At 40.6% G+C, this 72089-nt stretch overlaps 1 protein-coding gene and 1 pseudogene across 1 annotated transcript; one reads left to right on the top strand and one right to left on the bottom strand.

Annotated features, from left to right (window-relative positions):
- Positions 1-19737: 19737 nt before the first annotated feature.
- On the bottom strand, positions 19738-48850 carry LOC145099329 (vacuole membrane protein KMS1-like; annotated as a pseudogene).
- A 3610-nt stretch (positions 48851-52460) lies between these two features.
- Positions 52461-53896, top strand: LOC145096996 (phytolongin Phyl1.1-like). The gene has a single exon (XM_079034430.1). It carries the CDS (start codon positions 52835-52837, stop codon positions 53660-53662), a length of 828 nt encoding a protein of 275 aa, XP_078890556.1. The 5' UTR covers positions 52461-52834; the 3' UTR covers positions 53663-53896.
- The last annotated feature ends 18193 nt before the right edge of the window (positions 53897-72089 follow it).

Genomic DNA, 72089 nt, shown 5'->3' with positions numbered 1-72089 from the left:
TGTGTGTCCCCCACTTCGGCCCAGCACAAAGGTGACCTGCATTTGCGGCCATAGAGGGCTTCGAACGGGACAGCTTTAATACTGGTGTGGTAGCTATTGTTGTACGAGAACTCGACCAAGGGTAGATGTGTGTCCCATGCTTTGCCAAAATCGATTACGCAAGCTCTCAGCATGTCTTCTAGGGTTTGTATAGTTCTCTCGCTCTGGCCGTCGGTTTGTGGGTGATAAGCGGTACTCATGTCTAGCCTTGTCCCCAAAGCTTTTTGTAACGACTGCCAGAACCTTGAGGTGAATCTACTATCTCGGTCCGAGATAATGGATATGGGCACACCATGCAGTCGTACAATTTCTCTGAGGTATGTCCTTGTTAACTTCTCCAATTTATCCGTCTCTTTGATCGGTAGGAAATGCGCTGACTTAGTTAACCTGTCGACAATTACCCAAATGGTGTCGAGTCCGCTTGTTGTCTTGGGTAATTTTGTTATGAAATCCATGGTTATCCGCTCCCACTTCCATTCAGGTATTTCTGGTTGTTGTAATAAACCCGAGGGCTTCTGATATTCCACCTTGACCTTGGCACATGTCAGGCATTTGCTCACGTAGGTAGCAATTTCGGCTTTCATGTTTTGCCACCAGTACAACTTCTTGAGATCGAGATACATCTTATCGGAGCCGGGATGTATGGAGTATCGTGTTTTATGGGCTTCGTCCATAACGATTTCTCTGAATCCACCAAACTTCGGTATCCAAATTCGATCCATGAAATAACGAATTCCGTTGTTCTTGGTCTCAAGGTTCTTATCCATTCCTCTTAGGGCTTCTCCTGTCACATTTTCGGATTTCAAGGCTTCTATTTGGGCTTCCTTGATTTGCGTGAACAGGTGTGAATGGATTGTCATAGTTAGGGCTTTCACTCGGCGACCTGAGTACTCCTTCCGACTGAGTGCATCAGCCACTACATTAGCCTTTCCGGGGTGATATCGAATTTCGCATTCATAATCACTAAGTAGTTCTACCCATCGCCTCTGTCTCATGTTGAGTTCTTTCTGATTTAGGATATGTTGGAGGCTTTTATGATCAGTGAAGATGGTACATTTTGTGCCGTAGAGATAGTGTCTCCATATCTTCAGAGCGAAGACGACTGCTCCTAGCTCAAGATCATGCGTTGTGTAGTTCACTTCGTGCGTCTTTAGTTGCCTTGAGGCGTAGGCGATGACCTTCCCTCTTTGCATTAAGACACACCCAAGTCCTTGGTTTGATGCATCACAATAGACCACGAAGTCCTCCGTTCCCTCTGGCAAGGTTAGGATGGGCGCACTACATAAGGCTCGCTTTAGTGTCTGAAATGCGCTGTCTTGTTTTTCTCCCCAGTCGAAGGTCACATTCTTCTGGGTTAGGGTGGTAAGTGGCTTGGCAATCTTTGAAAAGTTCGGTATGAATCTTCGGTAATACCCGGCGAGTCCCAAAAATTGCCGGATTTCTGTAGGGGTTCTTGGAGTAGTCCAATTATCTATTGCCTTTATCTTGGAAGGATCCACGTGTATTCCTTCTTTGCTTACAACATGTCCTAGGAAATCCACTTCCCGAATCCAAAATTCACATTTGGAAAATTTTGCGTAAAGTTTCTCTGCTCTTAATGTTTCCAGTACTTGGCGGAGGTGTTTGCTGTGTTCTTCCTGGCTTCTTGAATAGATGAGTATATCATCTATGAACACGATCACGAACTTGTCCAGGAAAGGACGACATACTCGGTTCATCAAGTCCATGAACACTGCTGGAGCATTCGTCAATCCGAAGGGCATTACCACAAATTCGTAGTGACCATAACGTGTTCGGAAAGCCGTTTTGGGGATGTCTCCTTCCAGTACTCGTAGTTGGTGATAACCAGACCTTAGATCGATCTTTGAGAAGTAGCTTGCTCCCTGAAGTTGGTCGAATAGATCGTCTATGCGCGGTAAGGGATATCGGTTCTTGATCGTGAGTTTGTTTAGCTCCCGATAATCGATGCACATGCGAAAGGATCCGTCCTTCTTCTTCACAAATAGGACTGGCGCTCCCCATGGTGAGAAACTTGGTCTGATGAATCCCTTGCTCAGCAGCTCGTTTAATTGACTGGATAGTTCCTGCATCTCGGCTGGGGCTAAACGGTACGGCGGCTTTGCTACAGGGGTAGCCCCGGGGATTAAGTCGATTCTGAACTCGACTTGACGTTCAGGTGGGATTCCTGGAAGATCTTCTGGGAAAATATCCGGGAAGTTGCAGACTTCCGGAATATCTTTAATGTTTTTCGATTCTCGTTCCTTGTCTACTACGTGGGCTAGAAAGGCATGATATTCCTTACGAAGATACTTTTGTGCTTTAATACAGGAAATGATTTGTAAACTTGAACTAGGTTTGTCGCCATAAATGACAAGAGTTTCGCCGTTTAGCAGATTTAAGCGAACAGCCCTTTCGTGGCAAAGGATATCGGCATGGTGAAGGCTCAACCAGTCTATACCGATGATGACATCGAAACTTCTTATGGAAATGGGCATAAGATCGACTTGAAACAAACGCTCGTTTAAATTTAGTGTGCACCCTATGTATAAATCGTTTGCGTGTTCTGTTTTACCGTTTGCCATTTCTACAGTGAATATTTTACTGAGTGGTTGGGGTTTTTGATTAAGTAGGTGTTTGAATTTATGACTCACAAAACTTCTCTCCGCACCGCAGTCAAAAAGTATGCATGCATAAGTGTTGTTGAGTAGGAACGTACCCGTAACCACTGTCGGGTCTGCTATTGCTTCATTCTGTCCTACTGCCAACACTCTCCCTACACCGCCAATATTCCTTTCCTTGGGACAATCCCTCCTGAAATGTCCAGTCTCTCCGCACCCATAACACGCCCGGCTCACCCCAGTGCCAGAAACCTGAGTAATCGGTCGTGCCGGTGCTTTACAGAAACGGGCTGTGTGCCCTTTCCTGTCACAGTTCTTGCAGTGCATCTCGCGACAAATACCATGGTGATGGTAGTTGCACTTGCCGCACTTGGGCAGAATCCCTGCATATGGTTTTGTTGGTGCAGAGGTAGCAGGAGTTGTGGTGGGGGTAGTAGCAGCATGAACTGCAACCATTTGTTTCTTTGAAGGTTCTTGTGAAGTTTGCCCCTTCCTTTTGTTCCAAAATTTCTTCTTGTTGTTGTTGTTGGCATTGATTTCATTGTTGCTGTTTCCTTTGGTTGGTTCAGCCATAATCGCCGCGACTCCTTGACAGACACCATGATCAACAAGAGATTGCGCTAGTTCCTTGGCGCTGGCGAAAGTCAAGGGTCTGGAAGCTAGTACACTTCCTCGAAGTTGGGGTGATAGTCCCCAAATGTATCTCTCAACCTTTTGGCTCTCCAGGGTTAACATTCCTGGGCAAAGTGTTATTAAGTCACTGAACCTGTTGGTGTAACCAGCTATGTCCGATCCTACCATCGAGAGGTTCCACAGTTCCTGTTCAAGCTTCTGAATCTCGCCTCTTGGGCAGTATTCTCGAAGGAGCATTCTTTTCAGGTTTTCCCAACCCATGGAGTTTGCCACCACCAGGGTTAGTGTCTGGACGTGGCCATTCCACCATGTCAGGGCGCGTTCAGAGAAAGTAAAAGCAGCGAACTTTACTTTGCTTTCTTCAGGACATGCACAGATTTCGAATACAGCTTCTGTTTTCTCTATCCATTGAGATAGAGCCAATACTCCCCCAGTCCCGTAAAAGGGAATAGGTTTTCCGTTGGTGAAGTCTTTGTAGGTGCATACCCCTGAACGGCTTTGACCTTGGCCATTTGTAAAACTGTTTGTTCCTCCCCCCGATCCGTTGTTGCTCATTTGAGCCATTGCTGCAGTTACAGCAGCGGTTACAGCAGTCTGGAACATAACGGTGTCCATAATTGGAGGAGGTGGTGGAGGTGGTGTTGAAGTTGAGTTTCTGCGTGTTGATCTACGAGGAGGCATGTTCTGGTAGAGAAAAATAAGAATGAATACTATAAGTTTCTAATGTTTTGACAATCGTGTGTTAGTTGTAATTTGTTTTGACTTTAGTTTATGGTTTCAAGGTAGGCATAGAAATTTAGAACTCGAAATTTTTGAGAGGTATATAATAAGAAATACTTCATATTCATTCATATAGGTCACACTTGAGGTGTGTTACATTACATATCTTGTTTGGGAAAAATTTGATCCTCCTAGAGATCTCCGATTACGGATACAACAGGGAAATAAAGGAAAAACTTTTATCCGAAATCCTAATCTATAACAAAATTGTTGGGCATCGAACAAGCTCTACTTGCGGCGTTTGGAGCTAGACTCGGCATCCGACCGTTTGACTCCCATTAGTCGCCTCTCAAAATCCGCTTGTTGTTCCTTCATCCCTCTTATTTCTGCCAGAGCCACTATCATTTGGTTCTGAAGTGTTCCCGTGTAGATTTGGGTATTCTCATGTAGTCCTTCCAAACGGCGGATGTCAGCGGCGTTACCTTGGGTAGCAGCATTGATTTCACGAACTCTGGCTGCTTGCCTGTCCGTCTCGTAGTTTTGGGTAGCTATAGCGTTCACGATAACAGGAAGTGCTCGATCAGCTGAGCTTCCCCCACTGACATTGTAAAAATCTCGGCACATGCCGAAAGGAGGGCGTACACCTTGCTGGCGGCTCCAGTAGTAGAGGTGACTTCCCCACATGGGAATGGGTCCCGGTTGATATGGTCTGATTTCGGGAGGATGGGGGATGGGAGGGTCGTACACTTCTGGCTCGGAGTCTGTCCCGCTAGAAATCTCCTCGATCTCTTCGTCAACTTCGAATTCCTCTCCGACTTCGACTTCGAATTCTCCCTCAATAACCCCTTCGGGTTCTTCCTCGACCTCTTCTTCGATTTCCTCTGGGTCTTCCTCCGGGTCTTCTTCTATCCAACCGCCGTTGCCTTGGTTTGGGTAGTAGGGATCTCCTGGTAAATGGAATCCGGCCATTTGTCTGTACTAGGATGGATGTATGGGGACTTTATAAGAAAAGAAAATTTTATTTAACGACTTATTATTCTTAACTATAAATTGTACAACTATTTTTAATAATACTCCTATAATATTTCAATTTGGCGAAACTAAATTAATTTGTATTTGGTAAGTTCTTGGCTTGTTGTCCACTACGACTATTCCTCGACGTACGTTGGTCAAATCCAGGATAAATATAGTTGATCAGGCTGTATTTATTCTCGATATGATTACATACCCCGAGGCTCAATCGTAGTGTCGTAACTTGCCGTAATACTTTTTAGTAAAACTTGTTATGATACGAGATTTATGCATGCTTGTAAAAATGTATATCTTTAAAAGAATGTATTTTGTTCATGAAAATGTTTCACCAGAGGGTTTTTGGTCCCCTTTGCATTTATAGTTTGTATATCGTATGTGGTTCGATATACTTAGTTCACTATAAACAATGCTCTGATACCAATCTGTCACACCCCCAAACCAGAATGGCGGAAACATTCGGGGGTGGATGACTTCACGTAGTATCACAACCATTGAATATTGTAAAGAAAGTAACACAACCATCACATATATAATGAAAACGTATGTTGTTGCGTTATACATAATAGCAAAAGAATATTACAATGAGATGATAAATGTTCAATAATAAAACATCTTTAGTGTTTCCTTCTCCAAAAGCTGGTAGTTACCTGTATTACTGATTCCCTGAGAAATACAAGTGGTTTCGAAAAAGTGTCAACAATTAAGTTGGTGAGTTCATAAGTGTTTTGCATTGAAAAGTATGTCCTTTTTGATAGTAAATCGATGAACGAGGTTTTCAGAAAATCCAATATTTTCTATAGATGATTTGAAAAGTTTCCCATGTTGGAGTGCATTAGTGTTTTCCATGCTTGAATAATAGTGATAACATTTGTATTAACAATAAAATGGAAAACTGAAATGCATGTATGAATCTCGTAAATCTAACTTGTTTTTATACTTTTATGTGAGTTTTATAACCATGCTATTGACAATGATGGCCTGTAACAACGTTCTTCAGGCGTTGGAACTGTTATGACATTTGTCACCCCAGGCCTGCCGGCCTAGCTGTAGCTAACAGCTTAGGTGTGGGATTGTCAATCCCGTATAGATCTATACACAAGTATCACGCTCCCCCTACAAGGGATTATGGTATATAATACAGGACTTAATAATGCATACTTGAACGTACGTGAAGCTGTCTCACATTACTAGGTATAAACAGATTTACGATGATAAAAGGCTGTACTTCTTTTGAAAGCATTTCATTTGTCGAGATGTATATGTAAAATGTATGAATCACTTGAATACTATGCTCATTATAGTTTGTCAAAAGTATGTTCCCATTTGGTAATAACAACTTGGTGATATAATATCCCTTTAAAACATAAAGTTATTTTTGTATCAACACTCTATAAGAACGATATTATAAAAATAATACTTTGATTTGTAATGTACTTGTATTTCCCCCCCTAAAATGTGAAAAGAATTGAAAAGTAGGGGTATGAACTCACCCGTTTCGAAGAGAGAGGCTAGGGTTGAGCAGAACTTCGTCCGCGGATGGTTGCGTCGCCGGGCTCTTCGGGGATCTCTGCAGCGTAAATCTTCCGTCGGGGGCTCGAGTGCGGAAACCGAGGTGAGGGAATGGTCTCTGGTGCTTGGAAGGGTGTGAGAGTAACTGGGGATTTGAGAAAGGTGTGCAAAGACTCGAGCTCATGCCATCTATTTATAGTGCTGGAAGTGTGAGTACGCGGGGCGTAATTTTGGAGTACGCTGGGCGTACTCACGTACGCGGCGCGTACGTCGTTACGCTGGGCGTAATATGGCGTCATGGCTTACGACTCCTGGCTAGCTAATCGTAGCTTGGGCGGGCCGATGGGACTCGACTCTGGGTCTAGTACGCGGGGCGTACGCCCAGAGTACGCGGGGCGTAATCCCTGCTTCCGACTTCTAAATTCCGTAACTTTTGCGTACGAGCTCCGTTTTTCGCGTTCTTTATATCCACGCGTAGGTGAGATTATGCTCTACAACTTTTCTTTAGACTCCGTCGGCTAGTTTTGACTTTATTTTTAATGATATATTTTTAATAGGCCGGGCCTCCTAAAGTTCGTTAAAATTTCATAGGTTCTTTATTCGGCGTCGGTTTTCGTTTGTCTTTTTATTGTTTTATTACTACTGAGGAGATCTTCAACTTTCGTTTAGGTTGCGTTAGCTAAATAACACTCGATCTTCAATCCGAGTTTTTAGCCCTCTACTACTGTTACGAAACTTTGAAAATTCGTAACTTCTTCATACGAGGTCCAATTTGGGCGATCTTTTTATGTACGTTCACCTTTCAACGATATCTACGACTTTTGTTTAGATACTTAAGGCTTAAAATGCATTTTATTGAGGTTCTACTTTTTACGTCAAATAATGTTTTAACGTCGCGTCGTAATTATACGAGTGGTTATAATTTCTTCAGTATAACCCGGTTTTGAGCGTTCTTTATGTTTTTGGAAACCTTGGCATGATATCTAATATTCGATGCATCCCAACTTAGATACTTGAACACTTTATTTTCGAGGTTAATTTCGTTGTACTTAGCTTTCGAGCGTTACAATGCTTTTGGAAAAATATAGGGTTGTCACATCATCCCCCTGTTAAGGGAATTTCGTCCCGAAATTTACTCTAAGATAGCGTTTACAGTTTTGGAAAAAGGTGCGGGTACTTTTGTTTCATCTGATCTTCGCGTTCCCAGGTGTATTCAGGTCCTCGCTTGGCGTTCCAGCGGACCTTTACAATGGGTATGCGGCTTTGTTTAGTCCTTTTGATTTCCCGATCCATGATCTCTACTGGTTCCTCCACAAATTGAAGGTTTTCATTTATTGCAATTTCATCTAGAGGGACGACAAGGGTTTCGTCGGATAAGCACTTCTTTAGATTTGATACGTGAAAGGTAGGGTGTACGTTGTGGAGTTCCTGAGGTAGTCTAAGTTTGTAGGCCACTGGACCGATCCTGGCAAGGATCTCGAATGGTCCGATGTATCTAGGGTTCAGTTTTCCACGTTTTCCGAAGCGTATTAAGCCTTTCCAAGGTGAGACTTTGAGTAGGACATGGTCTCCAACTTGGAATTCCAAGGGTTTTCGTCTCTTATCTGCGTAACTCTTTTGTCTATCCCTTGATGCTTTTAGACGTTCTCGGATTTGAACAATCTTCTCCGTAGTCTCCCGTATGATTTCTGGCCCAGTGAGCGTGTTGTCAGTTGCTTGTCCTTTTGCTAGTTGTGTGTCCCCCACTTCGGCCCAGCACAAAGGTGACCTGCATTTGCGGCCATAGAGGGCTTCGAACGGGACAGCTTTAATACTGGTGTGGTAGCTATTGTTGTACGAGAACTCGACCAAGGGTAGATGTGTGTCCCATGCTTTGCCAAAATCGATTACGCAAGCTCTCAGCATGTCTTCTAGGGTTTGTATAGTTCTCTCGCTCTGGCCGTCGGTTTGTGGGTGATAAGCGGTACTCATGTCTAGCCTTGTCCCCAAAGCTTTTTGTAACGACTGCCAGAACCTTGAGGTGAATCTACTATCTCGGTCCGAGATAATGGATATGGGCACACCATGCAGTCGTACAATTTCTCTGAGGTATGTCCTTGTTAACTTCTCCAATTTATCCGTCTCTTTGATCGGTAGGAAATGCGCTGACTTAGTTAACCTGTCGACAATTACCCAAATGGTGTCGAGTCCGCTTGTTGTCTTGGGTAATTTTGTTATGAAATCCATGGTTATCCGCTTTTTTTTTTTTTTTTCTACTGAGGAGATCTTCAACTTTCGTTTAGGTTGCGTTAGCTAAATAACACTCGATCTTCAATCCGAGTTTTTAGCCCTCTACTACTGTTACGAAACTTTGAAAATTCGTAACTTCTTCATACGAGGTCCAATTTGGGCGATCTTTTTATGTACGTTCACCTTTCAACGATATCTACGACTTTTGTTTAGATACTTAAGGCTTAAAATGCATTTTATTGAGGTTCTACTTTTTACGTCAAATAATGTTTTAACGTCGCGTCGTAATTATACGAGTGGTTATAATTTCTTCAGTATAACCCGGTTTTGAGCGTTCTTTATGTTTTTGGAAACCTTGGCATGATATCTAATATTCGATGCATCCCAACTTAGATACTTGAACACTTTATTTTCGAGGTTAATTTCGTTGTACTTAGCTTTCGAGCGTTACAATGCTTTTGGAAAAATATAGGGTTGTCACATCATCCCCCTGTTAAGGGAATTTCGTCCCGAAATTTACTCTAAGATAGCGTTTACAGTTTTGGAAAAAGGTGCGGGTACTTTTGTTTCATCTGATCTTCGCGTTCCCAGGTGTATTCAGGTCCTCGCTTGGCGTTCCAGCGGACCTTTACAATGGGTATGCGGCTTTGTTTAGTCCTTTTGATTTCCCGATCCATGATCTCTACTGGTTCCTCCACAAATTGAAGGTTTTCATTTATTGCAATTTCATCTAGAGGGACGACAAGGGTTTCGTCGGATAAGCACTTCTTTAGATTTGATACGTGAAAGGTAGGGTGTACGTTGTGGAGTTCCTGAGGTAGTCTAAGTTTGTAGGCCACTGGACCGATCCTGGCAAGGATCTCGAATGGTCCGATGTATCTAGGGTTCAGTTTTCCACGTTTTCCGAAGCGTATTAAGCCTTTCCAAGGTGAGACTTTGAGTAGGACATGGTCTCCAACTTGGAATTCCAAGGGTTTTCGTCTCTTATCTGCGTAACTCTTTTGTCTATCCCTTGATGCTTTTAGACGTTCTCGGATTTGAACAATCTTCTCCGTAGTCTCCCGTATGATTTCTGGCCCAGTGAGCGTGTTGTCAGTTGCTTGTCCTTTTGCTAGTTGTGTGTCCCCCACTTCGGCCCAGCACAAAGGTGACCTGCATTTGCGGCCATAGAGGGCTTCGAACGGGACAGCTTTAATACTGGTGTGGTAGCTATTGTTGTACGAGAACTCGACCAAGGGTAGATGTGTGTCCCATGCTTTGCCAAAATCGATTACGCAAGCTCTCAGCATGTCTTCTAGGGTTTGTATAGTTCTCTCGCTCTGGCCGTCGGTTTGTGGGTGATAAGCGGTACTCATGTCTAGCCTTGTCCCCAAAGCTTTTTGTAACGACTGCCAGAACCTTGAGGTGAATCTACTATCTCGGTCCGAGATAATGGATATGGGCACACCATGCAGTCGTACAATTTCTCTGAGGTATGTCCTTGTTAACTTCTCCAATTTATCCGTCTCTTTGATCGGTAGGAAATGCGCTGACTTAGTTAACCTGTCGACAATTACCCAAATGGTGTCGAGTCCGCTTGTTGTCTTGGGTAATTTTGTTATGAAATCCATGGTTATCCGCTCCCACTTCCATTCAGGTATTTCTGGTTGTTGTAATAAACCCGAGGGCTTCTGATATTCCACCTTGACCTTGGCACATGTCAGGCATTTGCTCACGTAGGTAGCAATTTCGGCTTTCATGTTTTGCCACCAGTACAACTTCTTGAGATCGAGATACATCTTATCGGAGCCGGGATGTATGGAGTATCGTGTTTTATGGGCTTCGTCCATAACGATTTCTCTGAATCCACCAAACTTCGGTATCCAAATTCGATCCATGAAATAACGAATTCCGTTGTTCTTGGTCTCAAGGTTCTTATCCATTCCTCTTAGGGCTTCTCCTGTCACATTTTCGGATTTCAAGGCTTCTATTTGGGCTTCCTTGATTTGCGTGAACAGGTGTGAATGGATTGTCATAGTTAGGGCTTTCACTCGGCGACCTGAGTACTCCTTCCGACTGAGTGCATCAGCCACTACATTAGCCTTTCCGGGGTGATATCGAATTTCGCATTCATAATCACTAAGTAGTTCTACCCATCGCCTCTGTCTCATGTTGAGTTCTTTCTGATTTAGGATATGTTGGAGGCTTTTATGATCAGTGAAGATGGTACATTTTGTGCCGTAGAGATAGTGTCTCCATATCTTCAGAGCGAAGACGACTGCTCCTAGCTCAAGATCATGCGTTGTGTAGTTCACTTCGTGCGTCTTTAGTTGCCTTGAGGCGTAGGCGATGACCTTCCCTCTTTGCATTAAGACACACCCAAGTCCTTGGTTTGATGCATCACAATAGACCACGAAGTCCTCCGTTCCCTCTGGCAAGGTTAGGATGGGCGCACTACATAAGGCTCGCTTTAGTGTCTGAAATGCGCTGTCTTGTTTTTCTCCCCAGTCGAAGGTCACATTCTTCTGGGTTAGGGTGGTAAGTGGCTTGGCAATCTTTGAAAAGTTCGGTATGAATCTTCGGTAATACCCGGCGAGTCCCAAAAATTGCCGGATTTCTGTAGGGGTTCTTGGAGTAGTCCAATTATCTATTGCCTTTATCTTGGAAGGATCCACGTGTATTCCTTCTTTGCTTACAACATGTCCTAGGAAATCCACTTCCCGAATCCAAAATTCACATTTGGAAAATTTTGCGTAAAGTTTCTCTGCTCTTAATGTTTCCAGTACTTGGCGGAGGTGTTTGCTGTGTTCTTCCTGGCTTCTTGAATAGATGAGTATATCATCTATGAACACGATCACGAACTTGTCCAGGAAAGGACGACATACTCGGTTCATCAAGTCCATGAACACTGCTGGAGCATTCGTCAATCCGAAGGGCATTACCACAAATTCGTAGTGACCATAACGTGTTCGGAAAGCCGTTTTGGGGATGTCTCCTTCCAGTACTCGTAGTTGGTGATAACCAGACCTTAGATCGATCTTTGAGAAGTAGCTTGCTCCCTGAAGTTGGTCGAATAGATCGTCTATGCGCGGTAAGGGATATCGGTTCTTGATCGTGAGTTTGTTTAGCTCCCGATAATCGATGCACATGCGAAAGGATCCGTCCTTCTTCTTCACAAATAGGACTGGCGCTCCCCATGGTGAGAAACTTGGTCTGATGAATCCCTTGCTCAGCAGCTCGTTTAATTGACTGGATAGTTCCTGCATCTCGGCTGGGGCTAAACGGTACGGCGGCTTTGCTACAGGGGTAGCCCCGGGGATTAAGTCGATTCTGAACTCGACTTGACGTTCAGGTGGGATTCCTGGAAGATCTTCTGGGAAAATATCCGGGAAGTTGCAGACTTCCGGAATATCTTTAATGTTTTTCGATTCTCGTTCCTTGTCTACTACGTGGGCTAGAAAGGCATGATATTCCTTACGAAGATACTTTTGTGCTTTAATACAGGAAATGATTTGTAAACTTGAACTAGGTTTGTCGCCATAAATGACAAGAGTTTCGCCGTTTAGCAGATTTAAGCGAACAGCCCTTTCGTGGCAAAGGATATCGGCATGGTGAAGGCTCAACCAGTCTATACCGATGATGACATCGAAACTTCTTATGGAAATGGGCATAAGATCGACTTGAAACAAACGCTCGTTTAAATTTAGTGTGCACCCTATGTATAAATCGTTTGCGTGTTCTGTTTTACCGTTTGCCATTTCTACAGTGAATATTTTACTGAGTGGTTGGGGTTTTTGATTAAGTAGGTGTTTGAATTTATGACTCACAAAACTTCTCTCCGCACCGCAGTCAAAAAGTATGCATGCATAAGTGTTGTTGAGTAGGAACGTACCCGTAACCACTGTCGGGTCTGCTATTGCTTCATTCTGTCCTACTGCCAACACTCTCCCTACACCGCCAATATTCCTTTCCTTGGGACAATCCCTCCTGAAATGTCCAGTCTCTCCGCACCCATAACACGCCCGGCTCACCCCAGTGCCAGAAACCTGAGTAATCGGTCGTGCCGGTGCTTTACAGAAACGGGCTGTGTGCCCTTTCCTGTCACAGTTCTTGCAGTGCATCTCGCGACAAATACCATGGTGATGGTAGTTGCACTTGCCGCACTTGGGCAGAATCCCTGCATATGGTTTTGTTGGTGCAGAGGTAGCAGGAGTTGTGGTGGGGGTAGTAGCAGCATGAACTGCAACCATTTGTTTCTTTGAAGGTTCTTGTGAAGTTTGCCCCTTCCTTTTGTTCCAAAATTTCTTCTTGTTGTTGTTGTTGGCATTGATTTCATTGTTGCTGTTTCCTTTGGTTGGTTCAGCCATAATCGCCGCGACTCCTTGACAGACACCATGATCAACAAGAGATTGCGCTAGTTCCTTGGCGCTGGCGAAAGTCAAGGGTCTGGAAGCTAGTACACTTCCTCGAAGTTGGGGTGATAGTCCCCAAATGTATCTCTCAACCTTTTGGCTCTCCAGGGTTAACATTCCTGGGCAAAGTGTTATTAAGTCACTGAACCTGTTGGTGTAACCAGCTATGTCCGATCCTACCATCGAGAGGTTCCACAGTTCCTGTTCAAGCTTCTGAATCTCGCCTCTTGGGCAGTATTCTCGAAGGAGCATTCTTTTCAGGTTTTCCCAACCCATGGAGTTTGCCACCACCAGGGTTAGTGTCTGGACGTGGCCATTCCACCATGTCAGGGCGCGTTCAGAGAAAGTAAAAGCAGCGAACTTTACTTTGCTTTCTTCAGGACATGCACAGATTTCGAATACAGCTTCTGTTTTCTCTATCCATTGAGATAGAGCCAATACTCCCCCAGTCCCGTAAAAGGGAATAGGTTTTCCGTTGGTGAAGTCTTTGTAGGTGCATACCCCTGAACGGCTTTGACCTTGGCCATTTGTAAAACTGTTTGTTCCTCCCCCCGATCCGTTGTTGCTCATTTGAGCCATTGCTGCAGTTACAGCAGCGGTTACAGCAGTCTGGAACATAACGGTGTCCATAATTGGAGGAGGTGGTGGAGGTGGTGTTGAAGTTGAGTTTCTGCGTGTTGATCTACGAGGAGGCATGTTCTGGTAGAGAAAAATAAGAATGAATACTATAAGTTTCTAATGTTTTGACAATCGTGTGTTAGTTGTAATTTGTTTTGACTTTAGTTTATGGTTTCAAGGTAGGCATAGAAATTTAGAACTCGAAATTTTTGAGAGGTATATAATAAGAAATACTTCATATTCATTCATATAGGTCACACTTGAGGTGTGTTACATTACATATCTTGTTTGGGAAAAATTTGATCCTCCTAGAGATCTCCGATTACGGATACAACAGGGAAATAAAGGAAAAACTTTTATCCGAAATCCTAATCTATAACAAAATTGTTGGGCATCGAACAAGCTCTACTTGCGGCGTTTGGAGCTAGACTCGGCATCCGACCGTTTGACTCCCATTAGTCGCCTCTCAAAATCCGCTTGTTGTTCCTTCATCCCTCTTATTTCTGCCAGAGCCACTATCATTTGGTTCTGAAGTGTTCCCGTGTAGATTTGGGTATTCTCATGTAGTCCTTCCAAACGGCGGATGTCAGCGGCGTTACCTTGGGTAGCAGCATTGATTTCACGAACTCTGGCTGCTTGCCTGTCCGTCTCGTAGTTTTGGGTAGCTATAGCGTTCACGATAACAGGAAGTGCTCGATCAGCTGAGCTTCCCCCACTGACATTGTAAAAATCTCGGCACATGCCGAAAGGAGGGCGTACACCTTGCTGGCGGCTCCAGTAGTAGAGGTGACTTCCCCACATGGGAATGGGTCCCGGTTGATATGGTCTGATTTCGGGAGGATGGGGGATGGGAGGGTCGTACACTTCTGGCTCGGAGTCTGTCCCGCTAGAAATCTCCTCGATCTCTTCGTCAACTTCGAATTCCTCTCCGACTTCGACTTCGAATTCTCCCTCAATAACCCCTTCGGGTTCTTCCTCGACCTCTTCTTCGATTTCCTCTGGGTCTTCCTCCGGGTCTTCTTCTATCCAACCGCCGTTGCCTTGGTTTGGGTAGTAGGGATCTCCTGGTAAATGGAATCCGGCCATTTGTCTGTACTAGGATGGATGTATGGGGACTTTATAAGAAAAGAAAATTTTATTTAACGACTTATTATTCTTAACTATAAATTGTACAACTATTTTTAATAATACTCCTATAATATTTCAATTTGGCGAAACTAAATTAATTTGTATTTGGTAAGTTCTTGGCTTGTTGTCCACTACGACTATTCCTCGACGTACGTTGGTCAAATCCAGGATAAATATAGTTGATCAGGCTGTATTTATTCTCGATATGATTACATACCCCGAGGCTCAATCGTAGTGTCGTAACTTGCCGTAATACTTTTTAGTAAAACTTGTTATGATACGAGATTTATGCATGCTTGTAAAAATGTATATCTTTAAAAGAATGTATTTTGTTCATGAAAATGTTTCACCAGAGGGTTTTTGGTCCCCTTTGCATTTATAGTTTGTATATCGTATGTGGTTCGATATACTTAGTTCACTATAAACAATGCTCTGATACCAATCTGTCACACCCCCAAACCAGAATGGCGGAAACATTCGGGGGTGGATGACTTCACGTAGTATCACAACCATTGAATATTGTAAAGAAAGTAACACAACCATCACATATATAATGAAAACGTATGTTGTTGCGTTATACATAATAGCAAAAGAATATTACAATGAGATGATAAATGTTCAATAATAAAACATCTTTAGTGTTTCCTTCTCCAAAAGCTGGTAGTTACCTGTATTACTGATTCCCTGAGAAATACAAGTGGTTTCGAAAAAGTGTCAACAATTAAGTTGGTGAGTTCATAAGTGTTTTGCATTGAAAAGTATGTCCTTTTTGATAGTAAATCGATGAACGAGGTTTTCAGAAAATCCAATATTTTCTATAGATGATTTGAAAAGTTTCCCATGTTGGAGTGCATTAGTGTTTTCCATGCTTGAATAATAGTGATAACATTTGTATTAACAATAAAATGGAAAACTGAAATGCATGTATGAATCTCGTAAATCTAACTTGTTTTTATACTTTTATGTGAGTTTTATAACCATGCTATTGACAATGATGGCCTGTAACAACGTTCTTCAGGCGTTGGAACTGTTATGACATTTGTCACCCCAGGCCTGCCGGCCTAGCTGTAGCTAACAGCTTAGGTGTGGGATTGTCAATCCCGTATAGATCTATACACAAGTATCACGCTCCCCCTACAAGGGATTATGGTATATAATACAGGACTTAATAATGCATACTTGAACGTACGTGAAGCTGTCTCACATTACTAGGTATAAACAGATTTACGATGATAAAAGGCTGTACTTCTTTTGAAAGCATTTCATTTGTCGAGATGTATATGTAAAATGTATGAATCACTTGAATACTATGCTCATTATAGTTTGTCAAAAGTATGTTCCCATTTGGTAATAACAACTTGGTGATATAATATCCCTTTAAAACATAAAGTTATTTTTGTATCAACACTCTATAAGAACGATATTATAAAAATAATACTTTGATTTGTAATGTACTTGTATTTCCCCCCCTAAAATGTGAAAAGAATTGAAAAGTAGGGGTATGAACTCACCCGTTTCGAAGAGAGAGGCTAGGGTTGAGCAGAACTTCGTCCGCGGATGGTTGCGTCGCCGGGCTCTTCGGGGATCTCTGCAGCGTAAATCTTCCGTCGGGGGCTCGAGTGCGGAAACCGAGGTGAGGGAATGGTCTCTGGTGCTTGGAAGGGTGTGAGAGTAACTGGGGATTTGAGAAAGGTGTGCAAAGACTCGAGCTCATGCCATCTATTTATAGTGCTGGAAGTGTGAGTACGCGGGGCGTAATTTTGGAGTACGCTGGGCGTACTCACGTACGCGGCGCGTACGTCGTTACGCTGGGCGTAATATGGCGTCATGGCTTACGACTCCTGGCTAGCTAATCGTAGCTTGGGCGGGCCGATGGGACTCGACTCTGGGTCTAGTACGCGGGGCGTACTCCCAGAGTACGCGGGGCGTAATCCCTGCTTCCGACTTCTAAATTCCGTAACTTTTGCGTACGAGCTCCGTTTTTCGCGTTCTTTATATCCACGCGTAGGTGAGATTATGCTCTACAACTTTTCTTTAGACTCCGTCGGCTAGTTTTGACTTTATTTTTAATGATATATTTTTAATAGGCCGGGCCTCCTAAAGTTCGTTAAAATTTCATAGGTTCTTTATTCGGCGTCGGTTTTCGTTTGTCTTTTTATTGTTTTATTACTACTGAGGAGATCTTCAACTTTCGTTTAGGTTGCGTTAGCTAAATAACACTCGATCTTCAATCCGAGTTTTTAGCCCTCTACTACTGTTACGAAACTTTGAAAATTCGTAACTTCTTCATACGAGGTCCAATTTGGGCGATCTTTTTATGTACGTTCACCTTTCAACGATATCTACGACTTTTGTTTAGATACTTAAGGCTTAAAATGCATTTTATTGAGGTTCTACTTTTTACGTCAAATAATGTTTTAACGTCGCGTCGTAATTATACGAGTGGTTATAATTTCTTCAGTATAACCCGGTTTTGAGCGTTCTTTATGTTTTTGGAAACCTTGGCATGATATCTAATATTCGATGCATCCCAACTTAGATACTTGAACACTTTATTTTCGAGGTTAATTTCGTTGTACTTAGCTTTCGAGCGTTACAATGCTTTTGGAAAAATATAGGGTTGTCACAGGGAAAGCCACTCATCCCTTATATAGGGCTTCGGTTGGCGGCCAGGTGGGGATCCACCCGACACCAACCGCGAACGGGGTTTTTCACGAAAACACATCAATTTTTAAAATTAGACCGCCTTATTTTCGGTTCGCTTGACGAATATTATTTAAAATATTCCAACGGGTTTTAAATCCGGTCAAAAATATTTTTGGGATAAATTTGGCTAATTTTTGACGTACTTAATTTCGACGTTAAAACTAACGGAAATTTTTGGGTTGTCACAGCTAAGGATTTCATTCGGGAAGCTTCTGCTTTCGAGGTGAGTCTTCTCACCATACCAATGGGTCTAAGGCACCAAGGCCAGCCAATTTTATGTTATGTGGCAGTTGGATATAAGACTATGTGGGGGAGCCCATGGCATTCCTAGGTAAAGACCATGTGGGGGAGCCCATGGCATGATGGTATAAGACCCTGGGGGGAGCCCACGGCATCCTTATATGTTTATGTATGTGTTATGTGGTATTATAGATACTTTTGTGATATATGATATGCTAGTTGATTATGTATGTTATTGCATGGAAGACCCTGTGGGGAGCCCGTGGCAGTTGGATATAAGACCATGTAGGGGAGCTCATTGCATTCCTAGGTAAAGACCATGGGCGGAGCCCATGACATGAACGTCTAAGACCCTGGGAGGAGCCCACGACATCCTTATATGTTATTATGCATGGTTTATGTGATATATGTACCTTTTATTGCTAATATGGTACGTGTTATGTGGACAATGTGTGGGGTATGCTCTAGGGGGACTCACTACGCTTTGTGCTTACAGTTTACAATTTTGGTTTCAGGTATCATTGATTTGGAAAGGAAGGGCTCGAATTGATCGCAGTGCACACCTATGATTTCCGCAATGAATGATTTTGGTATCAGAGCCTTGGTTTAAGAGATTCAGACATACTTTTGGGTGTGTCTGAACTCAGACTGAGGATCTGTAAAGTTTTCAAAAGAAAAATGTTTTAAGTAAAGAATTTCTCACTACTAGAAAAACAGCCTTTTACGACGCTCATTGCGCGTCGTAAAAGGCTCAGACGACGCGCAAATGCATGTCAAGGAAGGTACTGTCATAAAGAGAGACGACGCGCATTTACGACGCTCATTTACGACGCGCAATTACAACGCGCGTTTACGACACGCAATGCGTATCAAGGAAGGCCCTGTCATAAAGGAAGACGACACGCATTTGCGTGTCGTAACCTTACGACGCGCGTGTTAATGACACGCAATGCGTATCAAGAAAGCCCCTGTCAAGAAAGGTCATGTCATAAATGAAGATGACACACATTTTTGTGTATCATAATTTAAATGTTTAAAAAATATATTATTTATAGATTTACTAATTTTCAAATTAAATAATAAATTAAAAATCTCATAATACAAAATAAAATACCATAAATAACAAAGATAATTCATTTCACTAATATGTCAAATACAAATAATTATTCCAAAAGTGAGTAAATCTTATAAAAAAATGAACTCATTTATATACAATTGAACTTAAATTCACTTGTTCCATGTAAATGTTGACTCAAGTTTCCATTTTCAATGAACTCATACACCTAAAAAAGGGAGCCCTCCACACAATATCGTAATAAACACACCTACAAATATAAAGTCAAATGTTAAATAAATATGGCCAACTCAAAATCTTGATAAATATATTTATCAATTGAAATACCGCATACCAGGTTTAGATGATGAACATGTGTTAACAGATAAAATATATAATTATGTCTAAAACAAATATTCCAAACCTTGCCTATGAGTTCTGCATAAATAAGTGGCAACAGTTATGGAAGAAGGCCCTTGATGAGATTTGGCTTGTTGTGGCCAGCTATACTCAAAGCCAAAACAGCTGCACGCTTAACATGTTGCCATGTTTATCAAAATTTAACAGATCATGCTAATAACTCATACATATAGAATTATAAGGAAAAAAAAGAGTAGGGTTTTCCCCATTCCGTTGAATTAGACAAAACAAAATGTTTTCTTTCCATTCCAATGGAATGAAGAATTCCATTCCTCCCCTGATTCAAGAATATATAGAGATACTTACCCTGATCAATTAATTTAATCAAATATGCATAAAAATACCAATCAACCCACCAACACTTTTGTTAAATCAACACAATAACACTATTATTAAAAAACTATGACTCAAATTTTGTAAAGGAGCTGTGTTTTAAATATTGAGCATGTGAAAGGAACCATCGCTTCATGTGATTGAAGTTTGAAGCAACTCCATTATTCTCTGATGAGGAAGCGTCCAGTTCTTCTGTCACATCCATTTTATCACCCGAGATACTTGCTGCAAAAAATTGTACATTTTTTGTCATTTTTAAAACAATATTCAAATAATTTTCTGTCATGTTTTCACAAACATCATTTATCTAGATAGCACTTTATCAGTGTATCACTTAATGAGGAAAAAAAGAAATTTGAGAAGGGAATAGCAATATACGAAAAGGAAAAAAAATAAAAATAAGAATAAGTATAAGAAACCTGCTCTAGAAATGAAATATGGAGGTAGCTCTCCTAATGCAGTTCCAAGGCCCCAAAGAATAGCTTCTACTTGTACTTGAGGCAAAATGCTGCTAAGTGGAACCTGAACACCTTGAGAGGATAAAAAACAATGGAGGCCCAAACTCTGAACAATCCTTTTGAAGCCATGTAGGGCTTCTGTTTAACTTTATTGTATCATAAACAACACTTTTAAGATCCACCCGACCACACTGCATTGCTTTTATTGTGAAGAAAGCAATGTGGGGACCCAGATATAGAACAAAAGTGTGCAGCCCAGACCCTGATCAATTAATTACAAATACAACTTAACAAAACTTTAAAAACTTTGGTTTCCAAAAAAGAACATAATAAATGAAAATGCAAGAATATAATTATGTAAAGGGAAAAATACATAACAACACTTGTACTTTCACCATTTTATTGATTTAGCCACTGAAGAAGTATTATTTTTTTTATTAAATTAGCTATTGAACTATTATTATAATAATAATAAATGATAATGGGGATAAAGTTGATTGAGCTCACCAAGACCAATGGAAGATGCAACACCAAGAGCTACCCACCACAGTCCAAACCTTGCATATTCAATAAGCTCTTCAACATGCTACAAGAACACATGTATCACATATTCATCATTATATATTAATATGTAACATATAATCATGAAAACCAAGGAACTTACAACCTCATCGATAATTTGAAGGAACTTTGAGTACGATGAATCATAGGCAAAGAATTTGTTAACAAACAGAATACCTATTGAAGATCAATGTACAACTGATTTTTGGTTTTGGTTTGATTTTATGCTTTTCTTGGAAAACAACTAATAAAGATCAATAAATAGAGACCAAAAAATGGTATTTACTCGGTTTTATGGATGATCTCGTGATCAATAGAAGCTTTCATTTGAGAGAACTCATATACATCATTATTTCAAATAAAACTGCAGAAATATGTAGTTGTAATGGCCTAATGTAAGTAATAGGCAATAAGAAGTACCATTCCATGAGGACCATCCACAGACAGAAACAAGAGTCCAGCTGCAATTGTGAGTGTGACAAAAAGCATAAGCCAGACAACATGTGTCAGAAGGTATACCAGTGATCTTGTTATATAATGAAGAACAGCCACTATAAAAAGCTTCAATGTTTTGAAAGGTTGTGTTATTAATGTCATATTCTCGAGTTCTTGTTTATGCTTCTCACGCAGTCCTACAATTACAAACAAGAAAACCGATTAGCCAAGGAAACAAGGCATCCACTCACCATTACAAAAATATAAACCCAAAAGTGGAAAAAAATCCAAATGGTAAAATGAGAACTTCCATAATTAAGGTTGTGTTTGTTACACGTGAAAAAAAAAAGATTACAATTTTATCCAATTGACATCAGTCCACTCAATGCACACTAGACACAAAGCAATGCCATTGTGTTGTGTCAAGTCTTATGTATATAGACATAGACTATAGAGAGATGATAAATTTCTTCATAAGAAAAGAGTGAGGTGATCTTATTAGATCAATTATACAGAGAGAGAGAGAGAGAGAGAGAGAGAGATACAGGAATAAACACAACCATGGTTCCATTGTGTTAGTTTGATATTATTACATTGTCATATTAGCTTCATGTAAACTCGAGTAACCTAGAGCAAGTAATCCAACAAACTCATTTCACATCTTCAATGACATTTAATCAATATTGTTTCGATTTACCAAATTAAGTAGGGAAAACTTTCTTAGTCTGAAAAAAGAAACAATACAAAACCTCAACGGAAATAGAGTAAGTAGAGAAGACTAAAAAAAACCCTTGCGAAAGTGCAACAGACAAAAGATATGAATAAAAAAAAATAAGCCAATAAGGCATGGAGAAAGGGATATAATATGCCCCTTGATTTTATAAGGTTAAGAAGAGAGCAAGAATGGTAGCAAGAATCAGCTTGTCAAAAAGTCAAATCAATTAACCAATGAAAAAGGATAATAGTTTAATCTATTAGACAACCAGATCAAAAAAGTTGTGGATATGAACGGATTGAGCTACCCTAGTTATGTCCATGGATTACAGCCAACAACATCAAATGTTAGAAGATTTGATTTAAACAATCCCGGCATCTCAAAAATCAAAAGAGGTACCTGAGATCGGCATCTCAAAAGCCTGAGAAGACAACAAGATTTATGAGTGCGATTAAAGTTCTTCTGCACTCACATGCTAAAACGAAAATACATCTTTTGAATCAGTTTAAATTCTCGATAAAATCTCAAATCAGTGACAATCGGGATGAATACAAGTCCTAGAAAATATGATAAACTCACTATTCAAACGGAGCAGGCTAAGATCAGGAACAACGCGAAAGCAGATCTTTGTTGTTATTACGGGAAGAGGACTCCAGGAAGATATGAGATTCGCAGCATTCACTGATTGTGCGCCGTCTCTCTATGGATATGATTTGTGCTTGCTGTTGCTTGCTTTTCTTGGTCTCGAGTTAGATGTTAAATCAGACAATCCAGCCAACATTGGGACAAAAAATAAAAAGTGTAGAAAATCTTACATACATCTGGTTGGGATCGAAGATGGATTTAGTTATTTCTTCGTTTCTTTTTCCTTATTCTCTATACATTGTTCTTTTCTTTTCTCCCTTTTCCATCTTAAAGTTTCTTAAAATTTTAGGGCTTCTGCACTTGGAGTTTGCTGAAATTTGTTAATCAGTCACACAAACACACCCTTATTTCTCCATTACCGAACAATCACCAGCCATCATCTCCTCACAACCCCTTGACAACCTTCGAACGCCACCTCACACTCTCACCTGCAAATCGAAAAAAAAAAGAAATAATAAGAAATGAGAAGAAGGGTTGTGATCGAACCAGAGGAAGAAAAGGGGAAGAAAGAGGAAGAAAAGGCACATCTTTTCTTTTTTCTTTTCGCTCTCAAACTTTAGTTGTAAATAGGAAAGCACGAGAGATATTGGGAGAATAGATACAAGAGAGACAGAGATATCCATTCAGGTACGGTTGAGAGGTGAGAACATGTAATCATTTGAAGAAGAAGGAATTTGGATGGGTGAGGGTGGGGACGAGGAAAACCTGTTTCCTGTGAGATCCAGCGCACAAAAGCCCTAGTTCTTCCAATTTTGGGATGGCGTGTATTTAATGTCTCAGAGGGAGAAAATGGTAGATAAAAGAGGATAGTTGACATCGTTGACCACTATATCGCTGCCAAACTCCAAAAATACGAAAGGGGGGAAGAGTTATAGCCGCATAATGAGGTCTAGGGTTTACAGAGAAAAGGAGAAGCAGAGAGTGAAGGTTGTCGGCTGATGGAGAGGATGAATTCGTTATTCCTTCCCGAACAGCAACAAATTGATCACAGAACGAAACCTGCAAATGATGTCTAGGGTTTACATGGAAACCCTAAAAGATGGAAGAAAAGCGGGGTTTTTAATTTTTTAGGATTTCATTTCCCCCTGTTATTAAAGGATGAACGCGCGTTCCATTAAAATTTATAAAGCGACATCCTTAGATGACACACATGTGCCCTCCGTGTTTTTTTTTTGTTTAGACACTAATTTAAGGGCACACAATAATGCATGACCTAAATCCTTAATTTTTTTGAAGAGACGACTCTTTTTTAATGTCACTCTCTTTTACGTAACATAAATCAATGAGTGTCGTGGTTTGCGCGTCATAAAAGGGTCTTTTTCTTGTAGTGTCTAATACAAGAAAGGGTGTGGTGCATGCAATTAGCCAAGCTCAAGTAAGTTTCCCCAGAATACCCATATATGTATTTGATATGATTTGATTTATGAATCTGAGAATCGCATGCTACCTAGGGCTAGGAGAGGTGCCTTTATATGATATATGAGATGGTAGACTTGCATGCTAGTGTTGAGTAGTCAGCGATAGATTGGCCTGATATGGTATGACATGCTAGAATAAGAATGATTATTGATATTGGTAACAGCTAGGTGTATGCTTTTAAAATTGTATACGGTTAGGATCTTATAGCCTTAGAATAATTGATTTGGCCTTATTTCATGTTCCTCGTATGTTTGTGGTCCTAGGGTAGAGTGTATTATTCGACAGTCTATTGGATCCTGTTCTGTGTATAATTTGCATGCATAAGGCAGTCGGCAGTGAGGATAGATGGATGTGGATAGCACGAGTTGTGATATGTGGGGTGAACGTCCTATGGCATTTCTTTGGATCGGAGTGCTATTGCACAAATGTTGCTTGCTTTGTGCTTTGTGGAACTCTTGAGTGATAAGAGTCAGCCACTAAGTGGATATGACGATATCCAGGAGGTGGATGGCTGGAATCATGGGGAGTTCTTCAGTAGCTGATGGTAGGGCGAGGTTGGGAACCTAGGAAAGCCTAGGATATACTCCAGTGAGTTTAGTGAGACGGTTCGTTGAGATTAGGAACCTAGGGGGAGCCTAGGAGTTGCTTCGGTGAGTATCGTGCTGCTGTTTAGCAGATATTTGGTGCATCAGTGGGGTAGGTGACTTAGAGGATTCGGGAGGATTGCTGAGGAAAGTATGGATAGGTATGGAAGGTAGTATGGGATCATACTACTGAAAGCACATGATCCATAATTGAATAAGTGAGAGTCTTGGAGAATCTAATAAGCTTATGGGATGGAGGATTCTTGGTTACACTCTCATAGTGGAGATGACTGTGTTTCCAGATGAGGATGAGCACCCATGAGGGAGGACCAGGATTTGGTCCTGGCTCTAGTGGTGAGTCAGTTAGTGGGAGGACTGCAAGGATTTTGAGTTCGCCTTAGATCAGGCAACAAGGATTGTGTGATTTATTTCATATTCGATATTGTAGACCAAGTCTCAGGGATAGTTTGTAGCCCAGTTAGAGCAGAGATTGCTCCAGCTATTGCAGTGTAGTCGTGACGATTGACTTAGTGAGTGAGTCAGGGTGTGACCCTGAATGATATGGGTCCCAGAGCTCGAGGGCGAAGGATCGATTTGGAGTACCTAGAGCATACGGGTTTAGGTCATGTGCATTTAGTGAAGGGTCTCGGGAAGAGACCCAAGACCTAGAGCAACGTCTAAGAGGTCAACAGGGTTGGAGTCAGTGCAGTGCGTGCGGGGAACCGTACGATGGGGTTTGTCGCTCCAAGGGTTGGGTTGCTACTGGTGTAGGATGATTCGCCACGCCAGCAGGATTGCCTACAGGAGGCAAGCCCATTATATTTGTTGTGATCAGGAGGGTGACAAGGAGTTCGACCGCCTGATGATCAGAGAGGAGCGGGGAGTGCATCGGCTCTGACTATTTTGAGGATCACCAATGGATGAGAGGGTAGAGTCGGAGCCCCAACAGAGGGGGGGCACTTTTCAAGATTAGACAGGAGAGATCGGCGCCTCGACAGGTAAGAGTGCGAGGTATGTACCCTTTTGCCTCCCTACCAGCTTTGACTGTATTTAGTAGCGGTTATTTTCATCAGCATGAATAGTGCATCATGGTTATCTCTGGTTGAGGTTGAGTTGTATGTACCTTCAAGAAGAGTTATATGCCATCTGCATGCCATGAATTTGGGTGGAATATTACGGGGTTGTCTCCTTGTATATCGCAGATTGTCCGTTGTTCGAGTGTCATTTGGGTATGGTCGGGGTTAGTTCAAGGGTTTGTACGAAGGAATTATGACTAGGTTCCAGTAACCTTAGATATTATGTTTGGAAAGGCTTCCGGGTTGTCAAAGGAAGAGAGAGTTGTTGCTGAAGTTTTGATTGGAGCATCCGACCTTTAGACTCCGAGATCTGAGTATGATATCAGTTTGAGCAGCTAGAGTTATTGGCATTGTTGGGATTCAAGAAGTAGTAGTTGTTTTTCGGGAATCGTTTTGTTTTGGAAGGGTTATTCATGGTGTTCAAGCTTTGTTAAGCATCGGCGGTCAGCATATTAATCATTGGAACGAGAGAGGGTTTGGGAATCCTTCAATTCTCATATGTTGAGCGGACTTAGTTGAATCTAAGTGGGGGAGAGTCATTCAGATATCCAGGATAGAAGCAAGTGTGAGACGAGGATGCGTCTCATATTCCCCTTTAGGGAGGAAAGGTGGCCTTAGGGGCTGACTGAATATAGGATATCGTGGGATGGTGTTCGGGAAACTCCCCAACATCTGGATTGCGTCTTTTTGACGTCATATAGTAGGCTTTGGTGGAGGGAACCAGGTAGAGTTCCATTCAGTATTTGAGTTCAGTTGGGAGGATAGACCGTGTGGACGATCAACATTAAGATGAGTTCGGAGTGATAGATGAGTGATATGGCTATGGACAGGGATCATGATAGGGTAAAAGTGTTGTAAGACTACGGGGGAGCCGTAGCATTCACTAGCAGTCGGATAGTGTGGAAAATGTTATAAGACTACAGGGGGAGCCGTAGCATTCACTAGTAGTCGGATAGTATGGAAAGTGTTGTAAGGCTACGGGGGAGCCGTAGCATTCACTAGTAGTCGGATAATGTGGAAAGTGTTGTAAGACTAAGGGGGAGCCATAGAATTCACTATCTGTCAAATAGCATGGGAAGTGTTGTACGACTACGGGGGAGCCATACTATTCATGAATTCTTTTAGACGATTGAGGCTAGGATAGACCAATTCGCAAGATTGTGGGGAAGCCACAACTTTATAGAATCAGGACCGGAGGTGGTTATTCAATCGATTATCCGTAGACAAGCCTGGACGGTTATGGGAATTCAGAATGGAACTGGTAGAGATTGTTGAGTCAATGGTTTGGACCTTTAGTTGCACGATATTATGGATAAGTGGCACGTGATACGGTAGGGCTACGGCTGGATAGACCTGATATCTGATCTCTTGAGAACCTGGTGGTTGGACCGAGTGCGAGACTGGTAGTCTTGGGTATCGGCTAAGGGTATCTATTTATCGATAAAGTAAGGGATGTCGGAAGTTATGGTGCATGATGGACCTCGAGGTAGTAGCGGGGTATTGACACGTTTCGGAAAGGATTCTGAATCGGGGTTCGCTCATGTTCAGTTGTGGATTTTGTTTATGTGAGACGAGATTTGGGAGCATATGGATACCAAGGGAATCAAATGCAGGATACCAGGGTAATAAATGGGTTTGGTTCGATGGTAGCTTAAGCCATCATGATGTGTCTCAGTCCGGTTCCATCAATAATAGGGCCACGACATGTTGGAATCAGGAAACGGCAAGACGAAGGAGACTAGGAATGACGAAAGACTACCGTCTTCGGGTAGCGCGCACTATTGTATTGGATTCAGTGGTGACAGGTTGTCGGGTTATGATGATTAGATGTGTTAGAAGGATTGACGAAGTCATGAGTGGAGGTAGGGCAAATACTGTTAGCCGAGGTCGCTTCGGAGGTCACGTGGGTCGAGTGTGTGGTTGCTAGTCGGTTCAGCAACCGGGCAGGAAACCAGTATCCCGAATGTAGGCGTTCGGCATTTGGTTAGGTTAAGCAAATTCATTCAGTTGGTAACATCGAGATAATTAGGATTGAAGAGAGTCTGGTGTGGTTGGGTCATTTTGCCTCTTATCGGCCACTGATTGATCGGGGTAACAGTTGTGTCCCTCAGAATGTCGGGTGTCGGTATTAGTTGGGCTAAGAATGAGTTGCCATTATTGGTAAGATGTGGTTTTATTCTAAAGGGTTTTAGATTCGTTCCTTTTCAGGTTGGAAGGTCCTTTTAGAGGTGGTATCGATTGCCTTGGAGAGGTTGTATTTATTCCAGATCATGGAGGTATGGATCATATTGTTGGATGTACTGGGAAGGAAGGACATATTTCGAGGTTGAAATCTAATTCAAGTGTGAGAGAGTTCTAACATCCTATTCCGAATCGATTCTTAATATGAGGATGTGGTCCGAAGATCGGTCATCATAAGGATTAGGACTTTAAAAAAGGTAAGATATAGGCCCATTTTGGTGCGGGTGATGTATTAGATGTGACCTGGGTGTTCGGTTTTTGTTTCGAAGTCTAGGGGTATTTCGATAAAGTGGTAGTTCGGGATTTTGTGGAAAATGGACTTTTGTTCAGAAGGTCTTAAGGAAGGTATGAGTTAATATAAGTGTAGGGATTCACATCACCTTTCCATGGATATAAGGGTCGTCGGAATCGGGTTTATAACGAAGAAGTTATGGCCTTCGGAAGTTTCGTGGTTTTCAGGCTTAACCGAGTACACAGGGCATATAAAAGGAGTATGCGGGGCGTACTAGTGAAGAAGGAAGTACGCTGAACGTACTGACCAGGATGGTCGCGAATGTTTTCGGAGTATGCTGGGCGTACCAGAATTACGTTGGGCGTACGCCAGTCAGATCAAAACCCTATTTTAGGGTCTTGGGCCCTATTTAAGCTCCCAATCTCATAACCTAACCCTAATATCTTTAGCCACCACCCTCTAAAACCCTAGAAATCATCTTTAACCATTCATGGTGGCATTTTGAGCTTATGAAGTCCATTTTTGGAGTGTTTGGCCCATTTTCAAGAAGATGGTGCTTGATGCAAAGATGGGAATCAAGGAGGAGCTTATGGATCTGGATTTTAGGACTCATTCTCAGCTTGATGAAGGTCTAAAGTTTTGAAGTTGATCATTTATCTCTTAGATCTACCATTTGTGAGTTTTTGTTCATTTCGGTCCCAAGTATGAGATCTAGTGGTCTTGATTTCATTCCAGGAAAGTAGAATGTTATTTGGTCTTATTGGGGGCACGCAAAGTCACCAAGTCAGTGACTTTATGGGTTTAGACATTATGTGGGACTCAAATCTGTGGTTTGAACTTATGACTTAAAGCATTAAGTGCTTAATGGCAGAAGTGAGTCTATAGGGTAGTATGTTGGGCCTATAATCTAGTATGCGTAACGTACAATCCATTAAGCAAGTACGCCCTGCGTAATCAGCCAGGATGGGTTTCGGACATTGGGCTTCGGGTTTGGACCATCTGTTTGGATCCTAGATTCTTGGGCCCTAATGGACCGTCAGTGTAACAACCCGGATTTCCAGGTATCTTTTATGCTTATATTTTTGGAGTTTTGTGAGGGGACTCGGCGAGTTGGAGCTCAAACTCGCCGAGTAGGATCGCGGTTCAGGACGCGGGTTCGTGCCTGGACTCGACGAGTCCAAGAAATGGACTCGGCGAGTCCTCGCTGTTTAATGAAACCCTAATTTCCCGGTCCTAAGCCCTATTTAAAGGACCTTATGGCCCTTCATTGCGGCTACCTTGATCTTGAGAGCACCAAAGCAGCTGAGGGTTCTTGTGAGTGAGATAAGAGGCCATTGTTCACCAAATTTGTGTGTTTTTGCAAGAAAGGAATAGGAAAGTCAAGCTAGAAGAGTTGGGGAGCTTGGATCTACTTTCATTTCATCAGAGGAGGCTTCTTGAGGTATCATTCAGAGCTTATTTCCGTATTTTTGTTGATATGGTCAAATCTAGGGTTTCTTCATGCCTTATTTGCTTTGTATTTGAAGTGTGAGAGGTCCCATGGGGATATGGTGCTTCGATCTGGACCTTAGTAGGTCCAGAGAGTCCCTAATGTCATGCTTTATGTCCTTCCTTTTGGGTTGGAGGCTAGGGTTGCCATTTTAGAGGTCATTTCTCCAAAAAGAGCCTTGTAGGTGTTGTATGGTAACCAAGACATGAACTTTACGTGATGAATGAGCTTAGGAGGGCCAGATCTATGAGTGGATGGAGCGGATCTGACCTCAGAAGCTAGCTTGAGTTGATGCATGGCATGGACTCGCCGAGTCTGAAGAACAGACTTGGCGAGTAGCATGAAGATTGTCCTTAACCACTCAGCGAGTGGTCCTGCCGAGTTATGGGTTGACTCAGTGAGTCAGGGAGAGTTAGAGAGGGTTGACAGATGGACTGAGTCGAGCTGGAACTCGCCGAGTTGTTCTTGAGACTCGGCGAGTTGAGTCGTGGTGGCCCCGCGATTCATGCCAGGTGGAACTCGTCGAGTCAGGGGAGTACTCGACGTGTCAAAAGAGAATCCTAGAGAGTTGGTGAATACGTATAGACTCGCTGAGTCGCCCTAGTGCACTCGCCGAGTCCGGTCAAAATTGACCGTTGACCGTTGACCAGAGTTGACCAGTGTTGACTTGATAGGGGTAGTCAACCTTAGTGGTAAAAGTGTTAATTAGAGATGTATGATGTTATAGGAGGATTATAGCTCGGAGGATCGAGCACGAGTGATTTCCAGGATTCGCGGGTTATTGAGATATACGAGGTGAGTCTTCTCACTATACTTTACCTTGAGTAGGTAATCAGAGTTATGTGACAGAGTATGTGTATGTTATGTGTTGTACTGCATGATGTCTATGTGATTTATGTTGTGCATGTTTATAGAGTTGGAACCGTAAGGTTCCCAGAGTTAGAACCAGTGGGTTCACAGAGTAGGGTCTACGGACCCACAGAGTTATAGCCTCGAGTGGCTAATATGTGTTATGTGTGGTATTTTGGGGAACTCACTAAGCTTTGTGCTTACAGTGTTAGTGTTGTTTGTTTCAGGTGCTAGTGATGACCGTGGGAAGGCGCCGGCTTGATCTGTACACACGCAAGGGATTTTTATGTGATATGATCTTGGGATTTTGTATGATGTGAATTGAAGATTTAAACTTGATGTTTATGAAAATTAAATGAAAAATGTTTTTATATTTTGCGAAAAATTATTTTGAAATTCACGGTGTTACAAGTTGGTATCAGAGCCTTGGTTTGAGGGATTGGAGTACACCTTCGGGCGTATTTGAACTCAAACTGAGGATTTGAGAAGTATTTTGAAAAAGAGTAAAAGATTTTGAAAAGAAACGCAGAGCAGAGTTGTGTGTACGATCAGTCCGCGCCCGAACGGTGATTTCCTAAAATACCCTCATGTTATGTGCTATTGGTATTGATATGATGTATTCGCATGTTAGAGTAGGCTAAGTATTCCTATTAGGACTAGAGTGGCCTGATCTGTGATGCCTTAGCCTAGGAAGTGGTGATCTGCTATGAGATGCTTGAGAGTGAGTAGGTAGCAGCGAGAGGCTTATGAGGGATCTATTAGAGAATAACATGTACATGATAGAGTACTTGGAAGTTGGGATCCGAAGAGGAGGACTTGGGGTGTATTCTGAGACGGTGCGGAGAGTAGTATTGGGCCCGCACTACTAAAAGCACCGGAGCGGTGTACAGCCCAAGTAAGAATCTTTGGAATACCAAGGATCAAGGAGGAATGAGTTGTCGAGTGTGAGTATGCTCGAAGGGGTTCTAATTTTTCGTATGTTGTATTTCAGAGGTAGATCATGGTGAGGACACGTTTGATGCCTGAGAGCAGTGATACCAGTGATGAGGAGATCCGCCGGATCATCCACGAGGAGGTGGCTGCGGCCATTAGGGCAGAGATACCAGAGATGTTCGGGTCTATTAAGACCACGCTAATTGAGACCTTTGATGAGCGTTATGCCGCTCTTTCTGAGGCTGCTGTTGCAGCGGCCACCGCAGCTATTGCTGCCGCGAGGCCGCAAGGTGGTGATGCATTGCTGTTCCGGGAGTTCAGCAACACAAAACCACCAGATTTTGATGGGACCCAGGACCCGGTGACAGCTATGAGATGGATTTCTGATATAGAGGGGTGTTTCTTCACTTGCTCATCTCCTGAGCATTTGAAGGTTCGGTTCGTGCTAAACCAGCTTCGCTTGGGAGTGAAGGACTGGTGGAAGTTTGTGACGGCGCATTTTACGCCTGCTAAGCTTGCGGCAATGACCTGGGAGAGGTTCACTGCCATATTCCGAGAAGAGTACGTTCCCCAGGTGGAGAGGGAGCGTTTGGCACAGGAGTTTCTGACCCTCAAGCAGGGTACTGAGTCAGTTACAGCGATCACCAAGATGTTCCATGAGAGGGCGATGTTCTGCCCTGAGCACGTGTCCACTGAGCAGGCAAGTATGAGCCGATATTTGAGTATTTTTAGGCGAGAAATTCGGGAGTTCGCGGTGAACTCCTCATACCGGACATTTGCTGAGCTTCAGGCAAATGCCCGGAAGAGGGAGATTGAGCTGGAGACTCAGGCCAGGGAGGAGGCGGAGTCTCAGGGGAGGGATCGGCGACCGGCACAGTCTCAGCCAGCAGCCAAGCGGGCCAAGCCCGCTGATCCCAAACCAGGGAGCCAGAAGGGTCGCACTTGTGGGAAGTGTGGCAAGGGTCACGATGGAGTCTGCAGAGCAGGATCTTGCTACAAATGTGGCAAGGAGGGGCATATGGCCAAGGATTGCCCCAAGGGGTTTGCAGTGTGCTTCCACTGCAATCAGACCGGACACCGGAAGGCAGAGTGTCCGCAGTTACGAGGGTCATCTTAGGGAGCACCTCAGGGATCTGCCCCTGCCGCCATCAGAGCTACAGAGATTCGGCCAGTGAAGGCCGGGGCGCCGAGGGCACGAGGGAGAGCCTTTCAGCTGACCGCGGAGGAGGTCCGCGCAGCGCCCGATGTCATCGCTGGTATGTATTCTTTCATGTATTTATTTTGATGTTGAGATATTATGCTTATGTTATGTTATGCGTAGGTACTTTTCTTGTGAATTTTGTACCTGCCTTGGTGTTATTTGACTCGGGTGCGAGTCGGTCTTTTGTATCTTTGGCTTTTAGTCAGCATATCAGTGTTAGTCGTGAGGCGTTGAGTCAGCCTCTGAGAGTTTCCATAGCTGATGAGAGGGTGATATATGCCACGGAGGTTCTCCGAGGTTGCGTGGTCGAGATTTTTGGTGTTGAGTTCCCGATTAATCTGGTTCCTATTGCGATGGGTGATGTCTGCGTCATTGTGGGCATGGATTGGTTGAGCAGATTCGGTGCGGTTATCGACTGTGAGCGACAGCTGGTGACCATACGAGACCCTAGTGGGGGAGTTCTTTCGGTGTACGGCGAGGGTACACGTTCAGGGTCAGCGTTTTGTTCGGCCGCTAGAGCGAGGCAGTGTCTACAGCAGGGCTGTAAGGGTTTTGTGGCGTATGTGATGGATATGCGGGTGGATTCAGAGAGGCCGAGTTCAGTTGAGGAGGTTCCGGTGGTGCGTGAGTTCCCGGATGTGTTTCCCGAGGAGTTGCCGGGTGTGCCTCCTGTGAGGCAAGTGGAGTTCAGTATCGATTTGGTTCCCGGGGCCGCGCCTATCGCCAAGGTGCCTTATCGCCTTGCACCTCCAGAGATGCAAGAGTTATCCTCGCAGCTTCAGGAGCTGCTGGGGAAGGGGTTTATTCGGCCGAGCAGCTCGCCGTGGGGAGCGCCTATCCTGTTCGTCAAAAAGAAGGATGGTTCACACCGGATGTGTATTGATTACCGGGAGTTGAACAAGCTGACGGTCAAGAACCGTTACCCGTTGCCGAGGATCGACGATTTGTTCGATCAGTTGCAGGGAGCATCTTGGTTTTCCAAGATCGATTTGAGGTCTGGATATCATTAGGTGAGGGTGCGGGATGAGGACGTATAGAAGACAGCGTTTAGGACGCGTTATGGGCATTACGAGTTTGTGGTGATGCCTTTCGGGCTCACCAATGCCCCGGCAGTGTTCATGGATCTCATGAACCGAGTGTGTAGGCCGATGTTGGATCGGTCGGTGATTGTATTTATCGATGACATTCTGGTATATTCGAGATCTAGAGAGCAGCATGAGGAGCATTTGAGAGAGGTTCTCGGAGTTCTGAGATCGGAGAGGCTTTATGCCAAATTCTCCAAGTGTGATTTCTGGTTGCGGGAGGTATAGTTCTTAGGACATCTCGTTAACCAGGAAGGGATATTGGTCGATCCGGCCAAGGTTGAGGCGGTGATGAGTTGGGAGGTGCCGAAGTCACCCTCCGAGATCAGGAGTTTCCTAGGGTTGGCAGGGTATTATCGGAGGTTTATTAAGGATTTCTCCAAGATCGCAGTGCCACTCACCAGATTGACCCGGAAGGGTGTTGCTTTTTCATGGGGCCCCGAGCAGCAGGCCTCCTTTGAGACACTTCGCCAGAGGTTGTGCGAAGCCCCAGTGTTAGCTCTCCCGGAAGGGATGGAGGACTTTGTGGTATACTGTGATGCATCGATTTTGGGATTGGGAGTGATGCTGATGCAGAGGGGGCATGTGATAGCGTATGCATCGAGCATCGAGACAGCTGAAGCCTCATGAGACGAGATATCCCACCCATGATCTAGAGTTGGGGGCAGTGGTGTTCGCCCTCAAGATTTGGCGTCACTACTTGTATGGGGTTCGGTGTACGATATACACGGACCATAAGAGTTTGAAGTATTTGATGGATCAGCCCAACCTAAATATGCGTCAGAGAAGGTGGTTAAATGTGGTCAAGGATTATGATTGTGAGATCCTGTACCACCCAGGCAAGGCTAATGTGGTAGCCGATGCATTGAGCCATAGGGCAGAGAGCACCCCGCTGCGGGAGGTATGTTTGAGATTGACCGTGATAGCTCCAGTATTGGACGCCATTCGTGGGGCACAGGCCGAGGCTGTGCGACCTGAGATGCAGAAGAGGGAACGGGTTGTTGGTTTGGTTTCAGAGTTCGTTACCGATGGTCGGGGGCTTATGACATTTCAGGGGCGTATCTGGATACCGTTTGTGGGAGGAACGCGTACCATTTTGATGGAGGAGGCGCATCGGTCGAAATTTTCGATCCATCCGGGGGCCACTAAGATGTATTTGGATTTGAGAAAGGAGTATTGGTGGCCCTGTATGAAGAGGGATGTCGCGTGGTTCGTTGAGAGGTGCTTGACCTGTCGTAGGGTTAAGGCTGAGCACCAGAGGTCGCATGGTAAGTTGCAGCCATTGGAGGTTCCCGAATGGAAATGGGAACAGATCACTATGGATTTCATCACCAAATTGCCAAGGACTGCCAGAGGAGTTGATGCAATTTGGGTGATTGTGGACAGATTGACGAAGAGCGCTCACTTCCTTGCTATCAGCGAGAGTTCTTCAGCAGAGAAATTGACGGAGGTGTATGTGAGGGAAGTGGTATCTCAGCATGGGGTGCCAATCTCGATTGTTTCAGATCGTGATGTGCGTTTCACTTCCAGATTCTGGAAGAAGTTTCATGAGGAGTTGGGTACTAGACTACATTTTAGTACCGCATATCATCCCCAGACAGACGTTCAGAGTGAGCAGACGATTCAGACGCTCGAGGACATGCTCCGAGCATGTGTGTTGGATTTTGGGGGTAGCTGGGATGCATATTTGCCCTTGGCAGAGTTTTCCTACAACAACAGCCATCATTCGAGCATTGGTATGCCACCCTTTGAGCTGTTGTATGGGAGGAGGTGTCGGACCCCCATTTGTTAGGGAGAGGTTGGTTAGCGGGTGATGGGCAGTACAGAGATCGTGCTTCAGACGACAGAGCAGATTCAGCAGGTCAGACAGAGGTTGTTGACCGCTCAGAGCCGACAGAAGAGTTATGCAGACAGATGCTGGTCCAAGCTTGAGTTTCAGGTTGGCGACCTTGTACTCCTGAAGGTCTCTCCTTGGAAAGGAGTGATTCGATTCAGGAAGAGGGGCAAGTTGGGGCCCCGATATATTGGTCCTTTCCGTGTGACTGCGAGGGTAGGCCGGGTAGCCTATCGTTTGGATTTGCCAGCAGAGTTGGGGCAGATTCACGACACTTTTCATGTGTCGCAGCTGAGGAAGTGTATAGCCGACGAGTCGGCAGTGGTTCCATTAGAGGATATTCAGGTGCATGCGAGCCTGAATTATGCCGAGAGACCAATGGCCATCAGAGATCGGAAGATCAAGGTTTTGAGGAACAAGGAGGTACCCCATGTGTTGGTTCAGTGGCAGCATCGAAAAGGATCAGAGATGACCTGGGAGCTGGAGCGTGAGATGCGTGAGCAGCATCCGGAGCTATTTGCAGAGCGAGACTTCGAGGGTGAAGTCTAGTTCTAGTGGGTGAGAATTGTAACAGCCCAGATTTCCAGGTATCTTTTATGCTTATATTTTTGGAGTTTTGTGAGGGGACTCGGCGAGTTGGAGCTCACACTCGCCGAGTAGGATCGCGGTTCAGGACGCGGGTTCGCGCCTGGACTCGACGAGTCCAAGGAATGGACTCGGCGAGTCCTCGCTGTTTAATGAAACCCTAATTTCCCGGTCCTAAGCCCTATTTAAAGGACCTTATGGCCCTTCATTGCGGCTACCTTGATCTTGAGAGCACCAAAGCAGCTGAGGGTTCTTGTGACTGAGATAAGAGGCCATTGTTCACCAAATTTGTGTGTTTTTGCAAGAAAGGAATAGGAAAGTCAAGCTAGAAGAGTTGGGGAGCTTGGATCTACTTTCATTTCATCAGAGGAGGCTTCTTGAGGTATCATTCAGAGCTTATTTCCGTATTTTTGTTGATATGGTCAAATCTAGGGTTTCTTCATGCCTTATTTGCTTTGTATTTGAAGTGTGAGAGGTCCCATGGGGATATGGTGCTTAGATCTGGACCTTAGTAGGTCCAGAGAGTCCCTAATGTCATGCTTTATGTCCTTCCTTTTGGTTTGGAGGCAAGGGTTGCCATTTTAGAGGTCATTTCTCCAAAAAGAGCCTTGTAGGTGTTGTATGGTAACCAAGACATGAACTTTACGTGATGAATGAGCTTAGGAGGGCCAGATCTATGAGTGGATGGAGCAGATCTGACCTCAAAAGCTAGTTTGAGTTGATGCATGGCATGGACTCGCCGAGTCTGAAGAACAGACTCGGCGAGTAGCATGAAGATTGTCCTTAACCACTCAGTGAGTGGTCCTGCCGAGTTATGGGTTGACTCAGTGAGTCAGGGAGAGTTAGAGAGGGTTGACAGATGGACTGAGTCGAGCTGGAACTCGCCGAGTTGTTCTTGAGACTCGGCGAGTTGAGTCGTGGTGGCCCCGCGATTCATGCCAGGTGGAACTCGTCGAGTCAGGGGAGTACTCGACGTGTCAAAAGAGAATCCTAGAGAGTTGGTGAATACGTATAGACTCGCCGAGTCGCCCTAGTGCACTCGCCGAGTCCGGTCAAAATTGACCGTTGACCGTTGACCAGAGTTGACCAGTGTTGACTTGATAGGGGTAGTCAACCTTAGTGGTAAAAGTGTTAATTAGAGATGTATGATGTTATAGGAGGATTATAGCTCGGAGGATCGAGCACGAGTGATTTCCAGGATTCGCGGGTTATCGAGATATACGAGGTGAGTCTTCTCACTATACTTTACCTTGAGTAGGTAATCAGAGTTATGTGATAGAGTATATGTATGTTATGTGTATGTTATGTGTTGTACTGCATGATGTCTATGTGATTTATGTTGTGCATGTTTATAGAGTTGGAACCGTAAGGTTCCTAGAGTTAGAACCAGTGGGTTCACAGAGTAGGGTCTACGGACCCACAAAGTTATAGCCTCGCGTGGCTAATATGTGTTATGTGTGGTATTTTGGGGAACTCACTAAGCTTTGTGCTTACAGTGTTAGTGTTGTTTGTTTCAGGTGCTAGTGATGACCGTGGGAAGGCGCCGGCTTGATCTGTACACACGCAAGGGATTTTTATGTGATATGATCTTGGGATTTTGTATGATGTGAATTGAAGATTTAAACTTGATGTTTATGAAAATTAAATGAAAAATGTTTTTATATTTTGCAAAAAATTATTTTGAAATTCACGGTGTTACAGTCAGAATGGTTGTGTTCTGGACTAATTGAAGGATTGGATCTTAGGTTAAGGCGTAATAAGGACCGTGTGCCCAATTTGGAAAATTGCGCCATTCATGGGCCTTTATGGATCTTATGGTTTTGGACTTTGTATGTTGGGTCCTATTGGGCATCAAGTTTTGGGGTTGAAATTTATTTATGGAGGCCCATTATGGTTTTGAGCCCAAATTGGAAAATTGGGCCATGGATTGGGTCTTAGGGAATTTTTGGTACTTGGGCCTTGTGGACTATTGGGTTTGGGCCCAATTTAGAAATTGGTCCATTAAAGGACTTATAGACATTATAGTGTCGGGCTTTTTTGGGATTGGGCCTTAGATTTGGATCATAATAGGCTAGGGGTAGAATGGTCATTTTACCCCATACATGGATTAAGGATTATGGTACGAGACCCAGTTTCTAATTAAGTATATTGATTGGTATAGATAGCTCGGGAAGTCATCAGGGCAGCAACTAAGAATTTCATTCGGGAAGCTTTTGCTTTCGAGGTGAGTCTTCTCACCATACCAATGGGTCTAAGGCACCAAGGTCGGCCCATTTTATGTTATGTGGTACACTAGTTATAGTAGAGATATGTGGTATGATAGTTAGCTTTATTCTAAGTGGTATGCTAGTGATTATATGATACTTTCATGGGAAGACCTCAGGGGAGCCCATGTGTAACATCCGGATTTTCAGGGATATTATCGTGTGGGTTAATCTTGAAATTAAAGGAGAGACTCGACGAGTTGAGGGTTGAACTCATCGAGTCGAGTCGGGTTTTCCCCGTGGATTTAATGAGTGGACTCGACGTGTCAGAGGAGGGACGCGTCGAGTAGGTGCTAGGCAGAGAAACCCTAATTTCCGGGGTTTGGGACCTATTTAAAGGCACTTAAGGCCTCTTATTGCGGCTACCTTTCAGAAGAGAGAACCCTAAACGAGTCCTGAGTGCTTTGGGCAAGAGAGAGAGCCACTAAGAGCTTCTTGGAGAATGGTTTGCAAAGAAGAAGGAGGTTTCAAGATAAAGGGACCAGAGGAGGTTGTAGATCTGTGATTTACAACCTAGGAGCATCACTTTGAGGTATCAAACCAGACCCCTTTCCTTCCCTAATTGAGTAGATCTTTCTTTTGAGGATTAGGGCTTGTATTATCTTCTTGGTGGGGTTTTGAATGCATCAAACCCCTCTTGTTTAGCTGGTAGCATAGATCTGGACCTAATAAGGTCTAGAAAGTCAGAAAGTAAAAAGCCATTGTTGTTCATCCATGGGGTTTTGAAGTTAGGAAGCTTTAATGGAGTCTAAATGGCATATTGAGCGAAATATACCATGCATGGACATCAAGATCAGACCTTTACGTGACTTTTGGGTAGTAGGAGGTTAGATCTATGAGTTTGGGTTACAGATCTGACCTCAGATGGCTAGATGAGAAATTTGTTGGAGCCAACTCGCTGAGTCCATGAGATGACTCGATGAGTCGTAGCGGGTTTGACCGAGTAGCCTTAACCCAGTGTTGGCTCACCGAGTTGGGAGTCAACTTGGCGAGCTGAGTGAGTCCTTGATAGAGTTTAGTTGACAGGAGGGGACTCGATGAGTTGCAAGGATGCACTCGACGAGTAGGGTCAAATGTGGACTGTTGACTTGATTCGGACGAGTTCTGATAGCAGTTTAGTGGATGAGCCCTGGTGGGGTATGGACCCTTCGGTTTCTTGGGGCGTGATTCAGATCATTTAGCATGTTGGTTCGAGTGAGCGGTAACCGATTGTTGGATGCAGTCTTGTGAGAATCAGAGGATCAGTGAGTTGTCAGGGTTTGATATTCGAGGAGCGAATATCGTGGTGATCGCCTGAATAGGTGCCTTGGCGGCAGGTCAGGCCACTAGAGTATCCGGATATTGGGAAGGAGTTTTTTAGCGGCATAAGAATTGGTTTAGTTCTGGACTGGGGATTTTCTGTGTGATTTCAGGTGTCCATGGTGAAGGATATCAATTTAGCATGAGCTCCTTTTGATGGTGCTTTTCAGGTGATTAGCTTGGTCTATGTGGTTGAGGAGCGATTTCGAGGGCGAAATCTAATTCAAGTAGGGGAGAATTGTAACATCCGGAATTTCAGGCATATTATCGTGTGGGTTAATCTTGAAATTAAAGGAGAGACTCGACGAGTTGAGGGTCGAACTCGTCGAGTCGAGTCGGGTTTTCCCCGTGGATCTAATGAGTAGACTCGACGAGCCAGAGGAGGGACTCGCCGAGTAGGTGCTGGGTAGAGAAACCCTAATTTCCGGGGTTTGGGATCTATTTAAAGGCACTTAAGGCCTCTTATTGCGGATACCTTTCAGAAGAGAGAACCCTAAACGAGTCCTGAGTGCTTTGGACAAGAGAGAGCCACTTTGAGCTTCTTGGAGAATGATTTGCAAAGAAGAAGGAGGTTTCAAGATAAAGGGACCAGAGGAGGTTGTAGATCTGTGATTTACAACCTAAGAGCATCAGTTTGAGGTATCAAATTAGACCCCTTTTCTTCCCTAATTGAGTAGATCTTTGTTTTGAGGATTAGGGCTTGTATGATCTTCTTGGTGGGGTTTTGAATGCATCAAACCCCTCTTGTGATCTGGTAGCATAGATCTGGACCTGGTAAGGTCCAGAAAGTCAGAAAGTAAAAAGCCATTGTTGTTCATCCATGGGGATTTGAAGTTAGGAAGCTTTAATGGAGTCTAAATGGCATATTAAGCGAAATATGCCATGCATGGACATCAAGATCGGACCTTTACATGACTTTTGGGTAGTAGGAGGTTAGATCTATGAGTTTGGGTTACATCTGACCTCAAATGGCTAGATGAGAAATCTGTTGGAGCCAAATCGCCGAGACCATGAGATGACTCGACGAGTCGTAGCGGGTTTGACCGAGTAGCCTTAACCCAGTGTTGGCTCACCGAGTTCGGAGTCAACTTGGCGAGCTGAGTGAGTCCTTGATAGACTTTAGTTGATACGAGGGGACTCGACGAGTTGCAAGGATGCACTCGACGAGTAGGGTCAAATATGGACTGTTGACTTGATTCTGACTTCTGTTGACTTTGGGGTTTTGGTTAACATAAGTAATAGAGACCTTGGAGGGGTAAAATGGTCTTTTACCCACTTTAGAGAGTTAGAAAGAGAAAGAACCGTCTTCGATTATCTGAATCATGAAAAGACTTATGATAAGAGGTATTCATTCCTTGTGATAGGCGGAGGCTAGTTCGAGATTCTGGTGCGAGGCTATTTACTTGCTGCTTGTCAGGTGAGTATTCTCACTATACTTTACCTAGAGTGGTAATTAGAGTTGTGTGATAGAGTACCTTGTATGCTCTATATATATATATATATATATATATATATATATATATATATATATATATATATATATATGATGTGATACATTGCATTATTTCTATGTGATTTATGCTATGTATTGTTCAAAATTTACAGAGTTAGGGTCGGAAGGTCCACAGAGTTAGGACCAGAGGGTCCACAGATTTATAGCCTCGAGTGGCTAATATGTGATGTATGTGGTATTTTGGGGAACTCACTAAGCTTTGTGCTTACCGTGTTATGTGTTATGTGTTTCAGGTTTTTCAGGATCGCGGGACGGCAACAGCTTGATTGTACACACTAGTGAAAGAGTTACATTTTGAGGATCCTGGATTTTAATAGTGAAATTATGGAGTTTGAGTTGTAAACCTAATAAATGAGATTTTTGTGAAATACCTTATGAAAATTATGTGATTTAAAAATGAAAAAGTTGTTTGAAAATTTACGGTGTTACAAGTTGGTATCAGAGCCTTGATTTGAGGGATTCAGATGCTCCTTCGGGTAAATCTGGACTCAAACTGAGGATTTGAGAAAATTTTCAAAAGAAATGATTTTTTAAAAACGAGCAAGAGTTTCTAAGAGAACAACGAGAAGGATCAGTGTGTACAATCAGCCAGAGCCTGAACGATGATTTTCCAAAATACCCTTACTTTTGTGCTATGAGATATGTTATGAGATATTATGCATGCTAGAGATAGGCTTGGTATTTCATATTTTAGGACTAGAGTGGCCTGATTTGTGATGCCTTAGCCTAGGAGTTGTTGTTACCTGTGATGCACCTTCGAGTATGTGCTGAGTGAGAGTATCCAACAGGAATCCTTGTAGAGAGGGATATGAGTAGAGGAGTAATCTAGGAGAGATACCTAGATGAGCATTTGTGGAGCCTATCGAGAGAGTAGCGAGATACCCGCGAGGGGTAGAGTGGCAGAGTTTGGTGATATCTTTTTTTTTAGTATGAGTAGAGCAAGTGGAGTGATCACCTAGAGTGGGTTTTACGTGTTTGTTCGATGTCTGAATGTTGCTTGCTTCGTGCTTTGTGGAATTCCCGATGATGGGAGTCAGCTACCAAGTGAATGTGACAATATTCAGGAGGTAGATGACTGGCATCATAAGGAGTTTCTTAGCAGTTGATGGCGGAGAAGTGTGAGAACCTAGGAAGATCCTAGGAAGTGACCTTAGTCAGATGAGTATGCTGACGGAGTAGAGCATTTCGCTGGATGACAAGCACGCGTGTTGGGATTTGTGATTGAGAAGGTTGAGCAGCTACTTAGGGAATCTGGAATGGTCCGTGTAGAGAATATGGGTAGATGTGGTAGGTAGTATGGGCCCGTACTACTGAAAGCAGAGGACCCATACTCGATGCAGGGAGTATTCCGGAGGATCTAAGTGGCAGATCGAGAGGTGACGTCATGGTTCGAGTACCATGATTTGTAGCAGATTGAGAGGTGATGTCATGGTTCGAGTACCATGAATTGAGGAAGATTGAGAAGAGAGAACATGGTTCGAGTACCATGATTCGTAGTAAATTAAGAGGAGATAACATGGTACGGGTGCCATGATTCATCGCAGATCGAGAGGTGGTCACATGGTTTGAGTACCATGATATGTGGCAGTTAGTGCTTCTGGTTTTACCGGTTATTCCGTGGTGATTACCTAGCGTGAGAGCAGATGTGGAAGAGTATGGGGCCAGAAGGCCATAATGAACGAGTTTTAGTGGAGCATCCCTTGAGGGGGAAATTGAGTTGCCTCCGTAGGATTGTTGGTTATATACCAGTTGGAGTCGCAAGACTCAGGGATGAGTAGGGATGGTGCATTATGGAAGGATATGGTCTGGGCTGGGCGACCGGCCGATAGTGGAGATGTCACTTTCCGCAACCCGAGTGGTGTTGTTTCCGTTTCCTATGGGAGACGTAAGAGGTGTTGAGAGTTCTGTGTCTAAGTTAGGGGTGAGCCCTGTGGGATTGCACTATTGGCGATCTTCAATCAGAGTTTATGGCACTAAGTCTGCCGCAAGGTAAAAATATAGCTTGAACAAGTCGTCAATGGGGACTGAGATGGTCAAGGAACAAGAGACACCCTATTTGACTATAGTAGGGCATGTGTTAGCTGCAACGTCGGACAATCAAGAGGAGTATACCAAGGTGGTGGCTCTTATCGTCATTGATGAGTATCCAGAGTGGAAATATGGGTTCTGCTCTTATGATAAGTGATGTGATAGAGCGTTAGTTGAGGAGTCGAGGACGAAGAGAATGATAGTTCATTATTTCCAAACTAAGAGTCAGAGTTAATATTGGATAGTTGGGAGGTCCGGTGTTAGGAGGGTGTGAGTTTCTAAATGACTAGAGGCAGTCATGATAGGTAGTTCTGAGGATTTCATCTGAGATTGGGGGTATTTGGAGTTGTTTGACCTCTGTCGGGAGATCATCAAGCATTATGTAGCACCTTCCAAGAGTAGGTGCAATGTTATTGGTGGGAACAGTCTGTGGGATAGATTGTTGGTGCGCCAATTGGTGATGGTTCGAACCCAAAGTGGGGGAGAACTGGGTATTTTATTGAGGGAATCAGAGATTTGTTTAGAAGCGTTTTGGGGTCTGGATATAAAGACCTGCGGAACGGATTCATGAGACCAGGGTTATTGGTGATCGAGGCTAGGTGTAGAGCGAGATGATGAATGTTGTATGTGTTCAGAGAAGGATGAGAATCCCTACGGAAAGTGGCCGCAGGTCAGAGACCTTGTGGTGGCTAGGAACTCTGTGAGGTGGTGATAGTGAGTTCGAGGTGGTTGGCTCGTAAGATAGTTTCGTCGGTTGAGAATTTCTGGTTCAGCGTACGAGTTGTTATATGAACTTTAGGAACGGTAGAAGTCGATCGGGCAACCAATTCCAAATTCGGTTTGAATATTCTTGCATGGGTTTTGGGCAATAGAGGATGGTGTTTCGGATTGTCGTCAACATGTTCTGAGTCTTTGAGGATTCCTTCGTGTTTCGGTTGAGAGTTGGAATGCTCCAAAGTTGCGCGTTGTGTGAAATGAAGATTAGTTATGAGATTTTGAGGGAATGCATTGATGTATCTGTGTGTGATGCCGCAAGTGGGAGATCAGTCATTGAGGTAGGACATCGTGATGTTCGGTAATGGTGTTCCGAGGAGTCCGAGTATAATGCCCTAAATTCTGAATTATTTATAGAGTCTTGAGTTTGAGACGGCAAGTGGTGTATCAAGTATCTACGGTTCCAGTGGGAGCCCTTAGGGTGTTGACATCAAGAGGGATTATTTAAGAATGTGGATTATAGTAGGGAAAGGTGTATTGTTATGGCAGTTATTGTTAGATATAATGATGCATAATTTGGATGAGTGTGGGCACCTATCTATGTTAGTCCACAGATAATGAGTTAGTGGACGCAGGGTGGGGTTATCGTGAGAATGAGATTGCGGGGTTATAAGAGAGGGTGGTTGTGATACTACGGGGAGCCGTAGTACTCACTAGTTAGAGGAAGGTTGTTGTGATACTATGGGGAGCCGTAGTACTCACTAGTCAGAGGAAGGTTGTTGTGATGCTACGGGGAGCCATAATACTCACTAGTCAGAGGAAGGTTGTTGTGATGCTACGGGGAGCCGTAGTACTCACCAGTCAGTAGGAGGTTGTTGTGATGCTATGGAGAGCCACAGTACTCACTAGTCAGCGATAGGTTGTTATAAAGAAGTACTCTTTGATCAGAGGACAACGCATAAGAGTTTTAGGCTTGGGTAGCTCTAATAATTGACTTTTTTGAGAGCCTGGCGGTCGAACCAGGGGCGAGACGGGGGTCTCCATATTTGTTGGGAATCGTTAGATTCTGAATTGGGTTGTGGTTGTCGCAACATAACGGAATTGGAAAAAGTGGTATTCGTACGGGGTTGCGAATCATGAGTCATGAATTGGGTGCTTCATTGGGACGAGTGGTTCCAATTCTGAGTCGGGCCAGACTCTCGGTTTTGAGTTTGGCTCTAGTAGTGCATTGAGTAGGCGAAATGAGACGTCGAATTCTGAGATGGGTCCCATTTTGAGGAGTATTGTTGGTTATCCGATGTTTTAGACCGAAGTGGGTCAGTTCGTTGGTGCGGGAGGTACCGCGAAGCACATGTATCTAGGGAGTAGTGTTCGACAGAGGTCGAGGGTGAAACTATTTAGTGGGATTGTGGTATCCGTTGGGGTAAAGAGAACTTCATGACTTGTGTGTCTCTGGGCCGAGATAGTTGTTGTGAGAAGAAAGTCAGTGAGGCATTTCGGGATATGCTATGGTGACCTTTGGAGGTTCAACTATGGGGTTAGGAGTTGTCCTGGTGCTCAGTATTAAAAAGGGATATGAGGAACAAAGTTGGGGCTTATGCTTGTGATGTATGAGGACACTCCTGAGTGAGCATGGTTATTCTCTTATGTCTGAGGGAAGAGTGTTGAGGATTGCTTGTTCAGACGAGTTCTGATAGCAATTTAGTGGATGATCCCTGGTGGGGTATGGACCCTTCCGTTTCTTGGGGCGTGATTAAGATCATTTAGCATGTTGGTTCGAGTGAGCGGTAACCGATTGTTGGATTCGGTCTTGTGAGAATCAGAGGAACAGTGAGTTTTCAGGGTTTGATATTCGAGGAGCGAATATCGTGGTGATCGCCTGAATAGGCGGCTTGGCGGCGGGTCAGGTCACTAGAGTTTCCGGATATTGGGAAGGAGTTTTTTAGCGGCAGAAGAATTGGTTTAGTTCTGGACTGGGGATTTTCTGTGTGGTTTCAGATGTCCATGGTGAAGGATATCAGATTAGCATGAACTCCGTTCGATGGTGCTTTTCAGGTGATTAGCTTGGTCTATGTGGTTGAGGAGCGATTTCGAGGGCGAAATCTAATTCAAGTGGGGGAGAATTGTAACATTCGAAATTTCAGAGATATTATCGTGTGGGTTAATCTTGAAATTAAAGGAGAGAATCTACGAGTTGAGGGTTGAACCCGTCGAGTCGATTCGGGTTTTCCCCGTGGATTTAATGAGTAGACTCGACGAGTCAGAGGAGGGACTCGCTGAGTAGGTTCTGGGCAAGGAAACCCTAATTTCCGGGGTTCGGGACCTATTTAATGGCACTTAAGGCCTCTTAATACTGCTACCTTTCAGAAGAGAGAACCCTAAACGAGTCCTGAGTGCTTTGGACAAGAGAGAGAGCCACTTTGAGCTTCTTGGAGAATGGTTTGCAAAGAAGAAGGAGGTTTCAAGATAAAGGGACCAGAGGAGGTTGTAGATCTGTGACTTACAACCTAAGAGCATCAGTTTGAGGTATCAAAATCCAGAAAGTCAGAAAGTAAAAAGCCATTGTTGTTCATCCATGGGGATTTGAAGTTAGGAAGCTTTAATGGAGTCTAAATGGCATATTGAGCGAAATATGCCATGCATGGACATCAAGATCGGACCTTTACATGACTTTTGGGTAGTAGGAGGTTAGATCTATGAGTTTGGGTTACAAATCTGACCTCAGATGGCTAGATGAGAAATCTGTTGAAGCCAACTCGCCGACTCCATGAGATGACTCGACGAGTCGTAGCGGGTTTGAACGAGTATCCTTAACCCAGTGTTGGCTCATCGAGTTGGGATTTAGCTTTGCGAGCTGAGTGAGTCCTTGATAGAGTTTAGTTGATACGAGGGGACTCGACGAGTCGCAAGGATGCACTCGACGAGTAGGGTCAAATGTGGACTGTTGACTTGATTCTGACTTATGTTGACTTTGGGGTTTTGGTCAACATAAGTAATAGAGACCTTGGAGGCGTAAAATGGTCTTTTACCCACTTTAGAGAGTTAGAAAGAGAAAGAACTGTCTTCGATTATCTGAATTGTAAAAAGAGTTATGATAAGAGGTATTCATTCCTTGTGATAGGCGGAGGCTAGTTCGAGATTCTGGTGCAAGGCTATTTACTTGTTGCTTGTCAGGTGAGTATTCTCACTATACTTTACCTAGAGTGGTAATTAGAGTTGTGTGGCAGAGTACCTTGTATTCTATATATATGATGTGATACACTGCATTATTTCTATGTGATTTATGCTATGTATTGTTCAGAATTTATAGTGTTAGGGCCGGAAGGTCCACAGAGTTATAGCCTCGAGTGGCTAATATGTGTTGTATGTGGTATTTTGGGGAACTCTCTAAGCTTTGTGCTTACCGCGTTATTTTTTATGTGTTTCAGGTTTTTTAGGATCGTGGGACGACAATGGCTTGATTGTACACACCGGTGAAAGAGTTACATTTTGAGGATCCTGGATTTTAATAGTGCAATTATGGAGTTTGATTTGTAAACCTAATAAATGAGATTTTTGTGAAATACCTTATGAAAATTATGTGATTTAAAATAAAAAGTTGTTTGAAAATTTACGGTGTTACACCGTGGTAGTTGGATATAAGACCATGTGAGGGAGCCCATGGCATTCCTATAAAGACCATCTGGGGGACCCCATGACATGATGGTATAAGACCCTAGGGTAGCCCACGACATCCTTATATGTTTATGTATGTGTTATGTAGTATGATAGATACTTTTGTGATATATGATATGCTAGTTGATTATGTATGTTATTGTATGTAAGACCCTAGGGGAGTCTGTGGCAGTTGGATATAAGACCATGTGGGGGAGCCCATGACATTCCTAGGTAAAGACCATGGGGGAGCCCATGGCATGAAGGTATAAGACCCTGGGGGAGCCCACGACATCCTTATATTTTAGTATGCATGGCTTATGTGATATATGCAGATTTTATAGCTAATATGGTATGTGTTATGTGGGTTGTGTGTGGGGTATGCTCTGGGGGGACTCACTAAGCTTTGTGCTTACGGTTTACAGTTTTGGTTTCAAGTATCATCGATTTGGAAAAGAATGGCTCATCGCAGTGCACACACCTATGATTTCCGCAATGAATGATTTTGGGATGAACTCTGATAAATGTTTTACTTAATGATGATTGGAATGTTTGAAATAAATGGTATCAATATTTTAGCTACATTAAAAATGAAATTTTTACCCTTGATTTTTGGGTCGTTACACTCATCCTTGTATGTCCTCTTTGTTAAGCCAAAACGAACTTGCTTTGTCCCATTTAATTTATTCCCATTGTCAAGCCAATGAAGTGTGTATGGTTTAGGGTGGGTTGTTGTAACTAAACCCAACTTCATAATCATCTCACTTGAAGCCACATTACCACCATCGATGATCAAACTACATCATTGGTTATTCACACAACATTTAATATGAAAATGTTGATCCTCTGATCACTATCAACATGAAGCACTTGAGTTTGTAAAGTCCTAAGGACCAACATCGTTTCGTTCTTTGGTGCCTCATAATTTTCTTCCTCCTCTTCTCCTTCACAAACTTCCTTAGAAACAAAAGTGTCATGTAAACCCAATTCTTCTTCCAATAACTCATCCCGGATCATAACAACTTCTCTAAGCGTCACTACCCTTCTTTTCGGACACATGATCTGATTGTGTCCAAACCTTTGACCAATGAACCTTAGAAGGACTCGTTTCTTTGTTCGCATTGCTTGTCTTTGGAGCTGCAACGGAACTGTTCGTAATAGGAGTAGCTGGCATTTTCACATATGCTTCTGACTTCACCCAAGGCTTGGGTTTATCCGTCACTCCACTAGACCCCCCCCCCATAAACTTAGCCTTACCTTGCGATTCTGCCTTCAAACTGACACTACAAAGCGCGTCAAAATCAAAACAAAGATAAAGTTCCACAATACCTGTTATGTTGTGATTCAACCCACTAGTAAAGTCTGTCATCTTTTGCTCTCCAGACTCCTCAACACCCCTAGAAACGTTAACTTCTTGAACTCATTGATGTATTCGCCCACACTTAGCTTTCTTTGCTTCAAGTACGTCATCTTCTTATAAATGGTCGATTGATGATGAGCAGTAACATATCTTTTTTTTGAAGTTTCTGCTTCAAATATTCCCAAGAAGTGATCTTTTCCTTACCCTCACGAGCCCGTCTATTCTTCAAGCCTTCATACCATAGTGATGCTCCTCCACTCAACTTAAGAATTGCATACTTACAACACTTATCATCATCCAACTCCTTAAACTCAAATATTTGTTCGATCTTTCTTTCCTAATCCAAGTAAACCTCGGGATCAGCACCACCAACAAACTCAGGTAACTCGTTGACCTTGACATCATCAGCAACCCTAAATTGTCTACGCCAAGGCTGCCGCCTTTCTCCACTTTTTTACAAACCACGCATGACTTCATGTAAGACATTAATGAAAGTTGGATCATCAACATTCATGGCTTCTTGATATGACTTCCAAACTCCAATAAAAAGATCTATCAATCGAACAAAATCGAACACACACGTCAAGAAAATCGAAATCTGACGGTCTGATACCACTTATGATGCATTTATGGAGGGATTGATTTCAATAACTTAGAAAGAAGTGTAATATTTAATATTAAATTTTAAGAACGAGAGAACAAACAAGTAACTTGCGCAACAATAAATCAAGAAAAGATATGATGTGTGTTAAACAAACTAGTTTTAATCCTACTAACTTAAACACAAAGACAAACACACGAAAGGCAGTGTACCTGTCGTTTAGCAGTTTAGTTTAGGTAAGTAGGGTATCGAACACAGGGAACGATAAACAATTAAAATAAATGCTAATATTATCTAAATAAAACAAGTAATAAAAGATGAGGTTTATATACTTTTGCAAAACTAGAAACTTAAATAATCAATTAACACTCCAACAAAGACAATTACCAACTAAGAAGAATAAGAAAGGACAACTAGATTCAATGATAAAAGAGACTTCTGTTCAGATTTGATTCACTTATTCCTATGGTTGATTTTGTGGCAAGTGTAATGGATTAATATGTCATTGGTTACCGATTCCTAATGTGATTGGGTTCATGTTCACTATTACCAATCCTTTAGTAGACAAGTTAATTCAAACAGTGTCCAGTTGATTAAACTAACAAGTTTCCTAGTATTCAGTTCGTATCAAGTAAGACTTGTAATAATAGCTAATCAAATTTGTTCAATTCAATCAACTCATATGTGATTGTTCATCACACATGCTCACACATTGATTTACATATTTTCTAGTTAACCCTAGTTTCATGCTCACTATTCCTAGGCATACAATCTTGTATTCACAAAACTATATGAATCAAGTAATCTAGAAGATGTTCATGCAACTCAATAACTTACTTATTAACAGAAAACATTTATCATCAATACATGAGGATCTTTAACAAGCTTAACAAGATGAATAACCAAATTAATATTAATCTAACCACTCAATCAAACCGTGTTCATAAGATTACCTCATCCAAACAGAATTAAAAAGCTTTTAGCTCATATCTACAGCAAGTGATAATCTAAAATCAAAATCTAATGATTCAAACATGGTTCAAAACAAAGATTAAGAAAAGAAGAATGATTATTTGCCTTTGATTCTCTTCTAAATTGTCTCTTATGTTGTAATCTCGAAAACTGAAGCTTCAAGAACCCTTCTGGTCTTTAATAATCGCAGCTAGCCTCTAGGAAGTGTTCAGGTTCGAATGAGAAGTGTTTCTATATATAAATTCTAAAAACAGGGCCAACTCGACGAGTTTTCACCACAAACTCGTCAAGTTTTTTTGATAATCCGCGTATACAGCGTGTACGGCAAGGCATCTTCGAATCGAGAACATTCTGACCAACTCGTCGAGTTCTCTTAGAATCAACATTTTCTCAAAACACGAAAGTCATCCGAAATTGTGTTTAGTTTTCAGAACATTTTGAATCTCATCAATTGGAGTTACGGTTCATGAGATATGGCCAAAACACTGACGAGGGGTCAAGCTGTCCAGCAACATCCTTCTTTCTTCAGTCTTCAATCTCCAAGCTTCCAATCACTCAATCCTCTTCCTTTTTCACATGAGCATGTCTTTTATTGCTGAAATTGAAATATTAAGCTAATTAAGTACCTTTTGTCCATAAAATGATATAAAATAAACAATAATTAATAAGATAATGAATGATTTCTATGACTAAATAAGCTCATATCAAGATAGTATGATAAACAATCTAGAACTATAGATTGAGTATCGATGAAAACAAATAAAGACCTATTGATTTGATTTCTAACCAACCTAGAAAACGCGATCTAGAATTGATCAAGAACAAGTAAGCAACTCAAAAGAACAAGGTTCTTTATTTGATGATCAACAAGCAAAAACATCTATGAAAAAGGTTCAACTAAGGGGCTTTATATAGCCTTACAAACTTAATAAAATAAGGCAACTAAAAATATAAAGGAAACTTCAAAATAAAAGAAAACTGCTTTGGAAAGGCTAATTCACGTCATAATGCCCCTCTAGAATCTTCTAGCCAACTTACGTAAGAAACCATGCAACCTCATATATACGTGACTTCTAACCACTTGCCCTTTCGCATTCAACACTTTCACATCCAATGCCTTCACATCCAAAAGCCAAAACTAACCATTCGCAGTCACCTTCCCAAGCTTCGCATTCGTAATGACTCTTCCTGGTTTCATATCCATTACTTAACACTTGCGATGGGTTGCGATCGTTCACATCCATTCACACCCGGTCGCATCCAACATTTTACTTAAACTGTGAAAGGTTGTGATTCACATTTGCATCAATAACAATCACTATGAATATTGTATGTAGATAGTCCCTCTTAAAAGGACATTATCTATAAATATAACAAATAACAAACAACCTATGAATGTATGAAGCATAATTTTTTTTGAAAAAATAAACAATTCGTTGAAAAAACATTAGAAAATTTAAATAAACAATTCAATTTAAGAACAAAAATATTTTACCACATATCTAATTGCCACAAAATAGAATTAGAAACAGTCCATAACATCAGTTTTGACGTTGGTGTAACTGTGAGAGTTTTTCATCCCAAAATTATACAAATAAACATGTAAGTTGATAAAGTTTTCTTCATGATTGTTGTATGAGACTCATTTAGAAGTTGTTATAAAATAATACAATCATGGATTTTGGTTGTCAGTTTGAATTGGAATACACATGTTTATATGGTCGATGTGTGTCCGAAATATGTGTCAGGGGTACGTAATCAATCCGTAATATCAGTCCTATATATACGATTTTGAATATAGTGGTTCAGAATTGACTATGTTATTCCGGAATATGGCCACAAATCGAATCCCTACCTACCACATCAGTCTCGAATGCATAATAGTTCTATGAAGTACCCTATTCCAAAAAAAAATAGTCATTTTTATTAAAATGATATTTTATAACAGAAAGCTTCATTTCCCATTTAAATATTTTGTTATTAACAAGTGTTGATTTAAAAGAAAAATAAATTTGAAAGTTGAAATGGCCAAATGGGATAGCGTATGACAAATTGGTATATGTTGGGAAGGGAAGAAGGGGTCAGTCCTGATCCGGTCAAAATTAAGCTCTGAAATGGAAAAACAGCTGTGCCTCTGCCTGTGACTTTGACTTTCCAACTCCTCTTCCAATCAAGAACAACAGCTGCACCTCTCTTCGTAGTAGATCTGGTGTACGTCCTCCGAACTGGTGACATCTCTATCCCTATTTCCATTTCAATCGATTTTCTTCTAAATCGATGTAAATTCTAGTTCAGGTTAGCAATTTATTTAGGGTTTTTCACTATGATCGTGTTAAATCATATTTAGGGATCTCCCTGATCTGGAGTTCCATTTGCTCTTTAGCTGATCGGTTATAATCTTTGTACTTTTTTGTTGAAAAATGGGTTCGATTCGTAATACAGTGTACTATTGTTGTGTGTGGAATGGGGGAAAAGTTTTGTATTCATACAACTGTGAGGGAGATCACGAGATTGAAAATTTGGCTGCTTTATGTTTGGAAAAAGCTCCTTCTCATCACAAATGGTACTTTCAGACCATGTTCAAGAAAACTTTCGGGTTCCTAATGGAAGATGGGTATGTCTATTTTGCGATAATAGATTCGACTCTTGGTAACCCTGGAAACCTCGATTTCTTAGAACATCTTAGAGACGAGTTCAAGAAAGTTGCTAAAAAGGGATCAAATCTAAGCTTTACAAATCTGAATAATTCAGTCGTTTTGCAAGAACAGTTAGTCCCAATCATTCGTCGATTAATTGCCTCGTTAGAACATGTAACAGAGACGACATCACCTTACAACGAAGGTCTCTCTCCTTCCCCTATAAGCAATGATAACAATGGTAATCATGATAATGGGATTTCTACAAAAGCCCCTTTATTGGGAAAATCCAGCAAACAAGAGAAGAGAAAGATGAGGGATCATGTGATTACAGTGAGAGAAAATGGGGTGGGGGAGGATCACCGGAAGTCTGCAGATAAAGGGGGCACAAAGCCGGATTTAGCAAGTTTGGATTCTAGTAATGAAGTTGGATCTATGACAGGTGTCTCTTTGACAAAAGAAGTAAGTTCAATGGGTAGATCGAATACTCAAAACATAAGAAATAAATGGTGTCGTCAAGTTCGTATTGTTCTTGCCATTGATGTTGCAGTTTGTTTGATTTTGTTTGTTGTTTGGATAGTTGTGTGTCGGGGTACTGAGTGTATTCGTTAAGGAAATTCGCATTCGCGCGTATTTCTTCTTTAAAATTTGAATTCCGTTGCGCATAGTATATGGAAGCTGCACGTAATTCCCGATTTGAGATTCAAATTTTTACAAGGTATGGGGTTCTTCATTATTGTTCATAACATCTTTGTTGTTTGAATATTTTTGTACATTTTTTTTGAACATCTATTTATTTAATGTACATTATCTTGTTGCCATGAAATCTAAAAGCTGTTTGATGGATCCTTGACTCTTATGTAAGTCTCTTGTTACAACAATATGAGGAGTCTATGGAAAGAGGCATGCAAAATGCGTTGTTGTAATTATAAATATTTGTTTCTAGAAGGGATAGGTACACCCTTCTAATACATGTGATGGACTTGTGTATACATCATGATCTTTGGGTCAGACATTTTTTTCGTTGTTAATGTATGAAAACCAGGTTGCTTATACCAAGTTTGAATCCACACACTGTGTGTGCTTCAATGAGTGGTTGAAACTTGAGAAAAGTTTGGGGCTACTCCGTTTGGTTAACAAAGTGTTTATAACAAGGAGGTTATAGGTTCAATTTCAACATATATTTTTAATAAATAATAAATAAAATAAAATAAAATATTGTTAATCGATTTTCCTCGTGGCTTTTAATGTTTATTATATACTCTTTTGATGTTTTCAAGGTTTGTTATTGATGATTTACATGTTCAATGCCTAGAAAATGTGGCTAGTAGTATGTTGGCTTTATTAATGTAACAAGATTTTGTACTAAATAGAACTTATGGACCAAAGGGCTTGGAATTTAGGTGTTAGTATGTTAGTTTAAGAGTAGATTATATATTTATATTTGTTAGTTCCAAGAAAAAAAATTATAGATAAAGAATTAAAGATCATATGGACGACCTTGTTATGTTATATATATTGCTATACTAAAATGGGCCTACAAAAAAGAATACAGCATGTTATCTGGACGTCTACGTCGTATCTGTCCTAGGACCTATTATATGAGGCATAAGTTGTGAAATACTAAGCAATTTTGTAAGTACATATATTAATTATATTTTTATTCACCCCAAGCTCAATATGTTTCCATGTAAAAAAGCTCACAAGTGTTCAATCTCTCACAATTGTCGTAAGCACATATCAAATCAGATTTTTTTTTATCCCATAGAAAATCCGATCCGGATTTATAATAATCGGTTTGGCAATATATGGTTCGGATATAAGCGATCTGTCAAGAATGGACTGGATCAAGTTTTAATTTGAAATCAGATTTTTTTTCCTAGAATTTTATTCGGATAAAACAAAGGGGTATTCACTAAAATAGCAATAAAAGAATGAATCTTATTTCAAGATACCCACGTTCGATATGTAATTATCTTGACATGCGAACTACTCATCCGATAAAAGCTTGCGGTGATTAATGAAATTCGCGATAACAAAATTTTGTAATTTATTAATGAATATGCGAACTACTCACCCGATCAAATGTATAGCTAGTATTTCTGGTTCATTAAGATTCGATAAAAAAATGCTCCCAAAGGAAGGGGAATGGACGAAGGTGCAGCTGGGAAAAAATATAGCAACGGTGAACAACGATCATCTAACTAGCTTTTATGTTGCTGTCTTCCCGAGTGAGACGATGAAAGGAGATCCATGGAAGCCGTTTGGATGCTATGGTCAGGTGATGGACGTATACGTGGGAAGGAAAAGAGACTACCAGCGACAATTTTTTGCATTCGTGAGATTCATGGGCGTAGGAGACGAGAAGAGTTTGGAAGGCAAATTACAAGGAATCAAGTGCTGAAACGTTATTCTAAACATTAATCTCTCAAAACACCCGAGACAACAGGTGAAAAAAACTAGGGATGAGCAAAAAAACCGAACCGGCTGGAACCGGCCCGAACCGAACCGGACCGGGGAACCGGCTTCGGCCAAAATGAAGAACCGAACCGGCCCGGCGGTTCTACCGGTTCCGGTTCCGGGTCCGGTTTTTGCCGGTTTTTCGAGTTTGGAACCGGCTAAATTTTGATGTATCCAACGACTAAATTACTTTGCGTTTTATCGGTTTTTCGGATCCGATTTTTGCCGGTTTTTCGAGTAATTCCAACGACTAATTTACTTTGCATTTTATTTGTTTTTTATGAAGAAGTGGATGTTTAACTACTAATAAATAATCAACATTTTAATAAACGATTCAACATTCAAGCAAATTAACCATGGATCTTTTATTTAAATTATTACAAGCAAATTAAACATGGATGTCGTCAAAGTTATGTTATTAAGTATCCAACATTCAAACATTCATCATTCAAAATACACTTTCGACATTCAAAATATACTTCCAAGTTTCACCAACAAAAAAAAACAAAGTCTAATATGTGGATTCCAACATTTCTTTGACATTTTGACTAATTCCCCGATCTCTTCCCCGTTAGCTTCAAGTTGTGTATAGCATCCACAATGTCTATATATAATACAAAAGAAAAATGTTATTACTTACTAAAATGTAACAAATACTAATAAGAAGTTAAAAATAAGATGTAACAAGTATTAGTGTATTACCGATAGCGAGGTCATCGTCAGCTAACACATCGTGCACTTCGTCGTAGTCATATATAGGCAAGCTACTCTTTCTTAGCCAATCTTGAGTGCATATCAATGCCTCCACAATCACAACGGACAAATTAGTACGGTAGTCGGTAATTACTTGACGACCATTACTGAATGTGGATTCGGATGCTACGGTGGAAATTTGCATCCCCAAAATATTTATTAATAAACAAATTAGTGTATAATACACGACACAAATTTATAAATTAAAAAGTTAAATTAGAGTAAAAGAAGGTCGATACCTCTTGCCATTCGAGCAACGATCGGGAACCGCACCGCATTATTTTTCCACCATGTGAGGATATCATATCCTTTGTCAAATCCGATTGGGTCCTCGTTTAAGTATCGTTGCAATTGACTTTCTGACGAAGTCGAGGGGAAACTTCTCGAAGTCATATAGCTTCCAAAGAATTCGTTTTCGTCATCAAAATTAACAACTTCTTCGGGAGTTTCTTGTTGAGACGATGAGGTCATGTTTGACCTTTCCAAGTATGTCTTGAAAAACTTGTCCAATTTGCATTCGATATCAATAACCTTTGCACGTGCTTTGGATTCTATCTCATCAGCGGACATCTTTTTATCTTTGTTCTTCGCTTTAAGCATTTGGGTAAAAACAACTTTCATAAACTTTGACTTGCATTGAGGATCTAACAATGTCGCAAAGAAGACATAATCACTTATAGTATCATAGTCACCCCAATATTTGTCATATTTATCTTTCATGTCCGGTACCATAAACATAAAATCCGGGTTGGTTTCATGTTTCCTAAGATGTTGCTCTATATCTAGGATCTCCCGGGTATACGTATGGAAGATAGGCTTTGTTGAACACGAAACTTTTTCAGTTTTCTTCTTAAACTTCTCAAGGAACTCCATCATCTTTTTAATCATCTCAAAATCTGAATGTGATGGTACCCTTCCCACAGTTTTCTGAAACATTGGATCTACAAAAAAAGAACAACAAAATCAGATTACGTTTTATTGTTGTTAGAAAAAAAAAATCAGATTTGACACCCTTCCTTGTGGGGCTTGTATCTCATTCAATTTTTAACCAAATGAAGCGTTTTTATAGTCTAAATTCAACTACAAATCCTAATCTACATGTAGGAAAAAGATTCAGGTCAAAAAAAGTTAAATTGAATGAGTTATGCACATTTGAACAACAAAATCACATCACGTTTTATTGCTGTTAGAAAAAAAATTCAGATTTGACACCCTTCCTTGCGGGGCTTGTAACTCATTCAATTTTTAACCAAATGAAGCGTTTTTATAGTCTAAATTCAACTACAAATCCTAATCTACATGTAGGAAAAAGATTCAGGTCAAAACAAGTTAAATTGAACTAGTTATGCACAATTTAATATTTGGACAGATTGCTAAAGAAATAAATATTGTTAATTTTAGTGCTGAAATATATTTGATTAATTGATTTTATTTACCTTGATGGCTATATTCGAGAAATGCGTCTTTCACATCGTACGCTGATCTTAGCAATTCAAAGGTAGAGTTCCACCTTGTTGGAGTTTCACCACACAAAAACCTTTGACTTTCTACAGCCGCATCCTTCATGGCTTGTTTAAACATCTTGATCCGTTGCAGGGAGGCTCTAATGTATTTCACCGCATCTTGTAGGTTTTTTACATGATAAACTTTGTGTTTTAACCCCATTTTCACAACTAGGTTTATGATATGAGCCATACACCTAATGTGAAAATGTTTGCCATTCTCGTAAATACCCGGTAGTTCTTTCACAATGATGTTGATTGCCGCGTCATTTGTCTTGGCATTATCAACGGTCATCGTCATGACATTCTTCATCCCCCACTCGTTTATGCAAATTAGCAACTCCCGGGCCATGTCTTCAGCTTTGTGAGTATCAACCTCTCTAAAGTTGACTACCCTTTTGTGCATGACAAAATCTTCGGTAATGAAGTGGGCCGTGACAACCATATAATTTATCTTTTGACACGAGGATGTCCACGTGTCGGTTGTCAAGTGGATGGCTGTTTTGGGGTTGCTCAAATGTTTGTACAACTTCTTCCTCTCCATTAAATAGAATGACACAACATCACGAGAAATTTTATGCCTTGAAGGCAATTTCACCCTACCATTGAGGGCGTCTACAAATTCTATGAATGCCTCGTTTTCAATGAATTTAAATGGTAGTTCCCCGATGGTGAAAAGTCCTAGCAAGGCAAGTTGGATCCTAGTATCATCATGTTTCCATGTGTATACATGACCCTCACCATTAGGAGCTTTCGTAAATGACAACTTTTGTTGTTTGTCATCAACTTGTTTCGGTATGTTGTCTGGATTTAACTTGCACCCATTAAAATGCTTGTTTATTGAAGTTGTACCATTCCGGTTTGGATCTGTGGCTAGTAAATGTAAACAATAATTACATTCGACCCACTTTCTTTCAATTCCATCGTCCTCCTTTATCCATTCGATCTCGAAGTATTTCCAAACAGGAGCGGTACAATTATCTCTACTCTCACCTCGTCTGGTTGGGTTAATCCGGTCCCTTAACTCCTTTTGAGTCTTTTTTTTTTGTTTTTGGGTTTTGGTTTTGTTGGGTATTTTTCTTGTGTTCGTTTTTGTGGTGGTGGTGGTTTTTTTGTTTGTGTTGGTTTTTTTGGTTGTCTTTGTTTTTGTGTGGTTGCAAATTTTCGTTTTTTTGAAGGTTGTTGTTCTTGTGGCTCCTGTTCTTGGTTTGATTCATCACTTGGTATAACATTCCATGCCGGTGTTTCTTCTATATAATCTTCTTCTGAATCTTCTCCATAATCCTATATTCACAAAATAAAACATATAATAAGTCATATTACGTTTAAATGCTGAAAAATAAATATAAAAAAAAAAATCAGATTTGACACCCTTCCTTGCGGAGCTTGTAACTCATTCAATTTTTAACCAAATCAAGCGTTTTTATAGTCTAAATTCAACTAAAAATCCTAATCTACATGTAGGAAAAAGATTCAGGTCAAAACAAGTTAAATTGAATGAGTTATGCATATTTGAACAACAAAATCACATCACGTTTTATTGTTGTTAGAAAAAAAAAATCAGATTTGACACCCTTCCTTGCGGGGCTTGTATCTCATTCAATTTTTAACCAAATGAAACGTTTTTATAGTCTAAATTCAACTACAAATCCTAATCTACATGTAGGAAAAAGATTCAGTTCAAAAAAAGTTAAATTGAATGAGTTATGCACATTTGAACAACAAAATCACATCACGTTTTATTGCTGTTAGAAATTTTTTTTTCAGATTTGACACCCTTCCTTGCGGGGCTTGTAACTCATTCAATTTTTAACCAAATGAAGCGTTTTTATAGTCTAAACTGAACTACAAATCCTAATCTACATGTAGGAAAAAGATTCAGGTCAAAACAAGTTAAATTGAACTAGTTATGCACAATTTAATATTTGGACAGATTGCTAAAGAAATAAATATTGCTAATGAGCTAAATGCTAATCTTACTTGGTCATCAAAGTCTTTTCCAATCCAATTAGCCGGATTACCATCTTCAATATTGGCATCATGAGTATCCGATTTTCGGTATCTTGATGATGGTACATTTGGTAGCCCATCCAAATCCTACAATGTCAATTTTACACATTAATTATATAACAAAAGTAGTAAACAAATTCGTAATTTTGACAATCTTACATAATTACATTCATACTATAAACAATAAACTAATCTAACAAAAATCTTGCATGTATGTCTACAAAGTACATTGTTAAATGGAGCTTAAAACATGAAACATATATTATATGTACAACCTTTCATCCGTAAAGGAGTACTCCACTATGAGACTATGATCAAGAATCAAGATCTTTTAATTAAGTAGGGATAACAATGCATATATTTGGAATAGAGACAACAAAAGCAAAGAAAAAAAACTTGCATGCATGCCATTATTTGGCGAATCATTGAAGCATTGAAGCAAATATTGAAATATATAATCTTAAAACATGAAATATAAATATATGCTCTTACTTGATCTTCATGAACATCCATAGTTTGAATCATTGAAGCAATTGAAGATGAAAATCAATGAATGATGATAAAGAATTGAAGATCGATTGAAACTTGGAGATGGAAACTTGTAATCAATGGAAACTTGGAGATGAAGAATTGAATGATGATGAAGAGATGCCGATTTGCCGATTGTTGAAGAGAGTAGCCAGTAGGGTTCGTGACTTGGGGAGTTGGGATCGTGGCCGTGACTGATTTTTTTTTGTTACGTGACAGTTTGTGATTTGCGAATAGATGGGAAGCAGAAATCCAAGCGACAACAACGTGATTACATCGACATTCAATCGATCTTCAATATGGGGTTTTCTAGCCGGGCCGGTTCCAAATAATCACGAATTCATAGTATAGGTCCCGGCCCGACCGGTTCCATCGGGTGCCGGTTCCGGGACCGGTTCCGGTTCCGGCCGGTTCCCCGGTCCTTTTGCTCATCCCTAAAAAAAACCTCTCACCCGCAAGCACAACATCAGACAGGTGACCCTCTGCCTCCTCCTCCCCACCCACTAAATGGATGGTGAGATAGACGAACTTTTGCTCAAGTTATTTCAAATACAGCCGCAACACCAGTACAGTCCACACCTACTATAAACTTAAACTCACAGACGTGCATGAAGGAATGGCTGAAAAAAAGGATTTGATTGGAGAAGCACATAGTCTAGACCATATTGGAAGTCTTCTGGCCTCGCTCCTGATCTGTGACAACACAAAATATCTTGGCGGGCTATGAATGTTATAAAATTCGGTCATTTGAGGGAAGCAAGGGAATTCTTGGAAGATAAAAACAAATGGCAAGATTGGTTTAAATGGATGATACTTGCAGACCAACATTCGCTACAGTATGAAGAACGACATGGATAAAGATTCTTGGATTACCGCTTAGGCTGTGGGAGGAAGAAAATTTCGCCATGATTGCGGGAAAGCTTAGGAAAGGTAATAGCGCCCTTTAACGAAATATCAAAAGGATGTGATTACTTAATGGGTAAAGTTGGGATATTAACATCTCGAACTAAATGGATCAACGAGGAAGTAACGATAATGGCAGATGGAAAAATAATCATTGTGGGTGTAGTGGAATACACAGATGATTGGTCACCTTTTCGTCCACTACCATTTGATAAGGTGGAAGAGGAGTCTGACGAAGATGAGATAGATGTAGATGAAGATGATGAAGAGGTAGAAAGAGTCTTAAATACTTGGATGGGGGAATACCATAATAGCGAAAAAGAAGATGGTGAATTTTGGCCGGAAGATAATTCCGTGGATCCTCCGGTGATGAACTATGTAGCCGAAGAGCCACCGATGGTTGAAACTAAACGTGATCAGAGTCGGACTCCAAATAGCACTCCAATGAAGGTCCATCTGGTTGACTCAAAAAATGAAGGTGCAATAAATGACCCTATTGCTATTGGTGGAACTCATATTATTGTAGAAACGATTGAAATCCCCGATAATAGGCCTGGTATGAGCGTGCAAGAAGAGGATACAGGTGGGCACGATGTCAATTAATCATTGGGATGAAGTTAAAAAAACCCAGGCTCAATCTACTGAATCTGGGTCAGTAGTAAATCCATTAAGGCCTATTCAAAACCTAGTTCCCCTTAGGTGCTTTGGGTCATTCCCAAACTCGAGTAAGACTCCTTTTCTAGCTACAACAAAGGGGCATGAATTGGAGACTGAAAATAAATCAAACAACGCACGGATCAGGAAGAGAAAACAAATCAAAAGTGCTACGAAATCTCCCCCTCCACAACCCCTAGCACCCCAATAATCAATTCATGTCTGTCTCAATTAGAGCATATGGCGCACACGAATTCAAGTTATGCATCCACTAAACCAATTGAAATGTCGGTATCGGGCATGTTAGAACCAAATGAAGCTAAGCGAACAGTGTAAATTGGGGTTGAGCTGGGATTCCAGATTGAAGTAGATATTCGATCTTAGAGCAAGTCATCGGTGAAACTGGCGTTCAACAAAATATCCCATGGATTGTATGTCGCTAAATATTTGTGGGATCGGGGAGGATGTTAAAGTACAATGGGTTAGAATACTAAAAATCAGACACAAAATCAACTTTTTGGGGTTGCAATAAACTCAACTTTCGAATCATACAACCATCAACATCAATGGATGCTGGGACTCGAAGGAATTTGATTATGAAGGTGTGGATTCTGATGGCAGATCTGGTGGAATGGTATCAATTTGGGGTACGAAACATTTTAAAAGACTTAAAGTAATAAAATCCAGAAGGTTCTTGATTGTTATCGGCTCATGGGTTGGGATCCCTGGGAACACTGTGTTCGCAAATATATATATATATATATATATATATATATATATATATATATATATATATATATATATATATATATATATATATATATGGCCCACAATGCGCTTCTGAAAAGAAAACGTTATGGAATGACCCCATACAAATTAAACGAGTGAAGGAAGGTAACTGGCTGATATTTGGAGATTTCAATGTAGTCCAGAGGCAGGAAGAAAGATTTAACTCGCATTATTGTCCTAATAGCGCAACTGCATTCAATTGCTTCACAAATAATGTTGGTGTCCAAGACTTTAACATGGGAGGTGAGAGATATACATACATGACCAGAGTGGGGCTGAAACTTAGAAAGTTGGATAGATTCCTTACTTGTGACAGATTTCTAAATGCATTCCCTTTACTAGATGTAATGGCCATCTTAGAGAAATATCAGATCACTGCCCAATCATGATTACCACCAAGGTGGTGGACTTTGGCCCTTGCCTTTCAAATTATTTAACTCTTGGCTAAAAGTTAAAGGAATTGATGAAGTTGTTTTGAATGCGTGGAATGGATCCAATGGCTACGGATCAGCAGATGTATACCTGGCTGCAAAATGTAAATTTTTTAAAGAGGAAATTAGGTGGTGGAGGAATGAGAAGCATCTAAAAGAAAACCAGGAGATGTTTAATTTGACAGATACGATTGCAAAACTTGAGAAGCTGGCTAAAACTCGTATGTTAAATAATCTGAATTAGATTTGAGAAGTAATGGATTACAAAGGATATTATCATTCGAAAAAACGGTTGCATTTGATGTAAAACAAAATGCGCGTATGAAGTGGGCGGTGGATGGTGATGAAAAATGCAAAATTCTTCCATGGACACGTCAATAGTAAAGGAAGAAAAAATCGCATTAATGGACGGATGCTAAATGGAAGATGGTCAATTGAAGCTAATGAGATCAAGATGGAAGCACTTCATTTCTTCCAAAATAAGTCCAGGGAGTCTTGGGTGTCTCGCTGAAAGCTGATCAATTCCAGTTTTAAAACATTGTCGATGATGCAGACATTCAGACTTGAAGCACCGTTTACCTTGGATGAAGTCAAAGGAGCGGTGTGGGCCAGTGGCAGGGAAAAAGTACCAGGCCCCGATGGGCTTACTTTTAAACTGACTAAAAAATATTGCTCCATATTCTCAAATGATATCATGAGGTACGTTAGGTATTTTGAAGATCGTGGGACTTTAGGGAAGGGGTGTAATTCATCGTTCATCACCCTTGCCACAAAAGTTAAAGATCCAGCTACACTAAACGAGTTTAACCCCATCAGTTTATTTGGATGCGTTTACAAAATCGTTTCAAAGATCCTTGCTATCAGAATAAAAGCAGTCGTGGGAGATGTTATCGGGGAGGTTCAATCAACATACGTGGAGGGAAGAAACATACTTGACGGAACCCTAATCATGAATAAGATAAGTGTCTGGGCAAAAGAAAACCAAAAGGAAAATATTTTTATTCAAAGTCGACTTCGATAAAGCCTTTGACTCGATTAATGGGGAGTATCTTGATTCGACTATGGAGAAAATGGAATTTGGTAATAAATGGATAGCATGGATTCGCAGATGTTTGTCTTCAGCTCATACTCCAGTGTTAATTAATGGAACACCTACCAAGGAATTTCGTATGACTAAAGGCGTTAGACAAGGTGATCCCATATCATCTTTTCTTTTTATAATTGCAATGGAGGGTCTAAATGTTGCTATGAATTCGACAGTCGAGAAAGGAGTATTCCAAGGCATAAAGATTCCCGGTCCTAGTCCAATAATCTCACACCTATTCTATGCCGATGATGCCCTATTTTTAGGGGAGTGGTCGAGATCAAATTTGAAAAATCTATCCTGAATACTTAGATGTTTTCATGTCTCTTCAGGCCTTAAAGGGAACTTTCATAAATCAAAAGTGGTTGGGATTGGAGCATCTGTGCACGAAACATCCTAATGGGCCTCCATACTCACTTGTGAAGCAGGTTATCTCCCATTCACCTATCTTGGAGTCCCCGTTGGTGCTAATATGAACCTGGTAAAGAATTGGCAGCCTATCATCGACAAATTGCATGCCAAGCTCTCGTCTTGGAAAGCTAGAACTCTCTCGTTTGGGGGATGACCAACTCTCATAAAGTCAGTGTTGGGAAACTTGCCCACATATTACCTCTCTCTTTTCAAAGATCCTCACGTGGTTATTGAAAACTCAAGAAAATAAGAAGAAAGTTCTTATGGGGCGGGTGTGAAGATAAGAAGAAGATACATTGTGTGGCTTGGGCGAAAGTCATAGAGTCTAAAAAGAATGGAGGCTTGGGAGTTGGATCGATTAAAGCTTTAAGAATTGCACTTATAGTTAAGTGGTGGTGGAGATTAAAAACTGAGCCTAATAACCTGTGGGCTAGTGTTATATATGGTATTCATAATTTGCATAACAAGCCAATTGAATACTATTACCTATCGAAAAAAAAAAAACATTTGTGGTGTGTGGAATAATATAGTGAGTGCTAAAAGAGATGTACACTCATCTGGATTATGGTTTAATGACATCATACGAATGCAATTGAAGTCTGGGAATATTATACAGTTTTGGCAGGATGGGTGGTTAGAATCGACAACACTAAAAGTGAAATACCCATCTTTATATCAACTCGAGGCACATAAACTTTGTAAGGTGGAGTCAAGGATAAATGCTGGTGATCTTAATTGGGAATAGAAATCGTGTCCGATGCAAGCAAGCATATCACTAGAATTGGCAAATTTAACTAGAGATGTAGCTCAAGTCCGTCTACAACCTGGTCAAGATTAATGGATGTGCCCGCTTGCACCAGATGGGAAATACAAGGTGGAGTTTTTACGGAGGAAATTAGATTAGAAAAATCTAACCATCAACGACACATATATAATGGAGTGGAGCAAGCTTATTCCCATAAACGTTACATGTTTTGTATGGAGAGCAGCTCAAAGGAGGATCCCATCAGCACTTGCACTGGCGGGCAAATGGATAAGTGTTGAGACATCAATTTGTAGTTCTTGTATTGGTAAGCTGGAGTGTGTGAATCTTCTACTAATCAACTGTCCATTTGCAAAATCGGTTAGGGAGAAGATCTTTAACTGGTCCGGATTAAATAAAAATGGTATTCATAATGTGGGGGATCTAGTGCAGCTAGCAACATCTTGGGGTCAAAGTACTAAAAAAACGTGAAAGATTCAGGTTCATTTGCTATGGGCTATTATGAGAGGTGTGGAAAGCTAGAAATGATAAGCTATTCAAAGGGAAGTTTAACTCTCCAACATGTGTGGTGGAAAATATCAAATCATTGGTACACATATGGGTTAACTGTAGGGGTAAAGGCGTAAACTGCAATTGGGAAAATTGGAAAGCTTCCCCTTTTTCTTCCTTATAATTTTTCTTCCTATACTTTTCTAAACTTTTGGCGTTGTTCCTGTTTTGCCCCTGCTCAGCCTCTTGTTGGTGCAGGGTGCTTTTATGAAATTTGGCTGTTTCTAAAAAAAATCAAAAGTATAGCTAAAGTACATTTATTAAAAAGTTCATATACATATTACCAAAGGAAAAAAAAACATTAAGGAAGCATTTGAAATTGTTTTTGTAATAAATAAAATATGTCAAAGGAATCAACATGAATAAATTGCAATATTTATCTAATATGTTTGATGTTTAATTTGTCTATTTGTCAAATAAATTAGAAAATTAGTTATTACCTTCATTCCATATTTACGGTTTACTTTTGATTTTTTAAAAACTTTATTTTTTAACTTTGATCTTAAATACTTTTGTTTCAATTAATATATAATAAAAATAAAATATTTAAGGTGAAAGTTACAGAATAAAGATTTCAAAAGTTAAAAGTAAACAATAAATATGAGTCAAGAAGAGTATTTAATAAGATCAAAATATTATTTTATTAATTTTTTTGTAACTTATTATTGTATTTTAATAAAAGCAATAAAAATCATTTAAATAAAAAAATCATTTGTTATCTTATTGGTTCAAAAGTATGTTTTTTATTGGATTTTCGTGTAATATATATATATATATATATATATATATATATATATATATATATATATATATATATATATATATATAAAAGATAAAAGATAAAAAATAGCTTTACAAAACAAAAATATATAATTCCACTTGATAAAAATCATTTAAATAAAAAAATCATTTGTTATCTTATTGGTTCAAAAGTACGTTTTTTATTGGATCGTGTAATATATATATATATATATATATATATATATATATATATATATATATATATAGGGTTAGGTTCATTTGAGACCACTTATATTTTGTGAGACCGTGAGACGCATTTGTTTATTTTTTTTTATTTTTTTTAGTTAATTCATGTTCCGAAAATAATATTTAAAAAAAGAATTTTTTGATTTTTCTATTTATTTTGCATTTTAAAATTATTTTTAGAATATGTATAGTGTAATATTCTATTTAGAATATTTCACGTATTTTTCAAAAAAAATAGAATTTTTTTTTTTTTAATTTTTTTTTATTTTTTTTAGTTAATTCAAGTTCCGAAAATAATATTTAAAAAAAGAATTTTTAGATTTTTCCATTTATTTTTCATTTTAAAATTATTTTTGAGAATATGTCAGTGAAATATTCTATTTAGAATATTTCACGTATTTTTCAAAAAAAAAACGGATTTTTTTTTTTATTTATTTTTATTTATTTTATATATTTTTTAGTTAATTCAAGTTCCGAAAATAACATTTAAAAAAAGAATTTTTGGATTTTTCCATTTATTTTGGATTTTAAAATTATTTTTAGATTTGGTCTCACGGTCTCACAAAATTAGAATGGTCTCAAATGAACCTGAACCTATATATATATATATATATATATATATATATATATATATATATATATATATATATATATATAAAAGATAAAAGATAAAAAAGATAAAAAATAGCTTTACAAAACAAAAATATATAATTCCACTTGATAAAAAAACATTAATAAATGTCTCGTTTTGAAGATAGATTTAAGATCATCTAGTAAAAAGTTGAGTGCAGATTTATATATATATATATATATATATATATATATATATATATATATATATATATATATATATATATATATATATATATATAAGTGTAGGTGTAGATATATGTATAATGTACCTCTTAGATGTGGGTGTGTAGATGTGGATATGAGTGTACCGGTGACAATAGGTTGGGTTGTGTCATAAACGGATCAACCTGATTATTAAATGAGTTGAAAATTTCTACATGAGCCAACATGTTTAAGTAAAGGGTTTGAGAATTCCCAACCCAACCTTTTAAGTAAATGGGTTGAAATCGGGTTGATCCGTTTATTGTTCCTACCCAACTTATTTACTAAACAGGTTATATCCATTTAAATTTTCACCCCCCCCCCCCCCCCCCCTTAAAAATCAAAAAATCCATCAAATAAAATATATACAATTTAAAAGCTATAATAATTGTTCAAAATTGAAAATTATACAACAATAACTTTATAGGCCCATGACACTAACACAAATAAGTGTTTACAACCATAAAACATTATAAATGTTTAATTTCTAAATTTTCTATAACTGGATTATTACTTTTACCAACTCTAATTCAAGTATTGGACGATTACTGACCAATGGATTTTGAGAAATAAAAAATAATCAAAATATAATGATCAGCTAAATAGTAATATTAAATAAATATAAATAAAAAAATATTTAAAAAAATTTAAACGAGTTAACAGGTTGTAAACGTGTTAGGAATTTCAATCCTAACCTAACCCATTTAATTAAACGGGTTAGACGGGTTGACCCATTTCATTAAATGGGTTGCACATCTCAACCCAACTTGTTATTTATTGGGTTAGGTTCAGGTTGGGATTGTCATCCCTAGTTGTGTATATAGGTGTGATGGTGTGGTGGGGTGGCATGTGTATGTGTGGGTAGGTGTATGATATAGGTGTGACGGTGGAGTGGGTGGGATGTGTCTATGTGGGTGGGTGTATGGTGTGATTAGGATGGAGATTGGGCGAATCTAGAATTTTGAAATGTTTGGGGGCATTCAATTTAAAAAAACAATTTAAGGGGGGAAAATGCATATATTAATGTAAAAACATTTAATCCATTAGCGGCATATGCCCCTAACTCCCTTTCTTAAATCCGCCAATGGGTGGAAGCATGGGTTGTGTGGGAGAGACATGATAATCTGTTTTCATTTGTTGAATCATAGGTAAAATAAATAGGAGGTGGAAGAGCATTTTGTTTTTTTTAATAAAACATAAGGGATGAAATCCAGAGGCTTTGCCTTAGCCAAAGAATGACTACTTCCTTCAAGTGCATAATTTAATGGAATTTTGTGAATTTCAATTCATTTGATTTTGTCACCGAAGCACGGTTTTTTACTAGAACATAAATTCCAATTTCTATAATATTCTTTTGAAAGTCGTGAACCAAGTACCCCCATAATATTATTTTTTTTTATAATTTTTCCGCATTCTCCTTTTCTTTTGCAAGAGTTACTTGTCCTGCTTGATAAGGCACTGATGTGGTAAGGTTTGTAATGACTACTGTAACATCCCGACATTGAGGTATTTTCAATCGCAATCCGTTGTAAGATTAAATATATCATTTTGGCCCCTGAGCATGAGAAAGAGTACAAAATGGCGCATAGTGGCATTGTTGTGATTTTGAGGCGGACTCGTGTACGCTAGGCATACTGATTGGTATGCTGGGCGTAGGAGCATTAAAGAGGAACAATGTCATTTTGGGAGTACGATGGGCGTACAATGCATACACGGGGCGTACTCCGTCCAGACGAAAACCCTAATCTTGAGGGTTTAGACTAAATATATTGAACATTAAGTCCCATTTCCCCACCCCATTCCAGCCTCCATCATAGAAATGTCTTCTCATGCAAACTCTAGCCCCATTGTTGCATTTTGAAGCTTGATTGTGATTTTGTATGTTCCAAAGGAAGAAGAAGGTGGTGGGTGAAGCTTGGAAGCAAGAAACAAGTTTGGATCTAGAAGTCTTGCATTGTTCATCTCCATAAGGTATAAAGTTCCCACCTTATTGATAAAGTTGCTAGATCTAGCTTGCATGGTGATAATATGAACTTTTGTCCCCAAATATGGCCTTTCTTGTGCATAGCATGTTATAGAACATTTAGGTTGCCCTTTTCGACGTTTTTCCATGTTTTGAGTTATAAAAATATGATCTTGGCTCTTGAGATTCTTCCATGCAAGGTATTAAGAGCTTTAGTGGTTAAGAAGAGTTACTGTTTTGATGTCAGGCTTGTTCTAGGCATGTAAAACCATAAAGTTAGAAACTTTATGGTTTGGGATATGTTTTAAGACTAGATATGAGACTTGGACGAAATGACTTAAGGATTAAGTCCTTAAAAGTTGGAATTTTAAGCCCTCGCGTATGCTGGGCATGCCTGGACGTACGTTGAGCATAAACTGTTAGAAGCCTGATTAGGATCGCGAGTACACGGGGCGTACATGTCGAGTACACTGGGCGTACTCGGCCTGAGTTGACTTCTAGACGTTGACTTTGACCAAGGTTGACTATGTTTGACTTAAGGGTATTTTGGGTATTGTGAGCTATATAGTTTAGCCTTGGTCTTTATTTGTTGAATAGATGACCTATAGAGCCGGTGTTTAGAAGTTTACTGTTCAGCTTTTCGTCAGGCTCTGAGGTGAGTTGCTATGTTGTAGTGAATTGTTAAATGTATATCCTAATATTTAGGATGTTGCTATGAAATAGTGATATGTGGTTCTTCCGGCTAGACTGTCAACTGTTTATATGATTATCTGTTGTTGGATATATGTTATTTGTTATGCGTATGTCGACATGGTATGGTAGGGTTGAGACTATACTACTTCGTGCTGTAAGTCAACAGACCGGGCATGCCAACTGTAAGGTTGTGGGGAAGGGCATTCCAACCGAAAGGTTGTGGGCTGGGGGTAATCAAACCAGGAGATTGTGGACCCGTTATGTATCGGGAAATCCAACTGTAGGGTTGTGGGCTAGGGGTAATCCAACCAGGACGTTGTGGACCCGATATGTACTTGATTATATGTTTGTGTGGTGGTATTTTGGGGGAAGTCACTAAGCGTTGGCTTACAGTTTTGGTTATGGTTTTAGGTACTTCAAAGAACCGTGGCAAAGCGAAGGTGTGACGGTACACATCCTGATTTGATATTGTTGATCTTGGGAGACTTTGATTTTTAATAATATTTTGCAAACAATGGTTTTGTAAACACTTTTATTAATAAATGGGTTGTTTTAAAAGTTTAAATTTATTATGATTTTTGAGAAGTTACAAGTTAGTATCAGAGCCTTGGTTTGAGTGAATTGGAGGAACATCCGTGTGAGTCAAGTTTCAAGCTAAGGAACTGCAAAGGTTTTAAAATGGTTTTCAAAAGTAACCAAGGAAGGATGTGATGTATAAGATCAGCCATAGCCAGTAAGTAGACCCCAAGTTACTAGACTATTATTTGATATTATGTTATGACTGAACAACATGCTAGTGATATGCTAGGGATCTTTAGGAATTGCATGATAGAATTGCTTAATTATATGATGCCTGGTAGCCTAGGGTTTCTTCCTCATATGAAATTGATATCATTACTGTAGTTACTTACTGTATGCCTTAAACTTATACATAACTAAGATTTTATAGCCTGTCCTATTGACAGCGAATGTACGTAATCTTCTTGAATCTCTTAATATTCCTTCGAATACTTATCGTGCAGTTTTAACTAATTTTGATGATACTCTTTCTTATCTTAATGATATGTTGATTTCCATGAGTAGAGAAGCTGAACATTCGAAATCATTGTTATATGATGTTCGAAACAAATTGGAAGTTAAGAAGAGTGTCATTGAGGGTTTAAGCTTCAATTAAGAAATATTACAGTAGATAGAGATTATGTTAGGATTGATTACATGTTAGTTAAACAAAGGAATATTTACTATAATTCAGCTAAACGTTTCTATGCTAAATTGACTAAGTTGCATCATTCATCTGATATATACAAAGAACAATGAAAGTTGCTTCCTTTCTTAGCCTATAAGAGAGAAAAGATAGATGAAACTTCTTATGATTGTGAAAAGAAAATATACGAGTATGATAAAATTCCTAATGAATTATATGCATATGGAATAGTAAAAATTGATGAATGCTTAAATGCTGATGATCTTGTGCATATTTTTAATGAAACTTTAACTAAAAATGAACAAGTCAAGATTTTGAACATGAATGAGAAGTCGACATTTGATTCTCAACAAAGTTTTGCTGATATCGAAGATGATTATGATAATATCAATGAAATTGAGGCCGAGGAAAGTGTCAATTGCTATCAATTATCTGTTATAATGTCAATTTTATGGCTAAAGGAAAAGAAATATGTCATGATTAAATGTCGAAAGTAAACAGTGATCAACCTTCCACATCCA

This window comes from Lactuca serriola, chromosome 4 (genome assembly GCF_051521515.1).
Source record: "Lactuca serriola cultivar US96UC23 chromosome 4, Lser_US96UC23_V15, whole genome shotgun sequence".
Taxonomy (NCBI): domain Eukaryota; kingdom Viridiplantae; phylum Streptophyta; class Magnoliopsida; order Asterales; family Asteraceae; genus Lactuca; species Lactuca serriola.
The sequence above is the reverse complement of the archived record's forward strand: the minus strand, read 5'-3'. Positions and strand labels throughout refer to the sequence as shown.

Coding starts and splice junctions, on each gene's coding strand:
- LOC145096996 (XM_079034430.1), top strand. CDS start 52,835: ATGGGTTCGATTCGTAATACAGTGTACTATTGTTGTGTGTGGAATGGG.